The sequence below is a fragment of the Thunnus thynnus genome, chromosome 7 (genome assembly GCF_963924715.1).
Source record: "Thunnus thynnus chromosome 7, fThuThy2.1, whole genome shotgun sequence".
Lineage (NCBI taxonomy): Eukaryota > Metazoa > Chordata > Actinopteri > Scombriformes > Scombridae > Thunnus > Thunnus thynnus.
The window spans coordinates 29,991,201-30,052,148 of record NC_089523.1 but is presented as its reverse complement, the minus strand read 5'-3'; the positions used below and the strand labels follow the sequence as shown (position 1 = coordinate 30,052,148).

Genomic DNA, 60,948 nt, shown 5'->3' with positions numbered 1-60,948 from the left:
GAGGCAACATGAGATGTTTGGAGTGAATACAAGGAGACAGAAAAACAAGAGGCCACATTTTACACTTAATATCTTCAGGAATATTCTGTAAAACCAGGCCAGAGAGAAACAAAGCAATTATCACTAATCAACATTGAAAATAATCCAGCAGTGAGATCATTTAACCTGTTTCACTGTTGATCAGCTTGTGTCAGGAATGCAAGAAACTGAGGATCTCAACATACAGCAGATCACTGCTGCAGCATCGAAATTAAGTCATTTTACTTAAGAAAAGGTATAAAATATACTGGACATCTTATGGATTTGTTCTCTTATTTTAGCATTCAAACACTCAAAACAGGACTTTCAACACATGAAAGTTTCAAAGATACATGATTCATGATGGTTTCATTATGCGTCTTTTTACATCTTTATTTTCACATTATTAGGGGGGGGTGCACTGTTCCTGGAAGTACTGCAATACCAGGTTGATATGTGGACGGAGCAAGCCCCTATTCCATCTCCCTGCTCTAAAAATCTATTTAACATATGATCCCAGGATAGGGGACGTAAAAATATTAACTTTATTTAATAAACAGACATTTTTAGGGCTGCAACTAACATTTATTTCCAATATTGATTAATCTGTCGATAATTTTCTCAATGAATCGATTATCTGTTTGGTCCATAAAATGTCAAAAAACTGTGAAAAATGCTAATCAGTGTTCCCAGAAGTCCAAGATGACGTCCTCAAACATCTTGTTTCATCCACAACCCGAAGATATTCAGTTTACTGTCATAAAGGACTAAAGAAACTAGAAAATATTCACATTTGAGAAGCTGGAATCAGAGAATTTGGACTTTTTTTTTCTTAAAGAATGACTCCAAATGATTAATCGATAATTTAATAGTTGACATAATTGTTGCATCTCTATAAATTCTCAACTAATAAACTTTTCTTCACTGCTCTGATGAGCGAAATAACACAATTTACTGCTATTATTGCTTTTATGTAGTCAGTGCTCGTTAATGTTTTGTGTAGTTTCCAGTCTGCTTTATGTTGGTATTTACACTACATGTTATTGTGCACTTTAACGTACATGATTATGCTTCACAAATTAAGTTTGTTTGAAAAAGCTTCAATAATATAAATACAAAAGAATTTATATGACAACCAACTGAGCTGTAGCACCTTCTGGTGGAAATTAATTAATTAAATTACTCAAAAGTCGTCAAAGTATCCGTTATCTTCTGTCAATTGGTCTCCAAAGTTTTCCTGAACATGTTATGCAATAATTAACCGTTTCCTCACTGCGTGACCCATAAAAACTAACGTTAATTAGTTTCCTGACTTTGTAGCTGAGATGCAGAAATCAGAGCACACTTGAACTCATTCAACAAGGTTTTGACCTTTGAACTTTTGTCTTTGTCAACCAGGGAAGGTGAACTGTTGTTGTTGAGTTAGAGGACTGTTTCTCAATCACTTTCTCTTCCCATCAGCACTGTGTAAAGCAATCATTAACCTTATTGCGTGGTGGTGTTGTTGTTGTGGTGTGTGTGGACTGACCTGCAGCAGGTGGAGGGGAAAGGTTGATCAGATCAGGACAAACTGGTTTAGAGCCAAAATCTGTAGAACAACACCATATTTTTATAAAAATCATATTCTTTAAACATTTTTAATCATTTTAAAGACAAATCCATGTAGATTCTCGCTGTTTTTCAGCTGAGAAAATTGCTTGAAACTGTGAATTTGAGGTTTTAAAATGATAGATTAACATTTTATTCTTTTAGCAGCTGATTTCCTAACACAGCACATATTAAAAAAAACACCAGAAGTTTATTCTTTTACCTTTGAATGAATGTGTTTGTCCTGGTCTGCTGTGCTGAGCTCATCCAGCGTGCTCACAAAAACACCAGGTGACACAAATTAACAAACGAGGCCAGGATGTCAAATAAAGACTCAACATTTATTTATAATATAACTCTGTGCAATAATACAATATACAAATAACCAATCTGTAAATATTATAATCCATATAATAGTTAGATTCCTTTTTACCACAGAATGAAACATAAAGTACATTCAAGGTCTGTGAAAGTGTCAGTCGCTCTGCAGAGATCAAAGAGACAGAAAAGGAACCAGCGAGGTGAAGCGAGGACACTGAGAATCAAGAGTTTAAGGTTATTCGGGGGCTTTGGTCCCAAATCTGTGTTGTTCTAGTGCAGGTTGTGCAAGAAAGCTGTTATTTGGATATGGAGTATTTTGATAAAAGCACCTATTTGTCTGCACCGCTGCCACCAGGGCAAATATATGAACAATCATTTCAGAAAGATTCAAATTAATCCGATTATTCTTATTTTACTTCACTCACTACTGAATGAACACAGGAGAAACACTTTCAAAGACCTTCTGAGCATTTTCAAGTCTCTAAATAATCACTGTACACAAACTTTTAATGAATTAACGTCACAACATGCTGTTGTTCACAGTTGAATTTCACAAAGTTCACCATCGATCGCCCGAGCATCTGTTCGCCATGCTGGCTTCAAATCAACAAAATGTGCATGACAGTCCGATTTAGACTTGAAGAGAAAAACGCTGTACAAAAGTCTCAGATAGAAATGGAGTAGAGTTGGTTGCCGTGGAAACACACAGGTTTCTGTAACAAGCACGCCACTGACTTCATCAAAGAAGTCTTCATCAGCCCCGTCACTGACGGGAAGGATAGACAATGTCTCCAGAACAGCACTGAAAACACACACACACACACACACGCACACACGCACACACACACACACACACACACAGTGAAAACCGCATAACTTCAATTTTTTTTTTTAGGATTTTCTTGTTTAAACTGAAGGTTCACAAAACCTTCAAATCCACTTTGGTTAATTGATTTGATTAATTTTCTTGTTGAATATTAAAAAAAACAAAAAAACAAAACAAAACAATGAATGTGCATCGTCATCACGCTAAAAACAAGGCCGTTATTTCCCGAAAAGATGACATTCTGGATACACACGTGCACATAAACTCTCTCTTCTGTCATTCATACATTAACACTATACAATCAACATTTCATTCATTTGTAAATATTAACTTCTCTTCTTCAGGTTCTTGTGACCTGACATCTGGCCAATCAGAGCTTATCAGCTTCGTCTAAAATAGCGTGTGATAGGACAGAGTCCTCGTGCTGGTGAGCTGCAGCCAACCAGGAAAAGTGCAGGGAGCACAGGAGTCTGCTGTCAGTCATTCAGCTGTTATCATCTGCAGAGCGAACGCTTGCAGCCAATCAGCTGTCAATTAAATCGTGCTTTTTGTTGCTAAACAACCGCAGCCTATGTGCTAGAAACGAAGATAAACAAGAGCCATGCTCAAGTGTCCTTGTCATCCAAAAGTGCCACATGTAGCTGCCGGACGTCTTCGCCATTCATTCTGTCTCTAGGATGTGATTGGACCTCCTCGTAAGGGGGCGGGGGGTTGTCTGGGCTTTGGTTGGACAGGAGAGGGCGCTGGTTGTCGTCCGATTGGTTGTTATGAGGCGACAGGTGACAGCCGGGAGCCTCCTGAGCCAATAGGAGCTGGGTGGGTCCCGGCGCTGAGCAGGCGGGTATGCGTTGCCCCCAGCTACCGTAAACCGCCTCCTCGTAAGAGGGGAGAGAGACAGGAAGTCCGTCCACCATCAGGTCCAGCTGGTCTGAGGAGCGACGGCTGCTGGGTGAAAGAAAGAGAGAATTACTTCAGATGCAATTATGAAATATAAAACAATAAAAATAATCTTCTTCCAGCATGTGAGTCTCACTTGTGTGATTGACAGGGGTAGAGGCGGGACTTGACGACCAGGCAGGCGGTGGTGGTGAGCAGGAAGATGGACACGCCCACCGCCGTCGTGGCCATGCTGGGCATAGATTCGTTCACTCTGCTGTTAGAGTTCACGTTAGGACTCTCTGAGGAGGAGAGAGAGAGACACACGTTTAAAGGACAAATACACACTGAGAGATATCAACAATTACACAACTCTGGACCGTTGCCGCGGGGATTGAATCCCCCACAATCCTGAAACACTCACACTGAAACATTCCTGCTGTCAAAATCCATGATATCTGGACACAATGACGCCAAAACACACTTAAGTCATTGATTAGTTGTCAACAGAAAATGAATCAACAGCTCTGATCGCTGCTTCATCGTCATGTTTCAAGCAAAGTTGCCAAAAATGTGCTGGTTCCACCTTCTCTATCTCCTGTCAGAGTTATTTTTTTGTGGTTTGTCAGACAAAAAAAAAGACATTTTGCAGCTGCATGACAAAAAATAGAAATCACATCTTGCCAATAATTCAATAGAAGAAGAAGAAGTGTTTGCATGTAGCTTGTGGTAAGTGTTAAAACCACAACTTGGTGTGGATACAACTTTAAGACCGAATCTGTGAGTAAAATCTAAATGTGTGCCAGACAGTCACCTGAGCTACATCGGTGTGGGAAAACTCAGGTATTCTAGGTAAACGGGCTCAACAGAAATAGACGATCAAATAAAAGATCTGTGAGTGGAAGGTTTTTTGTTTAGTTATGTGGTTTTCTGGCGCCCGTGATAATACTTCAGTATGTTTCCATGAGGCCCTACCATCGCTACACAGAGGAAATGTTTAATGGTTATTATAGTGGCTTCCCCACTTCCTCTTTCTGCGTTCTAACTTCCTGTCGAAGCGCTTTGGGTGAATGGCGACAGAGGAAGTCAGGAGCTGGTCTGAGGAACGTAAAGCTTCTCATTCCCCTGCAGAGAGTCTTTGCGTGTCTATGTTAAATAGGTCATAAGATAAATGCGAGCTGCTGCTGCTGCTGCGGCTGCTGGTGGATATGTGGTGGGTTCAATCCCATGATGCTCTGGGGTTTAAATATGTGTTAATGCTTTTTGTTGACTCAAGCCCTCACGTCTGGAGTCAGTCGACATTATTTTATGTGTATTTAACTGACAAACCCGATAACCCGACTTAAGTAATGACACGTCGTCTGTTTCCTTAACACACTGAAAACAAGAGGAAACTGTCATAAAATGACTAATCAGAATTTAAACTGTCTGGATAAACACTGTGATGAGTCATGAGTAGGTTATAAACTGAGGTAATCGCTCAGGAACTTTATCATGCCCCGACGCTCCTGCGAAATGTCAAGAGCTGTTTAGAGTCATCTAAGAACGTCTGCCCACTGAAACTCTGCAGGAGGTTTTTATCTAAACTCAGAGACATTTGAAACACGGGACACCCCAGACTACTACTAATACTGAGCTAGCAGCGTTTCAACCCACTGACCTCCACACGATTACATGTAGGTACTTCAATTTGTATCGGTTTAAAGGTTTGGATAGGAGTTAGGATGAGACGAATCCCAGATGCTGACTTTATCACACAAAGTAAGTTTTTCATTATATCATATTTTTATCTTTATTTATCCAGATTAATGTCGGCTGAGGCCTCGCACTTTCTTTCAGGCGTTAAACGGGGTCAAACTGGTGACCTTCTTGCTATAAGTCTCTCACCCTCAACACAAATTAATCCCTGCAGGAAAACCGGATTTTACTCCTGTGTTATTAGACGATAAAACCGAACCTCACACCCGTAAACAAGTCAGCATGTAGCGTCAGTCAGTCCTTCCAAACTCTTACCTTTGATGGGGACGCAGGTAGGTATCGGAGGCTGCCACCTCCCATGGCGGCACCTGGAGTTCCGGACGTTGTTGCTGATGTGGTATCCGGGCTCGCAGAAGAAAAGGATGCCGCTCCTCGGGGGGAATCCTCGGCACGGCGACGGCTCACAGCGGAAACCTCCATGTTCTGGCACCAGAGGATGACTGCAGTTGCTCACTCTGCCTGTAAGAGACACAGAGAGTTTGTGATTCCTTTGCAGACTGGAATTCCTGCCATTTAAGTGGAGTCAAGGGATTATTTGTAGCTTCTACATCACATCATTGCTATTAGTTTCTGTTTCTTCTTCTTCACCCCTCCTCCATCTCCGCAGCGCTGCTCTACATGCACTTGTTTGCTTTTGGCTTTAAAGAAGAGGATAAACATTCTGGAGGTGATTTTCTCACTCTCTCCTTCCGCCAGCTGCCACTGCCAGCAGAGATTTAACCCAGTTTGCATTGTTCATTTTCCCCATTTTGTGCTGTAAAATAATCCATTAGATGGAAAAATACAGTAGAGGTTCGTGGAGGCTGCCGACCTCGCCACTCAGTGTCCACCAGCAGAAGACTGTGGTCATTTACTAGGCGGCTACAGGCTGAGCAGATGTGAAGGGCAGCGAGACACAAGGACAGTAAGTGACTGATAGAAGAACAGAAAGGTGATATTGTTACTGTAAACCAGTGCTGACATTTGAGTGAAAGGCTCAGATATTCCTTTTTTAATCTGTAGGCAGACATGAATGTATGTCAACTCTTTCCAGCAACTCACTGCTCATTCAGTAAAAAAACACTCAACATCAAAAAAAAAAAGTTGCCCACAACAACCTCTGCCTTACCCAGAGGACAGCATCATCGGAGCAGCCAACAATGTTACCCACTTCCTTTATTTCTTCACCTTCCACCGTAAAAGTCTGCCTCTACAGAGTTATGGTTTCCACTGCCTCCGCAAGCTTCTACACCCCAAACATCAACACACGTGAAGAGTAGGTCAAGTGTCAGGCTGAGAGTGGAAAAACACTGGATTTTCTGTAAAGAAGCTACAACGATACAACGAGAGGCTTCTTCAATTCAGAGAGATAAGATTCATTGTGGATATAGTTCCTCTAAACTAAATGTTTATCTCACACTACTTACATACAAAACACTACATCTCACATGGTTTCACAAGGTGGCTGACTCACTGCCACCTTTTATGCAACTTTGATGAGGAGTTTTAGAAAACTAATGCGGAAAACACGTATGAAAAGAGAAGGAAACAAAGTGAACATGTTGAGCTAAAACAGAAAGTGACGACATCTTGAAACTGCTGAAACTTCATTTATGTTTCCGCAATAAGCGGTGATAAAAGCGCGATAAAAAGCATGTGCTGGTGAACACTTATTTGAGTTGAATTATCTGTCAAAATGATCAAAACTATGTTTCTAGAAGATATCGTTTTTGAGGTGTTTCGGTATCGAACCTCTGTGGTAAATTTCTCCTCAAATGTTACAGTACTGACATGAATGGAAACCAGATATCCACCGAAATATCTCACGAGTTCCTCCGTGGAGAAACAGATGGTTTTGTTTTCCAAAGATTCTCTAAATAGTCTTTTTCAGTTTCACACAGTTTCGTTTGCAGGAGACGAGCTGAGGAGAACTTCCAGCTCACAATCGCCATCAAACCAAAAAGATCTGCTGCGAATACGATATAATGAATGAATGAATGAATGATTGTAGAGGATTGGTTGTAGTAGAACCTGACCTACACAAAGGTGTGTGATACGTGGGGTCGAAGGTCATACCTGCAGTGAGATGTTGAAAAGAGGCCAGGAGGAGGAGTCCACAGACCACACTGACGCGTCCACACGGCCATGGATAGAAAACTGACGCAGACATCAAACCAGACTTCCTGATGACACAACATAGAAGAAGAGTCAGAGAAAATACACACACAAACACACACACACACTGAGGAGGACCAGTCAAACCACTGTAAAAAGCTCTGGTTAAAGGTCTCAGCCACAGTAAATGTCAGAAAACACAAGTGACATCACATCTGTGGCAAAAAAAGGGTTTTTTTTCAATCTTGTCACCTGTGAAGCAGCCTGTTGTTTGCTTCAAATCCTGAGAAGATTGACAGATCAAGTGTGCTCTGTTGTGTTCATCCACACCTGTCAGCTGCTGAGTGTCACCACAGCTCTGCTCCTATCTACTGCTGTTGGTCTACAGAGCAGCTGCGATGATCAATATCTTCACTGTGAATTTCATGACAAAACCTGAGATTTGAACCGGTGACGTGAGTCCCGTCTGTGCCCTCCGAACAAAAAACCCCTCAGGCTAAACTTTTCACATGAGAACATTTCTGCAGCACTTCAATTTAAAAAAAAAAAAAAAGTGCTTGTGTGGCATTTTTAAAACACATCGTTATTAAAACATAATGGTGCTGTTATGTAACCAACAGCAATGCATATATGAAATGACTGCTTTGAGCTAGCGAGGTCACATTTACTGTAGTCCTTGCACTTGTTATAATATCATGTTTATGCTGGAAAACAAGCCTCTGTTTTCATTTTGTGCCATTTTCCTTCCATGGTGGCACAATATGTAAAACGCAGCACGGCTAACGGCGGCTGATAGTCTTCATTATCATCCTAAATGAACCTTAAACATTGCTCCCGTGTTCTGCTTTATCTTCCTATCGAACCTTTCACAACATGACTGTAAACCTGGCCCGACTTCAACCTCTCAGTCGAGCATAAGTGAAACCGTCACCTCACACTGTTTGCTGTTTCAACATCAACCATATTGACCAATACCCCCCCCCCCCCCACCCCCACCCCCTGGATCTGACAGCAACAGTAGCGGAGCGGTAACAAAGAACTTTCTTCATGCTGAAACAGAAACTCATCACCACAACAACCCAAAGTCTTTCTCCAGATGACTGGCACGGTACTCATCTTAGGCACGCATTTCCTGTCATCAACCAGTGCCAACAGAGCCAGACCTACGGCGGGTTGTCAGCCCTAAATGCCACACTGTTTTTACGGTGTGTAAATATGTGTGTAGGTGTGTAAATATGCGTGTAGGTTGTGCTTTGGTGTCTTTAGTGTGTGTTTCATTATTTCATTTCAAGAGAGATGCTAGTCATCTCGGGAGCAGCTGGGGGAGGGCCCGCTGCTTACTAGCATCCAATGTGGTTTTGTGCTTTCTCGTCTCTCAAGTGTACACCTTTGGTTGTGGACCACCTGTTGGTCCAGATTGAAGCCAGCTGCTATCGATGTTATTATTGGTCGTATTTCTGTTGTTATTGTTGTTGCTGTGCTTCTCTGTGTCACTCTCTCTCCCCCCTCACTCCCTCTTTCTCTCTCGACTCAACTGGTCAAGCAACGCCCTCTCCCCCCTATGCCCACCCACCCTTGTGCCCGAGGTTTTTCCCCGTTAAAGGGGAGTTTTTCGCTGTCTCCAAGTGTTTGGGTCTCTGTAAATTAAAGAGTACGGTCTAAACCTGCTTCTACGTGAAAAAGTTCCCTGAGATAACTTCTGTTGTATTTTGGTGCAACATAAATAAAACTGACTTGCCTCGGCGTGCCAGTCACATTCAGATGGGCACACACACACACACACACACACACACACACACACACACACACACACACATATACACACATAGGATTCAAACCTTACAGAGGTTTAACACACACGCATTCTACGCTCCATCTTATGTGACCACAACCTGCGTGGGAGGTCTGTATCTTAGTCATCATGGCTCTCTGTGATATTATAACTTCTGCTGTAATGTTTGTCAAGTTGGCAACAGCAAGGCAAGAAGATTATTATGACAACAGAGAATTAAAACATCTCGTTCTCTAGAAATACGTCACCACTTTTAAATTAGTTGCAGCTACATGTTTTAATGCTGTTCAAATCAGTTTCCCTCCCCTTTTTTTTTTTTTTTTACCCACAACAAGCTTGTGAAATCATAGTTTAGCTTCACTCAGATCACTTTTCTTTTTCAGCTTATGAATAAAAGTTTGTTTTTTTTGTGACAAATATATTTATTGGCATTTTGCATTTCAGCACATCCTCACATATACAAATGTATTCTGCCCAAACAGTCTCATCCCTTCTCATCTCCCACTCTGTCCACTATCGTCACAAAAGTTGGTGTTAGAAAAGATGTGACGCATCAACACCACCGCAATCAGAATCACTACAGACATCACTCTGGCAACCCTTTAATGTCACTTTTCCCACCGATTTCAGTGTCGGCCGGCACAATCTGGCATCGCTCTGCAGCAGGGTGGTGAAGACTGGCTGCACAAAAATGTGACTAACAGAATCTCTGAGCTGCAACCACAGGTGACTTAGCACTTTAGCATGGCTGGCTGTCCTCCTATATCTGATTCAGACTAAAAACCGGTTTCATTTTTACAGAGAAGTAGCTTCAGTAGCAGGTTTTGCCTCTGCATTTACTGTCTTATCCGTCTCACTTCCCCTTCAAGACCAAGACGGAGAATGATTTAGGTTAAAGCCGAACGCAGCAGAGGACCACAGTGTCATCTTGGTCTGAGACGCTAACACCCGCAAGCATCGTGCCATTTTTATGCACACCAAGTCAGTGATTACATGTTAAACTCATTCTGCAGCTCAATAACTCCTGTTTCTGTGGCGATTCAAACAAACAAACACCACATCATCTCCTGTTAAAGGATGTTAAGTAACATTCGATGCTTTAATCGCTCTGTGCCAAGTCTCTCTTTCTTGGGAATCTTTTTCTGGCTCACAGGAAATGATGCATTTTATGTTTCTGGCAACGACAGCATTTGTTTGGCGTAAGTTGTTCTGGCGAAGAGGAAGAGAGAAGAAAAAAAAAAAAGAGAGAGAGAGAGAGCTACCCACATAAACATCCACGGAGAAAATCCCAGGAAAAAATGTGCCGCAGGAAAAAAAAAAAAACCCACATCAGCTAATCTCTGACGATGAACTGAACACTGAAGGTAAAGCTACAAACAGCGTGACCTCTGTAAGTCACAGTTAAATCATAGTAAGTAGTGTGGAGGGTCTTAGCCCACTGAACCACATCTGACAGTCTGGTTGATCAGTGGCTTTTCCACGCTGAACTTTGCTCTTTCCGTTCTGCTGCTTCACTGTATTTCTGAGAGCAGGTGAAAACAAACTGTTGAGTGTTTGGAGCACAGCTGAATGAAAGTTTAGTGTCTCTTTTATTGAGGACTGACACACACACACACTGCACTACAGTTTTATCCTGTATCCTGTATCTATCCTTGTCTTCAACATCTCCTCCTTTTTTTGACTACAGTGGATTTAAACTAAAACTGAAGGGCGCAGCGAGGTGGCGTATCACCTCCACCTGCTCGGACTGTTGGCTCCGATGAGCCGGGGCTTGTGATGCTTTGAAAAGTCAGTGTACACAATGCTCACTAAACATGCACAGCACACAGTGGAAGTGCTGATGCTGCTTTACTGAACACAGTGAGGGAGGGGGAGGGGGGGGGGGGGGGGGGTGTGAATCTGAAGCTTTCCATTTTCTGTTATAATGGAAAGCTTTATAGAGACTTTCAAAAAAAAAGCATAAAAATGATTTATTGTGGGTTGCTGGATGTCAATAATGTACTAGTGTTATAACTTGTAAAATCCACAATAAATGTAAAAAAACACATCCAGCTCTGGAGTTCTCATGTCACGTGTTCCTGCAGCTGTTTTATCAGGTAAATCAAACACTAATTTTCATATTAACTGGTGCACGTAAAAGCCGACCAGGTGCAGTATGGGGAATGAGCCTGTCGTATGCTGTCACACTTCTATCATATCTGCACTCGAAGTAAAGGAGAGTCACAGCAGGGCAAGGGTTAACAAACAAGTCAAGTCCAAATTTATTATAGCCCGATATCATAAAGTATGCCTCAAAGGGCTGAACATATGATAAAAAACAGTGATGAGCAACATCAGCAGAATATATGAAAGCATATAGAAGTGAGATAAACTACATTTAGAGCTTTATAAATGGAATATTTGACGCATACAAGAAATATAAGTGCACGCCACACATTTCCAAAAACAAAACCAACCAAAAACCACAATAAGTTTCACACCTGTGGGAGCATAGATTCTTCATTTTGCAAGAGAAGCTTTAAAACTCTAAAAATCTGCATAGAAACCTTTTTAAAAAAACACCTGAAACCAGCTTTAAGGAACCTGTTTCCCCTTAAAGCAGCCTGAGACACAGTCAAGGACCTCTGAAGCCCCACTTAATGAACCCTTGAATAACCTTGAGTACCCTCAAGCTCTCCTGGAAACCCATAGAAGACAAAAGAGAACCCTGACCCAAAAACCTCTTAAAGCCTCTGGAGACCCTGCCTAAGACCTGTGAGACCTGCTCAGTAAAATCCTGAACCAGCACAGTCTGTCTGTACTAACATCATTAATTATATATATATATATATATAAAGCTGCTTTGTTCCTCAGCAACATCAGCTTCATGAGATCACTATAAGTAACACGTCTATAGTTATTAACTAGTGATTCACCTTTTAGATATTCACCTGTTTTATCACTGTAATGTTAATAATTAATAAGCTCTGACATTCTGGTTACAATTCAGTAACAATTAACGCTGACTATGGTTAAAAATTCAATCTACTGCATCATATAACATTTTTAAAAAACCAATAATCCGTCTTATTATCACCTTTATCACCGCTCAGCTGCTGTCCCCGGTAGGTAAAGTTAAAAACCGACCTCTCCTCTCTTTGAATGAACCCAATTTAAGCCGTTTTACTGGTAAAAACGTCTCACCTGGAAGCCGTAAATGAAGCAGCAGCGGCGGGATCTCGTACCGGAGGATCTGCGGAGGTGAGTCTTGTTTTTGTTTTTTTGTTGTTGTTGTTGTTTTTTCTTACTGAGAGACGTGAGGATGTGAAAAAGTGAAGATGGATCAAGACCTGCGGCGGTCAGCTGACGATCGCTCCTCTTGCTCGGCAACAAGTGGGAACCTTTTGGTTTTCTCTCGCCCTGACTCATCGATCAGCTGTGTTTGACAGCGGCACAGAGGCTCCCATTGGCCGGAGCGCCTTGAAGCACCGCCCACCGCGCCACTCCGCCATATTCTGGAAATTCTATTCATTTCCCACCGCAGAAACAAACACACACACACACACACACACATACATATATACCAAAGTGAGACTGACACACCTAAAACTAATAAGTTCCTCTTTCTTTCCAAGCACTCACACACACAGAGAAATGTAAACTGTTGTCACCTGCAACACATAAAAACACAAATGCAGCTCATTGAAAATAAGTGAAATGCTTCCTGCAAACTTTTTTTGAAATGAAAGTCACAAAATGAGATGATAGTAATTGATGCTACCTGTTCTACACGTTTATAAAAAAGTGCAAACAAGTAAAAAAAATGATGCAAATGTGATATAATTTAATTTAACTTTCCTTATTTGAATCCATGCTCAAGATATCACAGTAGGCCTAATCTACAAGTGACTGCATGTAGTTAGAATTGCAAGTTTAGTTTACAGTTTTACTGATATATTACCCTTCCACACTCTTATAAATATTTTTTTCTCTGACAACAATAAATGCACACTGATCCTAAACTCTACATTAATCTCTAAACCAGCCCGTAAAAAGACCCTGCAAACTGACTTTGTTTTTCTATCCTTGTGAGGTCCAATCACACAAAACAAACTGGCATGTGCACCACAAACGCAGCTGTCCTGTGGTCTGTGATAGCTGTCATTGTTTGAAAGGGCCCACCCTTGTTTGTGTGTGAATGTTTACAGTAAAAACGCGGCTGAAGAGCCACAGCCTGCAGAGCCCCGGCTGCACGGCTCAGCTCAGCCTGCGCAGACACTTCAACTTGACGGAAGTGCTAAAAATACAACCGTGCTGACTCTGCCTGCTGCTGTAATAGCTGCAGAGTTTCTCCAGGATTTCCACTGATGGCTGGTCTACAGCAGCACCAGCTCATCAGGGGAGCATGTGGAGAATTCAACAGACATGTAATAAGTCAGATGACTGAAGGATGACTTTCAGTCTAGGCCTCATTATGACATCATCGACACTGCGTGTCCTAATTTTGAAAGAGAAATGGAAAACAGAAACCTTGATGCATCATTTATTTGTCCTTTCATGACTCAGAAAAGAAAGGACGCACCCGCAATTACAAAGATAAACAGCAACTGATTGTGTATTTTGCATATCTGGGCCTATTTTGTTGATTGATGGCATGTTTTTTTTTCCCCCCTGTGAGTAACAGTGGATACTGGCCAAACACAGACACCAGTTTGAGATGTTCCAGCAGGTTCCACAGTTGACTCAGTGGTCTGAAACATATAATCTTAGGAGTTAAAGAACAACAGCTTTCAATCACATAAGAAACACCAGATAACAGTCAGATAGAGATGTCGGTACAGTGTCCTCTCATTTATGTTAATATGCAACTATTCTGCTCTAGTGATTTATAACATTTGCCTGAAGTCTGAACATTAAATATAGTGAGAACTAGCAATGCATGATGTTGGATTTTTTGCCGATATTTCCAACTCACTGTGGCTGATTGCCGATGCCAATACTGATATATGCATATATTTTTTTTCCAGCTGGCTGAGGAGACTATTATGCATGCAAGCATAGATTGTACTAAGTATGATCAAGAAAGACAAGATATGAAGGAAGAATTTAGGAAGCCTTAAAACTTTAATGAACTTGCCAAATTGGTGGAGCAGTAGAGTTTTAATTGAGTTCATTAGACAGACAGAATTAATGTGTAGAATTTAATCTGTGGTCCACACTCCGGAGCAGAAGGTGGCGGTAATGCATCCAATGGATTTTTTTTCCCCAAACAGAGTGGTACATCCTGTCAGCTGAGGTGTTTCCTATCTGTGCAGCCGAACTTAGCAGCTACTTGACAGACTGTTTCTCCCTGACGGTCTCGGTACTTCCTCTGCAGGCTCCACTTCACTCAGGCTGCCCGTCAGACCCGCTGCTTCTTCACACTTTAACCTGAATAACAAATCAGGAAGCAACCGAAGAAGCAGTGGGTCTGACAGGCAGCTTCAGTGAAGTGCAGCCTGCGGAGGAAGCACCAGGACCGTCAGGGTGAAACAGTCAACAAGGCAACAAATCGTTGTCTCATAGTCAGCAGAAATGGCCGATGCCGATATTTCATTTTAGAGCTTTTATCGGCCGATACCGATGATGTGCCAATAATATCGTGCATCCCTAGTGAGAACGTGTAGTGCAGGGTGGTGGATGTCCTGGGTTCCTCATCACAAGCTCACAACACTAACAGGTTACATATTAAATGTAAATGTATATATTAGCATGCTAAGTGTCTCTTAGACTTTTGTGAGTGTTTGGATCTTTTCTGCCTTCATCAATGAAAGCTGTGACCTTTACTGTAGTGAGAGAGAAGAGACGAGTCTGTTTATCTCTGGAAGGAACAACATGAACACAGAAAACAGCGACACCATGGATGACTTTTACAAAAGCTGTATTTGCAAAAAAAAAAAAAAAAAAAAGTAAAATTTGCAAAGTGAAGTCTATGTTTTTACAATACCAGTGAAATTTACAATAACAAGATGGTGCAGGTACAGTTGTTGGAATCTGACATTTGACAAAAACATGTCAATAATGCAACAGATCAACAAAAAAAAAAAAAATCATCTTTTAAAACCAGAGACGAGAGAAGTTTAACAGTCCGTTAGAGGAAGATTCATTTGTCTTTGTCACATATTTTACAGAGCATGTGGGTTGGTCAGTAGTGGTCTTGGATTCTGGAGACACCAGAGATGAGCCTCAGTAACCGGATGTGGAAACCGGCAGTAAATCCTGCAGGTTTGTTTTTTCCTAAAAGAAGCAAGACGACTCACTTAACAAGGACGAGCATATCTGTCGAGATGCCGCTAAAGCAAAGCAAGGCACTAAACCCTGAACGACGCGCAGCCTCGGAGCTGCTCGTCGGCTACTAGTAAAAAAGATCAACAGGAAGCTTTTCGGAAGCTCTGTGGTGTGAAGCAGCGAGATACTGAAAACACACATCGAACATGAAACCCCCCCCGGCGGTCCTGCTTCTTGAAAAATCCTTTTAGACTCTCTCAGAAAATGCAACAGAGGTGACAAGAGCGCAGACTTTGAGGCACTCAGTAACCACTTCTTCTTCTTCTTCTTCCTCTTTTTTTTTAATTTTTTTTTTTTTTTTTTTTAAATATGTGGAAAATTTTCAATCTGAAGTGGTCTCTTGAAACTTGAAAACTGTGAGGAATGTTAAACTTTTACACCACTTCACATACAAACCACGTAAAAAAAAAAAAGACTTGAAGATTTCTCACTACGCGCGACATGAGAGGCGTCACCCGAGTTTCCTTTCGTTAACAGTCGTAGCGTCGAGTCAGAATCGTCGTCTGTCAAGTAGAGATTGTGAATGTTAAGGCATGAATATGCACACACACACACGAACACACACAAACATATCCTTCACACAAGCACAAACACGCAAACACACACACACTCAACAGTAGGAGGGTCCGTCAGAATGTGGACCATGCAAACGTAGTGACAGTCTACCTCACAAGAAACATCACGAAAAAGAGAGAAAAGATCTGCCGTCTTCATATTGATAATCGAAGGAAAAGTAATGAAATGTAGAACGAGGTGTAACAGGAACAACGACAAAGTCCGTAATACGATAAGAGTGTTTGTTTACACCTGGATGAGTTAGACAAGAGACTAAAAAACAAACATACTACCGGGACTAAGTCACAATATTAGCCGGCTGGGCTTCTTGAAAAGTACAGCAGGAAACACACAAGATACCAGCATTTAGCAGGTGGCATGTTCTCCCCTTCATTAGGAAGTCTACTGATTGTTAATCTCCTGAATGAAAATGAAGTGTTTGAAACATACAAAGCAAGTGATGAATTGATATAGAAGTCTTAAAATGGATTTAAAGAATACAGTTGGTATCGATATTCACATTTAAGATCCTAATTGTGAGGAAACTCTCAAAACAAACAAACAAAAAAACGGGAAAATACAAAGTGTCTTATCTGAGAATATAACAGCTACAGCTTCCAGCTACACCTGATTGTCATTTAGTGTCTCGTTTTATTTAGTTAAGCCGTCCTGTCTTTGATTATAATCAAACCCAGACGCAATCGTTTCCTCATCTGTGAGTCATTATCGGCTTGCTCCACTTTTGACCACAAAACAGATCATGAGACTGACACAGCTGAAAACGTATCATCCGATAGGCCTGCCAAGGTGACAAAGTACAAAAAACAACCTACCATAAATTTCTTCTGAGTGAATGTTTTGAAGGAAAAAAGCGGCAGGGGACGAGGTAAACCATTAACCTACATTCAAACCTGTATGTAGCGTCTCAAAGCAGCTCCGGCCTTGGCACGAAAAAAATGACGTCAGAGAGTGGAAACTAAACGGAGGGGAATTGTTCACTTTTTAAAAATAAAGTCTACTGACGACAGTGTTTAACTATGTGGTAACATGAATGAAGATTGAAGTTTGACAGGCGATGAATGAAACGACTGGAAGGAAGTGTTTTCACTGTGGTTTAAGCTGCAGACTAATTAAGTCAGTGTCATCACAGTACCCACAAGGGGAAAAATACCCCTGTTTCTACATGAACGCAGTAGTTATTAATGTTACATCTCTGAAGAGGTGTGTAGCAACGCAACATTAACTACAGGGTGACGCTAATTTTAGTTCACCGGTCACATCGTTCTATTTAAACCGTTGTTATAAAACAAACTATTCACTTGGAATAAAGCCTGCTTCCTGCTTCGAGGTCTTCATCCTGCCCTGCGGTGCTACTTTTAGTACGAGGCCTCACGATTGTTTCTACGTTTGAATCCACAAAAGAGATCATTCACTGTATCAGCGGGAGCTACAGCTGAAGTACATACAGTACATGAATGTCCTGCGTACAGCGTTTGCTGCTTTCTAGTCGCGGTTTTGACTTTTTCCTGACAGAAGAGATGGAAGTGTTCTGGGTTCAGAATTGAAAAAGTCTTAAAAAATGCTACATGACTGATGTCTGGTCTGATGAGAGGAGGCTCTCCGCAGCAGCTGGACTGGAAGACATAGAAGGAATGGAAACAGCAGCCTTGGCCTAGAGAGGGGAATGTGTCCGCAGGGTCCGTGTTTATGCGCATCTCCGTGTCTCATTACCTTGAGAGGGGTTGATTGTAACAGAGCGACCGCCTTATCTTTAATTTAATCTTCTGTATAAATGCCTGATCATTGCTACAAGGTACAGTGTGAAACCACAGAAGGCTGCTGATTCAGACCAGAAGTGGGCGTCTTAATAACCAGAACTGAGCCAAACTGAACTATAATTAATTCTCTATGGTTTCACTCAGGCTTCCAAGGAAATCTTTGTGTAATTTCTGGTACAGGGAGACAATCAGTTCAATATTTGAAAGTAAATTTAGTTTGATTCGCAGGAAACTGAATGTTCTGATGTGAAAAAACCTCACAGTGTGTCTACACAGCCTGCGAAACAAAAGCTGCAAGATAAAACAGCCTGTGCTACGTGGCTATCTGTCTACACAGGAAGCGTTCAGGCACGGTATGAAGCGGAGGTCACCTGCGTTTTTGGCAGCACTCAGAGCCAGACACACACTCGCTGTAATGACTTCACTTCAAAAACTGAAGCAACAGAAAAGATGTCACACGGATGGGAGGTTCGTGCTCTCTCAGTGCCATCCAGAGAAAACTTCACCCAGGTCTTATAATAATGTTTTCGGCTCATGCATGTGTTTGTGTGTGTGTGTGTGTGTGCGTGTGGGTGCATGTTAGCAGCTGCTATTCACTAGTGTATTCTCATCAAAGTGTTTCCTCTCTTCTAAGTAGTTCTGTTATCTTTCCGTCATTTGAGTAATGGTCCACTTTCACAGAAGCCACACAGAAATGCAAACAGAAATGATCACAGTTTCATATCTTCTCTCTCACACACACACATACATACATATATATATATATATATATATATATATACACATTACGGGTATGAGCAGTGCCTCTCATGGGAGATGTAAATTTAAACAAAACAGCGTTTCTTCCTTATCTGTAACACTCCTATGTCTGGCACTGAGTAGTGTGAGAGTTTTCCTTTAATCGCTCATAAATAAAGGAACTCGCCAGATGACAAAGACCTACTGTTCGCTCCTTTGAGGCACTCACGTTAAGAGGCGGATTAGGGAGTGGTCCGTCAGACGCATCGACTGGGGAAATCAAACATTAATCGAGTCAATTGGACAACCAGCGTTGTACACGAGCGCTTCTCCACGTCAGCAGCTGGCCATTTACTGAAAACAGCACTCGCTGTTTGTTTGTTTGTTGAAGGAGAGCGATTACGTGACGAAGAAGCTGACGTGCACCACGGAAAAACAACTCAAAAAAAAAACACGCCACTCATGTTCAAAAGATCATGAGTGAACCATTGTGAAGTGAGTAACGTCTATCAGCTGAAGTAGTAAATTAAGATAATAAAAAGTAGGGTGCGGACGAGCCAACGGTTCTAGAAACGCTACGATAACAAAAACAGCTGTTTAAAAGATAAACAGTTCAGTTTTCGGAGGATGTTCTCGTCCGTGTTTTTGTCTGAGAGGCATCAGAAAGTCTTAACCTGGTCTGATCTAAAAACAAACAAAATAAAAACAAAAAAAAAAGTAGAAAGTCTAGTGTCTATTATCTGCATGCTGGAATCAACTGGGAGTGCAGCTTCTATCTCTCATTGACAGTGCTTCAAAAATTCATCACATCTCACTCTAAAATAAAGCAAGGAAACAAATCATCATCATCATCATCATCATCATAAAAATCACAAAATAGAGATAGTAAAACATCAAAACTGATATATCTCTCTATGTTCATTGTACTTACACAGGAAAATAAGAAGGAAATAAGAGGAAAAAAAAAAAAACACAACTCCAGTGTTTACCTTTTTGACTTAGTGTATGTTTGCTTGTTTACAACAGGAAGCTAGTATTTATATGGCTACAAAGTCCACGTGACTCATTTGTGAGTCAAAAGATTTCCTCCCTCAGTAGTAGTAAGTTCTGGGTGTGTGTGATGAGGATCCGAGTGTCCGAGTCTGGGGATCCGTCTGCGTGAGAAGTCTTTGTAGTGAGAAAGAAAATAAAAATAAAAAGTTCGGGTTCCAGACTGTCCGACAGTGAGATTAAAAGGGGGTCGTTCTATCTGTCTCTAAAACTAACATACGGGCTTCTGATTGGTGTGCAAAACCCCACCTTCACGCTTCAAATCCAGGTAAGGTCCAAATGGAAAAAAACAAAAACAAACAAACAATAAAAAACAGCCACAGTCTTGAATCTTTTCCAGGTCAGACCCTTCAATCGAATAAATGTTTACGAGAGATCGAGTGAGCAAGTTGTGGCTTCTCCGCCGCCGCCGCCGCCTCCTCCCACCCCCCCCCCCCTCACCTTGATGACTCAAAGCGAGAGCTCACACTCATATATGAGCCATGAAACACTGTCATTAACAGTGTTGACAACATGTTTACACACACACACTTGCACGCACATGCACGCACGCATACACACACACACCTCCTTATTGCCTCTTCTCCAGGGAGTAACCTCCCCACAGTTCAGTGATTCACATAAGAAAAGTAGAATACTCCTGCACACCCAAGTTTACACTTCACAGCTCACAGTATTTTCCCGAGTGTTTTGCCCCTTATAACACAGAGCAACCCGTGACCTCTGACCTCTGTGGGCCCCACTCCTCTCCTCTCCTCTCTGTGTGCAGGAGTATTCTGTTCCATCTGAAACCTGCGCACGCTGACCCTCCAGACGGTCTGGAGGTCTTTGCGTCACATGTCATCATCTCATCCTGTTCTGCCTCATCAGCGGGACGATGCAGGACGGCGGGCCGGCCTTCGTCAGGAAGGGGTGTTTGAGGAGTTCGCTGGCTGTGGCCCGCTGAGCCGGGTCTCGCACCAGCATCCTGTCCAGGAAGCCCTTGAGCAGAGGGGAGACCTGGGAGAGCGAGAGGAGAGAGAGAGTCAGTCAGGTTTTACTGATACTGATACTATGCCGCAGGACTATTAAGAGGTAGTGAGTAAAAGTGTTTGTAGGTCAGTGGCACAAAAAGGGGAAATCACAGGGTGATGTGTCAATCAAACCATATGAACAAAAGCAAATGGTTGTGGAGTTGTTGGGTATGAAATCAGATAGCAGTTTCACACAAGTTTCTGATGTTAAACCAGAGTTCACATGAATTCCTTTTTGTCAGTAATCTGCTCTAGAGTCTATTTTAAAATAAAAGGTCACATTTTGAGACCCATTCAGTGATCAGTGACTAAAAGCAACTTTCTTTTGGACTGACGGCTGCTCAGTGACAGGAACAGAAATGCGGACTTTACTTACTGTATGCATACGTTTGTGCTTTCCAAATATGAAAACCAACTTAAAAAACTTATTTTAGTTTCAGTTCTAGCCTGACTGGCTTGAATCATTTTGGCTAATCTGATCAGATTGTTTGACTTCAGCCAGAAATAATCTGATTTCTTGAGTGTGTGTGAAGATCACTGTCAAAATGAAAATGATAAACGTGCATTTGAAGACATATAAAAACACAATCAATCCAGTTGCCCTATGGTTGGAGTGCAAAGTAACTGGTGGAGGAAACAACAACGCAGTGTTATTATTCCTCCTATCTTTGCCCTACTTTCTGTTTGGCTGCTGCTCTAATTTAGATATCCTCCACTCCTTTAATTGTGCAAATAAGAAGTGCATGATCGTTGTAAATTACAGGCCACCACTAGTCAAGTAAGGTGGAAGTGTTACTGGGAACTGTGCCAGTACCACTTTATCATTGTTGCTCAATGAAGTCCATAAAGAAGAAACCAATAAAAAAATAAAGGTCATAGATTACCCAACACTAGTTTTTAATCTGGTGTGTCACTTTCCAACCTCAAGACACCCAAAAAATGACACAGCTTATAATCAAACCTTTTCCTCACAGCTGGTTTGCTTACAGCTGCAAACACTTGGTGATTATGTGTTTGATTTTGCTCTAGATGGTGGTGCAACGTATCAGAGCTTTCAGCCTTTGTTTTCTGTCTTTGTACCTTGTGCAGATTCTTCAGTTTGGGAGGCAGGTTGTCTCGAATCATTTTCATGGCTTTGAGCGGCGGCTCGTTGAAGTACGGAGGCTCCCCGTCCACCATCTCTATGACCATGATACCCAGAGACCAGATATCCACCTGGAGACGGTGAGAAGAACGAGAGCAAATGAGGTCATCGACACTCACAAATAAAGCATGCAACACTTTTAATGATGCACGGCAGCGGAAGGAAATGGATTCAGCCCTGGGCTTAGCTCAGCGTTTCTGAGACCTATGTGGTCGGGACCTACATATAACAGCAGGCAGGAACCCGCCAGTGATTAACCACCAGCTGATACACATCATCAAAGCAATATCATCAAAAGACAAACACAAGTAAGAAAAATTAGGTCATTAGAGTAAATATATCACATTCTGTTATTGCAAAAACCAGATAAATGACCAATTAATTTACACACTAACAAGAAAATGCATGTATGTACATATGTACAGTCATCATGTGCAGAACCTCCATAGAAAACACATCAATAATAAACATCTGGTGGTTTAAGCTCCTTGGATTTTCTCTGTAGTTTCCCCTCTCTGTCTCCTCGCCTCGACTGTGGCCTACCAGCCTCAATACCCATGAACTGTAGCCGACAAACTCCGTCGTCAGCAGAATTTAAATGTCTGGCTACGGGAGACCTCTCATCCCTATTTCTGGTGCTTCCCTAACGCTCGGAAATCCTAATTCTCAGTTCCCTTCTTGTTTTGCCCGCGTAGCAAAACCCACAAGGACTTTTTTCAACGGTCGGACTACATGTGCGGTCCTTCATTCGACTGTACCGCTGACTTACATTTTTCTGCCTGTGTGCAGATGTAAAAAAAAAAAAAATTACTCAATTGCTTAGTAGGGAATATTAGAGGGTTAACGAACTCTCGGCCAACGATGGGGTCACTGGAGAGAATATACAGATGTTTTCTGACGACACTTCAGGACAACATCGTTGTTTAAGAGGAGGAGGAGGAGGATTTGGTGCCTGGAAGGATATTTCTTCTATCTTTTTCAACAAGCTTCAGACAAACATGCATTTAAAATTCTTTGGTTGTAATTCTTTTCTGGGAAATGGACACACAGCTCATTAGTCTGTCTATAAAACTCTTCCTCAGAGCTACAGATTCTTTTCATTCCCCACAGATGACTGCAAGGCGAGTTTCCTCTCCAGGCTGTGAGGATGATAACTTGACTAATGTAAATAGTCAAGTTATCTTGTCTGTAGTAACTCAGATTTGTTCACTCTCACATCCAAAATAGACGCCGATTCTCTACCTGCCTCTACTGTAAATGTAACAGAGGGCAATCTAGAGCTGAGATACCCCCTTAAATGCTTCTAGTTCCTCAGATGTACCAGTAAATACAAAAAAAACAAGTCATCAATATATTCTATTTGATCTTCATCTAATCAGGCAGTCTGTCTTTTCAAAGAGACCTGAGAACAAGAAACATTCATAAGACAAAAAAACACATCAGCAGACAGAAACAACAACAACAACTACACAATAAACAAGGAGTTACAAGAATCATAAAAAACATCAGATATAAATAAAGCTTTATAGATGAATAGCATGAGATGGATGTTTCTTCTATTTCTTTACTTCTTCGATCACATCCATCTATAGTAACGCCATTATTTGGGATCTTAAGGGAAAAGTCATGTTTCAGTGAGAGCGAGGACGTCTGGGGAGGTTACATTTATCAAAATGTAGATATAGTCGACTTTTAAGAGTAGGCTGAAGATGTTTAAATGCAACAGTCCGAGCCCCGGGTGTATTTCAAATTCTTGAGATGTGTTTTTTTTAAGTGAAACATGCTCTTTAGATGTAACAAAGGGGCAGACGAGAAGGCACAACAGACACAGGAGGATAAATTTGATTTCTATGCCTACCTTGGCGGCCAGATTTATAAATAACGCGAATGTTATGTACAACTGACTGATTGTATATAGATCTGTCTGTAGTGGGAGCATTTACACGGTTGTTAGAGATTCCTGTCTCCTCAAGAACAACAGAACAGAAGCACAGGGAACCAATCAGACTGGCGCTAGGACCTCAGGGACATCGATAGTGGCGGGACTGGTCAGAGCAAGTGGGCGTCTTGTTAGCGGAGCACCGGGGTGGGTGACAGACAACGAAATGTTTGCTGAAAGTGGTTTTGCCACCAGCCAGTTTGGATGTCTGCGTTCCCAGAAGAGGGTTGAAGTTGTCGATGTAGGAGGCTGATGGAAGCCAGGTGTGCAGAGACGGTATCCTGCTAAAACGCCTGACACCGCGGCCACAGGAGGGGACGGGACCCGATATGTAGATGTGTCTCACTGTCAGACTGGTCCTTGTGGATGTCATTGGTGCCTTTGTGTACGATGACCTTGTTAATGTCCGGTTCGTTTCGTTATATTATAGTTTCCTAATTCTGTTCTGTCAGGGTTGTGACCTGACTTGGGCGTTGTCTTGTGGACGTGGAGCTGGTCACCCTGTGCCGGTTTAGTCCACAGGGACCTGAAGCTGCTGATCCAAGGATCCTCCACCTACTACCTATTCCTGACACTACAGTACTCTCTGGGACAGGTTCTCGACAATGTTTATGGATCTTAAGCAATGTGTAAAAAATTGGGCGTATGGGATGGTTTTGTAACAAAAATCTATATTCATCCTGTGTTATTAATCAATTACTTATTGCCCAATCAAGAGTGTTTCTAATTTCACCTGAGAAGTGAAGTGTGGGAACATAACTCAGAGCGGTGTAGAAATCTGTGTTACTCAACTGGTTTCTTACTGAATTACAGTAAGATTCTTTATTTTGCAATAATACTAAACCCCCCTTACCAGCATTGCGTATTACTATTGTTTCATCATTAGCGAGATCTTTCAAGGGTGGAGATAAATTTGAAAAATATTTGTTAACAGAAGAAAACTAAGACCAAACATCATCTTCAAACAAATGTCAAAATGTCTGTACAGGAGTCACTGGGAGGATAAATTAACTTTTGAGCTTAAATTTACTGCCGGTTTGTAACTCACTAGTTATCTCCACCTCGTCTTGGTGCTCAGAGTGCACAGAGGAAGAAATGTTTTCAGAGTCTTTTGCAAAAAAAAAAAAAAAAAAAAAAAATCGTAATTTTTCTGCACTAAAAAACAGTTCAACTCTCGTTGTAAACAGATCAGCAGCACTGGAAGGCACGGAAGACAGACCTTTAGACAGCCAAGCAGTTTCCTGCTGCTGTGCGTTATTACATCTCTTACTTATTTGCGAGGGCTGATGACTTCATCTGCTATTTTGGTGCCTTTCGGGTAGGCAGCCATTATACTCTGAAGACATCTGAGCCGAGCGTGTCAGTTCTTTTGTTTGAGACAGTGAGAAGAGATGTGTTTGCTTAAATAACAGTAAATCCTGAGTGTTACCTCTGGTCCATAAGGCAGTCTGGATATGAGCTCTGGTGCCATCCAGTACGGCGTGCCGACCAGAGACTTCCTTCTCTGCACTTCCTTTGACACCTGGGCGCAGAAACCGAAGTCTGACAGCTTCACCTGGAGACAGAGAGAAGCCGGATAAAGAGGGACGTAGGAAAAGAAAAGAAGAAACAGGAGCAGAGAAACGTCAGTGTTGTTTTTCACAGGAGGCACACACCTCAGCCACCATCACCGTCAGAGAGTTTTTAACATCACATTTGCGTTATGTGAGGTTGAAGAAACACAATAACAACTCTCTGTATCCACTTTTTAATGCTTGCAGTCTTTTCCTAGTGGTGCTACAGGGCTACAAAACAAAGCAATACATGCAGCATCTTTTGATTGTGGAGAAATGCAGCAAAGTTCACATAAGTAAATATTGCATCTGGGTTCATCTGAGGTACTACATCTGACAAACTTCATTGCTATGCCTTCATAGTTGAGTAGTCCAGTGCCCACCCTACTTTCAGAGAGAGCCTGTGCATGGCTGAGTATCTAGAGAGAGAAGCAGTCTTTGATGTTGCCCACAAGGCCAACAACTAGATTCAGATGGCTCAGAAAGAGAAATGAAACAAACTTGCACAGAGAACCGGTGCACATATGTATGAAAACACTCACAAACAAAACTGTAACATGATGACAACGGCGTCCACTGACAGGCTGAGCTTCAAACACAACATCCAACTATTTATCTGAGCTTTATTGTAGATTTAATCAAACAGAACAGAGTTATAATGTCTGAATCTATTTATTTTAAGTGATATAACACTCCCTCTCATGTATACCACCCAGCACACAGGTGCATTCAGATACACCGAACACACCCTCTACTGATGAGAAACACTTCAAGCTTGGTCGAGTCTGGTTCCCCTGTTGCGCCAAACCGCAGGCAACATGTCAAACTAAGCCTCATGTCAAAACATCACGGCAGCCAGCAGGAAGCTCTCGGTGCAAGTGTTGTGACTACTCAGCGTTTTTTTCCTGAAATCATACAAATAACTGCACACGATGATACTTATAGTTCGTTTCTAATTACCGCCACGTGTCACACTCTGTTGGGCAGCGTTATGAAACAGGTTATGATCATTAAACTGAAGTGTCTGCTATTCAGAAAGCCTGCTGTGTTTGAAAAAAGTCAACGAGGCATACAAGTATGAGGAAACAAAAATAAAATGTAGCTACCAAAGCAGTCAGAAACTCCTAAACAGGACAGTCAGCAACATGAAGTAGCACTTCCAGGGGCCTTTTCAGCCTTACATATAGATATAGATATCACACATACTGCCTGTGAATGACATAGAAAAAGCACTTCAGCGTCGCTGTAGAGGTCTGACTGGCCGTGCATACTGCTGGAGGCGGAGGAGACGGGTGAAACCACATCTCATAAAGACGTCAAGCCACAGACACTAAACTCGCATCGAGGATACTGTGGTTAACGAGTTAGCTCATCTAAGCATCATGTGTGTGACTTGCTCGCAGTGCATGTCGCCTTAACTTCGTCAGGAATCATTGATATCACTAATGTGCATCAAAAAGAGAGAAACAAACTCAGCACATCAAGAATGAACAAGAACATTTGTTACTTTGCAGCTGTGACCTGTAAAGCCTGACAGATGTTGAGGCCAGGCTTGGAAAAAAAGAAAGAATCATCACATCTGTAATCTCAATCAATCTCTTGCTAATCGACTGAAAGTGAGCGAATCGGTAGCAGGATGTGGAAAGTTTGGCTGCAAATTACTTATTAAGTGCCCTTAGTTTCACCAAATAATTTCCAAAATAGGCCTTCATGCTGTGATGTACAGTTATGGATTTGAAGAAAACACTTCATCACCTGTGTGGACAAACTCACTGAAGACATTTAAGGAGGTGGGTTGCATTTTGTTTCTTTTTTTCATTGTTTGGGGGGAATTTGATATGATAGACGAGAAGAGGAGGGGAGAGATGGGAAATTACATGCAACAAAGGACCCCCAGCCGGATGTGAATCTGGGTCACTGTGGTTCATGGGTTTGTGGTCGGGACCCTAACCTCCAGGCAACTAGGTGCCCCGTGGCATGCCTCGACTTACTGGCTTTGTCTAAATGCCTTGTAACGGTGTGACTGAAAACTCAGGTAAGCAGAGCATCACATCTATGTCTTCTGCACAGAGTGTTCTCTAGCAAACAGCAATATCTGACACACAGAGTCATTTCAGCCCTCCCTCATCATTGTCTGGACCACATCTGAAACACTACAGTGCAAACTGGCGTCAAGCGAGACAGACGCTTTATGATTAAAGCCTCGTTTTAACCATATTGATTACCTGTGGTTGTTGTTTTGCATGCAGTTTGAGCGGGGTGGTTGTGAGCCCTTATCATCTGACATGCAACAAGTTTTGGTTGTTAGAGTAGTTCCGCAGCTTTATTTCCCCACATGGCTGCTATCAAAAGATGTGATTCAAATTTTAGTAATCTTGTTTTAATATCATAATTGTAGTGTTTTACATCTCGACTGCAGATCATACTGTACATCTTCTAGCCATCTGTGGCTTGTTTTGGCTCACGGTAGGACTGCCTCTCTCTCTCTCTTTTTGTCAACACTGTTGAGGACGTAGTCGTCGTGTCTAAACTGACTGGTGGTTTCATCCGTATGTTCAGTCTGAGCACAGCCGGCCAACTGATCTGTACTGTGTGACATTGAAAGTTGCAGCAGGTGTAAGTGGCCTTGCAGAAAGGCTGATTAAAACATGTAGTTTGAGTTAATAAAACACACACACACAGTGTCTGCCCAGTTAAAGGGGAACATGTATGTTGACTGTGGCGCACCAGAAGCTAAGTCCCCCCCCCCCCTCCCCTGGTTTTGCTGTGCAACCAACCACAGTGGTTTCATTTTCTGCACATAGCAGACATTTGCTTGTCAACAGGCAGGAAGTGATTTGACATCAGCCTCAGTTCCACAGTAGTGGTTACCAGAGAAGCATTTAGTTCCTTTTCCAAATATTTTCCTTTTTTATTTAGGTCAGGTTTTGTCAGCCTCTGCCCCGGGACACAAACTTTGAATAAAAGCAGCAGGAACACGTCCTCTGTCCATCATATGGGTGCATTTGTGTAGCTAATAACATTAATAAATGGAACAGAGGCGTTATCAGTGCTTGCCCTGCTATGACTAGTCGAGATGTCTGCTGTGAAAAACGCCTTTTATGTCGATAAAGTTCTGCTGTAACTACAGTGTTGTGGTTTGACATATAAAAGCCGATGTCTACTGTAGCAAATTTGAAAAAGTGGATAGTATATTCACTTTGTTTCTGCAAAACCACGCACCGATCACTCTTCTATTCATTGTCGTGACTGATCAGCCCACAAAAGAAGTGTTTTGCCTTCCTCTGACATTTCAAAAGGAAGCTTTTCAAAAAAAAAATTAGTAATAACTAATAATAACATGGTTTACAGCTTTAATGCCAGTCTTAAATGGCTTTTTTATGAAATGCTCTTCCGGCACAAGAAGAACTAAGACGCAGCTGTTTTATGCGGTGTTATGTTGAAAACGGCAGTGTGAACATACCCGGCCGTCATGAGTGAGCAGGATGGAGTCACTCTTTATGTCTCTGTGGATGACACCCTGTGTGTGCAGGACAGACAACGCCTTCAGGACAGACAGACACACGGTAGCAATCTGCTCCTCGTTCATCCTAAAAAGGAAAAGAGACACCAGAGAGATGATGTCAGTGTCAACTTTTCACCTCCTCTGTCTTTTTTTTTTTTTTTACTGTTTTTCCCCAGTTCACTCTACATTTAGATATGATACATTTCTGAAACAATGCTGATGACATGTGTGACACCCACATACAGATCAGACAAAAGCTTTGACCTTTGTGTCTTTGTTTTAGATTATATTAGTGAGCTAAACAGCTGGAAGAACCTGGAAAACCTTCATATTAATCAAAACTTGCTGTTGTTAAAAAATGTTAAATGACACTGAAGCCATGGCTGTATATCTCTCTGTGAGGATCATTTGGTCACACTGCCCCCTTATGGAAGAAAAGAGTTTTGTGGGTGCAACATTAAATGAGGGAAATTTAAAGCAGGATACATTATAACGTAGAGGCAGTAATAAAAAGAACATTTCATTGGCAATTAAAAAGCTTAAAGCATATCAAACTATATCAATTAAATAGAATACGAGGCATAGATCCACCCGTAATGGTTAAAGCCCTTAAAAAAGAGTAGCGAGGTATCACATAAATGAATGAAAACGTGTCTCTCATCGACCTGGTGTGCGTCACGATGTCAGTGAGCGCCCCTCCCTCAAGGAACTCCATGACAACCCAGAGCTCGTCTCCCACCAGGTAGCTGTTGTACATCTCCACCACGTTCTCATGGTGATAGTCCCGCATGATAACCACCTGCGGTTTCCACGGAAACAAAGACAGAGAGAGACACACACACACACACACACAGAGAGACAGGGTACAATTACATTACTGATTAGACTCAGAGGAATAGCAGGGCGGCCTCGTAGGTAGAGAGACAATCATATAGCTGTAAGGGCGACGCTGCATAGATTAACAACCGCAATCAGACACACTGTGCCCCGTTCTTGATAACTCGTACGTCAACTGGAACATCTGAAATGTACAGTAACATTTAGTAACTGATGTGGGTGTGAAATGGCGCCGTATAGTCTGCCACCTACATAAGAGATGAACCATTCGAGTCTAGTGACAGCAAATCTGATACTATCTATCTGACGTGTCTGAAGTAACCATTTTATTCAAAGATTTTATTTCTAGCAAACTGCAAAAGCTGTTAAGAGAGACGAGCTTTCATACCGTGTTCGGCTGCTCTGCTTTCTTTATATGCGAAATATACCTTTATAAAATTTGCTTATGTCAGGGAAACGTGGAGTTTTTAGACTTTTTAATATTTATATACGCAAGGCCCCAACAGGCCAAAAAAATCTTTTCTTTACGGCCAAAAATTACTCCAAATATCCATTCATTCGGAAATCAATAATCATTTGTGTTTGGGGGTCTCTGTGCGGCGCCGTTCTTCTGAAACTTGAGTCAACCTCTGTGCCGTTTCCTGGGAAACTCTCAACGCGATGCGAGCGCCACTGCCGTCAGCGTGCCTTTAAATTTACTGCAGATTAAGAGCGCGGGTGTATGGGATGCAGATTAGCTAATGGTGACACCTAAAGAGAAAAAAGCTCTTAACACAAATATACAAATATAACCAAATACGTAAAAGTTTTCTATAAAGGGAAGAAGGGAGAGTGACAGAAGTGAGGTAAGTGAGAGGGACAGATGAGGGGAAGGCCCAGCTTATTTTTATGCAATAAATGCAGCTTATCGAGTCATTGCTCACACCTTGTCTCTTTAGGGTTTTTTTGGTGCGTGCCACCAGGCCTAAAAAAAATTCTAGGGGAAACACTGCACAGTATGTTATCATACATTTAACAGGAAAATGTTCTCATTGGGATAAAATAAAATATAGACGTGTTCTAGCTAAAATAACACAAAAATATCAGAGAGATTTTGGTGACACAGAGGGTAAACATTAAGGTAAACTAGTCATGAGACATAAATAACACGCCACGGAAGAGTAAATACAATTACCTCATTAAAGAGGAGTTCTCTACGCTGTTGTTTCCTCAGGTCCATCTTCTTCACAGCGACCAGTTTCCCCGTAGTCTTCACTGTGGCGATACACACGATCCCCGTGGACCCCTCCCCTATCTTGATGTAGTGGTCCAGGTAGGTCCGCGGATCGCCGGGATCGACCACCATCTGTAGCGCCGCCCTGAACTGCTCGTGGGAAACTCTCTGGGGCTCCCTCTGTGGGGAGCGGGCCTGGGGCGGAGCGCTGGATGCCGGGGGACCGGAAGGCACGGGCGGCCGCGGGGCTGGAACGTTGGGGTGAGGGGTGTGTGGATGCTGGGTGGATTCGGGGGTCAGGCTCGGGTGGGAAGTGTGATGAGGGTGCGGGTGGCTCACGGGGGGTTTTGAGTTGGAGGAACCTCTGTGGGAGCCGCTAGAGGGGCCGTTTTGAGGGGAGGATTCATGGTGTCGCGCCGGCTGGAAGGAGGAGAGACAGAAGAAGGTCGTCACAAACAAAACAGAAGCAGAGGATAAGAAATCTAGAGGAATCTTTTCAGGATCGGAGCTTCAATAAGTTATTTATCAACACAACTTAGATCACTGGAAACAGGAAGCTCTGGGGTTTTTACCATATCTAGCAAATTGAATACCTTCATTCAAGATTCAAGATAAATGTATTATTATCATTTTACATGTAGTCTGTAGTCCCTTTATGCTTCTCACGAAAACAGAAATGATATAAATGGATCAATAAATAATAAGTCATAAAAAAGTCATTTTTATATTGGAGTGCAGAGGATGAACTGAGGAGTCTCTCAGTCTGAGGAGAGAAGCTGCTCTGTAGTCTGCTGGTACGACAGAGGATCATCACACTGATACAAAAATAACATAAAAATCCAATAATCCCACAAAGCAGTCTCGCTGGTTGAATTACGACATTACCTACGACGGCCTCATACACAGAGATATTAAACATGTAGCTACCACAGTGTAATCTGTGTGGGAAGATCTCTGACATTTGAGAAATCTACATCATATATACATCAGTGTATATTTACCTAAACTTTTATATAGAAGCATAAAAAGGCAGATTCAAAAGCTTCAAATGTAGGCTTTAAAACTAGAGTCATACACTTAATAATATGAAGTATTTAATACATTAAAAGACTAAAAAACTAACAAGAAACAAATAGAAATTCAAGCCTGCACCTTTAAGTGCATTTTTAACTCTGACTAGTCAATTTTGTTCAATTCTGTAAAGCACAAAGTTATTCTCTTGGAGAAAGTTTTAAACTTTAACTGCAGAGATCATAAATTATCGCAGCAGCATCACTAACAGCTTTCAGAAGAGAATCAGGAGAGAAATCTGACCTGGAGAGCAACTAGAGCAAGGTGATAAGAGCTACCATCCATCAGCTGCCGGCTCAATTCACACCTGTCTGCCTTTTTTCTCTCTCAGTCGATTCGCTTCCCTCAGGGCTGCTGCCTGCCCCCGTCTGGAAACGGTCGCCCGTCTTTCTTGTCTGTTCATGCCGTCGTCCTTACCTGTCCTGTGGGGCTGCGTCCTCCCTCGCTGTCTGTCCTCGGATAGGTGTTGAACGGCCGTGAGGTCTGCTGGGCAGTCTTCATCACTCCCTCCGTTACTGGCAGGTTTGGGGTGCGGATGTTGGGTCCAGAGAGAGGCCTCTTCTCCCTGGGGGACTGAGGGCTGCCGTCACGGCCCATGTAGCTGGACTTCGGCCTGTGGTCGCTGGGTTGATCCCTGCGGACCACCTGCTCCTGAAGAGAGGGCAGGGGTTGGGGTGAGAGAGAGGAAACACTCAAATTTTTGTATTATTAATTGAAATACGAAGGCCCCAAACACTCATTCATCTTCAGTCCCTACCTGGTCCCGGTCTCTATCTCTGTCTCTGTGAGGAGGAGGAGGAGGGCCAGAGCCTGGTCTGTCTCTGTGGGCCCTGCTGGGCTCTTGGCCCCGGGGCTGCTGCTGGGGTCGACCCTGGACTCCGTCGTCTCTCTGAGGGTGACGGACCCCGCGCTCACCGTGACGGGGGTCGCCTCCGCTGTGGTGATCTGGTCTGGATCGGTCTCTGAGAAGCAGAGAGATGCAAAGATTAGTAGAGGGACTGGTGGTGTAACAGCTCTTTGACTTATGTTGACAAATCTCTGCTATGTTCTTCTTTTCTATCAAAAAAAATCATCAAAGTCAACTTTATGTACAAATATCGTTCCTCACAGACACCGATGTCGGCATATACAAGTACTAAACACAACAACAAGGGTTTAAAAATACTAAAATAAAACAAAATACTAAAAAAAACCTTAAATATTTCCAGGTTAAGCTAAGCTGAGGGGTCGGTGGGGACAATAATAAAGCTTAGATCAAGAACAAAGAAACAGTAATGATAATTGTGCAAACAAGACAAATGATGCCACAACATCTGTGCCACATGCTGCTGCTGAATAAACAAGCAGAGAGTAAACACAGAACTGGAATAAAAATAAAATGTCATTGCTGCTCCAAGCTGCTACTGTTGCTTGTATCAAATGCCTCAGACTTGTTTATTATCCCCATCTGTACAACTATACTGAATTTGGTCACCATGGGATATTATATTTAAGAGATATGGCAGATAATAAGTAGTAAACCACACCCACTTAAGTTTGGCAACCCATACAGACAAACAGTAATAGATATCATAACAAGAATCACAGCCCACCCAAACATTTCATGTACCAAGTTTGGTGATGATTGAACGAAATACATCCAAAAAGAAGCAAAAAATCCAAGATGGTGGAAAAATTTTTACAGGTGCAAATGGGCGTGGCCTACATCTGTCAAATTGGCTTCATCCCAGGAACCTACTGTGCAAATATTGTTTTTCTAAGCCTCATGGTTCAGGAGTTATTAGCTAAACATAAAACACATAATAACGGACCACATGGTGGTGTTATTGGTACCATACGGGGTGCCCGTCCATAAAGTCTGAATACTTTAACACTTTTAGTTGTAGGCATATTGATGACTATAGGTACACTCTCCCCAAAAAAATACTATTTCAAAAATTGATATCTCCTCAGATATCTGAAAGAAATTAATAGCCTGCAACACAAAAATATGCTTCACATGTTAGAGCTGGAACCATGTTTCTAGCTTTCAGCGTGTGGGACTAGTTAGGTGGCACAGAAGACACAATAATAATCAAGATTTGAAGAACAATGTGTGTTCAAACAATTATCAAATGCTTCAAATTAGGCCTGCAGCTAATAATTAATAATAATAATAAATAGTCTAAATAAAATGTCAGATAATAGTGAAAAACAGCTGTTGTAACTTCCCACAGCCAAAGATGACGCCTTCAAATGTCTTGTTTTGTAAGACCAAGTCCAAAAAATTCAGTTTACAATGATATAAAACAGAGAAAAGCTGCAAATCTTCACATTTCAGAAGCTGGAACCAGCTGGAACCAGCTGGAACCAACTAATCACTGCAGCTCTTCTTCAAATCTTATTCTTCTTCAAAACCTGTAACATGGCTCCACCCGGAGCTGCAGTTTAATTGCTCACCTGTCCTGTCTGTCTGGGTGTGAGTAGTGTCTGTGGTGAGGGTCTCCGTTCTCCTGCCCTCCTCCTCCTCCTCCTGAAGAGGAGTCCCTGCGAGGCTGGATGGGAGGGCTGCCTCGTCGCAGGGAGTTAGAACGAGTCACAGACATCGTGTCAAACTCATCCAACAGCCATGTCAGAGAGCCATCCACTCCCAGCTTGCTGCCACGAACAATTGTCTGGAGATTTTGTAAAAAAAAAAAAAAAAAAAAAAAAGTTCATAGGATGAGTGTGAATAGGATGAGAGGTGCTAACACGCAAGGCTTGTCATCTCAGATTAGACACTTCCAATCAATTCAAAAGTGGTGAGAATTGTCACTATTTTTAGATTCTGTACAACTCTGCAAACGGCTTGTTCACATTGTGAATGCTTGCAAATTGTTGCGTATTTTACAACTGCTTGATATATTGGTGGCTGATGAACTATTGGCTGATTAATGAGAAAATTAAATTATTGTTCCCATAACGGAATTTAGCCAATAATTGTCTGATAATGCAGAGTCTTTATAATTCATGTTAATACTGATATAAATCCTAATGTAATAAAAGGTACTACGGTACGGTATTGTGAAAACATTGATGAATTTAGATGATAACTATGTCCAGGAGCAACTTATAAGTCTGAAAGTGAATGTAACTAGGGATGCACGATATTATCGGCACGTCATCGGTATCGGCCGATATAAGCTCTAAAATGAAATATCAGCATCGGCCAAAATGAACATTTTCTGCCTATTATGAGAGGCAGATTTGTTTCCGTCTCCTCCACCGCATAACTGTGCTTCCCTCCACGGACTGTTTCTCCCTGACGGTCCTGGTGCTTCCTCCGCAGGCTCCACTTCACTCAGCTGCCCGTCAGACCCTCTGCTTCTTCTAGCAGAAGCTAGCTGGCTGTGCTTCCCTCCGGCCATGCTGCTGCTAACTCTCCGCTAGCCTCTCAGCGAACGTTAGCCCCGGCTCTCTATGTGGATCCAACCGGAGCACTGAGCCCCAGTTTGTTATTCAGGTTAAAGTGGGAAGAAGCAGCGGGTCTGACGGGCAACTTGAGTGAAGTGGAGCCTGCGGAGGAAACACCAGGACCGTCAGGGTAAAATAGTCTGTGGGGGAGCTGCTGTGTTCGGCTGCACAGATAGGAAACACTTCGACTGACAGGATGTACCACTCTGGGGGAAAAAAAAAATCTTTTTCTTTTTGGTTTATAACGGCGGTTGGCAACCAGCGTATGAAATGTTTTACCGCCACCTTCTGCTCCGGAGTGTGGACCAGAGATTAAATCCTACACATTAATCCTGTCTGTCTGATAAACTCAATGAAAACTCTACTGCTCCGCCCACTTGGCAGGTTCATTTAAGTTTTAATACTAAGTTCCTGAACTCCAGTCTTCCTGAGTTCTTCGTTCATATATTGTCTTTCTTGATCATAGTACAATCTATGCTTGCACGCATAGTAGCCTCCTCAGCCATCTGGAAAAAAATATGTGCATATATCGGCATCGGCAATGGCCACAATGAGTTGGAAATATCAGCATATCGGCAAAAAATCCAATATCGTGCATCCCTAAATGTAACGTCACTGCTGGCTCAGTTGTGGAGGAGTCACTTTCAAAAATGGAACAACTTCAGTTATGTGGAATTGGTTTGATAACATTAACTTTAAGAAAAAAGAGCAGAGGTGTTACACCCAACTTACTCCATCATAGTAACACATCAGCATTTGATTCAACTTAGGTGACAACGATTGATAAACCATGACTAGGGCTGCAACTAATTATTATTCCCCTTATTGAATAACATGAAACATGATGCATTATAAACATAATTCTTGACATTTAACACAAGTATTTAAGAATTGTCAGTAGGTAACACCTTGTTTGTTGTTTCGGCTTTCGGTCCGCCCACCTTGCGTGGCTCTACAGTGGTGATGACGGTCGCGTCGATGAAGGGTTTGGGCCTCTTGGCTGTGTCTTCGATGAGCGACTGCCATTGCCGCGGCAACCCGACAAACTTCTGCTCTTGCTCGTCAAAGTCTGTATGTACACGATGCTCAAAGTTAGACGGAGCCGAGATCTGGATACGAGATTTCTTCTTCTTGGTGAACATGGTGGCGGCTGAGGCGGCTGCAGCCTAGCATCAGACCTGCGAGGAGGAGGAAGGAGGAAAGAGGAAGGTTAGCAGGAAAAACGGGAAAAAAAATGCAAGTGGCATATGTAAAACATACTTGTGATGGACATGTGTATATAAAAACACACATACAGAGCTAAAATAGTACTGATGTGGGTTAAAAAAGAAGCCGTATTTGAAAAACTCACATCACATCATGATAAAAGTTGCTTTGTGTTGTGTACAAGTGTGTGTACTTCAGCAAAAAACTGGCTTATTTCACCACACTGAGCATTAAGTGACATATTGGCATTAAACCAGCTGTGACCTTTAGCTGAAGGTCATCAACAGGCTAAACAATTGGCTCACTGCTTGTCTCCCATTACTTATAAAGGACAACTTGCTCTAGCGTTTCCAAATGGGCATAATAACAAACCAGCCTTGAGGGGATAACAATCTGTGCACAAGCAGCAGACAAACGTCAGAGAAGAATCTTCAATGAGCCATGTCCTTGTCATCACTCGCCGCTTCTCTTTGTCTAACCGTCACAGCTCAGCTGTTACATGGACGGACGCTGTGTCGTCCTACATCATGTATACTGCACATGACTCGCTCTCAGTCCGATAAAAACAGCTGCATAACCTATTCTGGGCTTTGATTCATAATAAAATTATTCTGACTTATCAGTATGGGAATTTTTCCCCAGGCCTTGGTGCGTCATTTATAACCGTTGCATATGCGCAAAAAAGACCCAACCCAAATCTTAATCTGTGATTTATTTTTGAGCTAGTGTATAAACGTGGAGCGCAAGGAACTGTCTCACCATCATGCATTTCAGTGAACACATGTCTGATATCAGGTGCACAGAACGGACTGGAGCAGCAGTGGCTTCCACACACACACACAGCCTTCACCAGTAACATCCATTAATTAGAGGAACACCTACATACTAGATTTTGGAGTTAAATGCAGTGTTTATTGTTTTATTAGATATTGAGTGTGTGCTCCCATCAGTCATGTATGTCTAGTAGCATAAATGAGTCACAGACCCTCCAAAAATTCCTTTAGACTCTAGTTTTTCAATTGTAACGTTTCATTTTTCAGTAACGTACTCTCAGATGCGGTTGTTTGCACTGCCTCATCACAAGATCATCATCAAACATCGACCCCCACAATCAGTGGAAGCATCTGCTGATTGCAACCTGCAGATTGTGGAAAAACTCTTATAAGGATTCTCTAAAGCGAGTCATTCTTCAGAGAACAGTCTGAACAAACCCCCCCTGCCCCCCCACCACCACCACACACACGGCAGGCGAAGAAATAAATAACGTAGCGAAAAAATATACACATCCTAACAAAAATAAATACATGCAAAAATACAAATTATAGAAAAAACTTTCATCCTAGTCGCTTTATCAGTGGGGATCAAAAGAGACACGCCCAGTAGACAAACAGAGGCTCGCTGGCAGTGACTGGTGTAAAACCAGGTCTGAGCTGAGGGGGGGCAACAGGACCGATGAGGGGTGTTAAATTCTCCCACAGCCTTCTCCTTTTCAACAAAATACTGTATCCAACTCAGCAAAGAAAAGAACAAAAGCAAGTTAAAAACAAGGCAAGAATAAAGATGCAGGGATGTGAAGACCAGAGTAGGGGGACAGGCAGACAGAGTCCGGGTGGTGGAGGGGGAGGCGGGGGGTGGGGGGGACTGAGTGAGAGGGCGATCTGGGTGGGTCATGAGTTAGAGGGCATGAGTCATGCCGCCGAGCTCAGTCTGCACTGTTAATAAAGCCTTTCACAGCGGGAGCGTTTGAAGTCTAGCAGGACCCGCCCATGAGCACAGTGAGAAAAAAACCCGAGGTTCACAGCCAACAACGCGGCCTCGACGAGCACCGACGCAGAACTTCAACACACACACACACACACACACACACACACACACACACCAGTCTACTACAAACAGCACGGAGAAATCAGGATAAACTGCCAAGTGCACCAGCGCAGAGACATTTCTGACTACTTTGATTTTTATCATGCGGTGCAAAACCAGCACGCCGAGTTCAAGGCATAAAATGGTCAAACGTATTTTTACATGCCGATCCACTTCCAACACCTTTGAGGGGTTTATGCAGTCATGCACAGTTGCAGAAAGGAAAAGTACAAAGTGGCCGCACACTTCAAACAAAACAATAACAGTACAGCTCATTACTATCAGGCATAGTGTGTTTATCACATAGCTTAATTACTAGCTCTACTACTAGAGAGTTTTAATTAGAAAACAGAATAAATCATCATGTATTCCTGTCAAATTTTAACATCACCATCATTTTACCAGATGTTGCAATGATGTTGCAAAATTTTCAGCACTTTCTCCATCTTTGCACAACAATAAGACCTTTTCAAACACACTATTTATATAAACACCAGCGTCATCATAGTAGAAATGTGAATTCATGTCAGTCATGCTGCAGGATCAATGCATATATATATATATATATATGACTATATATAAATAAATGTTGAGTCATTTTCCAGAAAACACATGTTTATCTCTATCATTCCAGCCAGTTAACAACTCTTTCATTAATCAGTTGCTAAACTATCTCACAACAGTGTGTTTACAGCGCTGGTGTTAAATGCCTCTTTCCAGTCATAATGAGTCTGGTGACAAAAGATAAGCGGGGTATAAATCACTGTAGACGCTAATCATCATTGGTGTTCAGCTGAGATAGCACTACAGCGAAGAGTCCATCAATGCTTGTGAACACTGGGACACACAACTACTATCTCGAGGAAGGAAACGATTAATGAAGACTGTAGAAGTTCAAGAGTACAACGACATAAATCAATGCGTACATGAATCCTACCCTATGATTACATCTACTATCGGAAAGATGGAAACAATTAGGACTTTAGGTTAATGGCTTGATTTGCAGTGTCTTATTGAAAGCACAAGCAGCTTCAACAGACTGTAAATCAGGACGAAAAAAACTGTCATGTGGGGATCCAGAATGTCATTGTGTGTCTCGTATTCGTAGACGGCGGTCTGGCTGCGAGTCAAGGAAGATTGCGGCTTTAGAAATCCTGAGGTATCTGGAACACTGAGCTCAAGGGCTGCGGTTGAAAAACAAAATTTTTTTTTTTTACTGCTGCTGTCGAGAGCCAAGACACAATCAGGTTTAAATGTCAGGAGTGACCCGGGCAGGAAACAGACTACGGGGCTTTGACCTCAGAGATTTTGTCAGATGCGAGAGAGAACTTCATTCGCTAGGTGGCGTGCACATGGTTGACTGTTTGTAATTAAAACATAATCGTGTGGGTGCAACTGGAGGGCTCTAAAACACAATGTGAGGCTGGTTATGCAATTCAGTGTAGCTCACTCAGCGGCCAATAAATGCACATGCGGTGTTAAGAAATAGAAAATTATACCAGCAGGCTACGAGTCGGCGATACAAAAAAACCATACAAGTCTTGTACTGACAGACAGAGTCAGATGTCGGAGGAACAGGTGAGCTCCAGGCATACAGACAAGTGATTTACAGCTGCAGCAGGTGTATGGTCACGCCCCCGCCCCCGCCCTCCGCCCCCCAACCCAGACAAACCCCGGGGCTCAGTCCCCTCCATATCCCCATCATCTTAAAAACACCGTGTGACAGTGAAAAGGACGAGACCAACAGGTGTCTGCTCTTTCTGACCACTAGATGATTTAGTTAATTAAGTATTTTAAATAAATTCTGACTCAGTTGATTAAATGGAAACTCCCCCGTTTCTCTTGGGGGGTGACTATAAGTCTCTGCCTGTTCAGTTTATGACTTTTAAGACCTGTTGAGATCTTTTACATGGCAGTTTGAATACAATTTCACAGAAATATGACAGCGGGGTGTGACAGATTTCTCATAGGGAAAGTACAACATAGGGCACTGAAGGTAATCTACTTTTTTTACACGGTGAATTTAAATTAACTTAACACCTTTTAAGACCTTTTACAACGTCCAGACACTATTGTAGCCACCTGTCACTGAACTCTATGTAGTAAAACAACAAGACAAGGTTGAAACCTAGTATATAGCTGAGCCCTGTATGATCAATGTATGACATTGTGGCCGATTTGTTACAGGGATAGTCAGTGGTTGTGTCTATAATATGAATTCCTGGATATTAAATGTTCATGTGCAATTTTCTGTAGTGGTCCCAGTGATACTTGCTGGTAGAGTTACTGAACATGACATGGTTGAGCTACATTTGAGTGAGAAAAAGGGTATAAATGCAGCTGCAAGAACAATACTTTCCACTTTTATCTTGGGATGTTTGATTTGAAAGAGTTATTTTAATTATAACTATTCTAATTATCCGTTAACTCCCTCTGCTCTTTCATCTGTTTCACTCTGCGGATGTTTTTCTCTGTATTGAATGTTTTGTCAGAGTGATGGTTATTTGGGGTGCTTTAACTCTCGATGTCATAAAGGCTGCGGTGGAAAATTGTAAATGAAAAGTTTTGACAGCATTTCGGGTGCAAATTCAGGAGGCTTATCTCCGCCCAGTTACAGTCAAATCAAGCGCTCCTGCAGAGCAGCCGCCCCACACTAAACTGATATTACAGCCTACAAGAGTCTCATGTTTTAATGCTGTTGTTCATCATTTGGGATGTAAAAAAAAATGTCAGAGAAATAAAAAGCTTGCATCCCGGTGTTTTAGTTCAGTTATAAAATCCAAACGCAGCCGGAGAGTCGATCACAGTGGACGGCAGAGGAGGAGACGCAGAGACGCTGGTATGCGTCTGTTTAAACAGGAGTTTAGCTGACTTCGCTGCATTTAACTCCGGAGCTGAGAGCATCAGAGCTCAGAGCAGCTTCCATCATCTCGCGCCGATTCATTCTGAAAGAGCGACAACGAGAGCCAATGGGGAAACTCTAACACTCAGCCTGCCGACCAATGGCGTAACTTCATCACTCACTCGTGGGCGACCTCAGTTATAGACCTTGCAAACAAAGCTCGAATGTTGTTGCGATTACTGACTATTAAGTCCACGTAGAAACCTCAAAGCTTAAAGTGATCAATGTATAAATTATGTTCTGCAAATGGAATATGGCTTCAGACAGGAAAAACCTTATGGTGGGCTTTTGACCTGAGGCTAAACCAGTATAAGAGCTACACTGCTGCACCCTGCCACCCACTCAAACAGTGTTAATGCTCCCTCACACATGAAGAGTAAACCAGAAAGCTATAAAAGGCCCCTCCTCTCACAGAGCAGCTCCCTCCCCTCAACACAACCACTATAGTTATAGCTTCCCTATGTTTTAAACCTCCCTCCCACTCAAAACATGTCACTCTCTCATCATCTCTCCTTCTACCCTCAATCTAGCTGTCTGCCTTTACCCTCAATCTCTCTGCTCTCCCCCCCCCCCCTCTTTGATAGGTTCCCACCCTCCTCCCACCTCTCCCTTAAATAGTCCCTCTCTCTCTGCTAAACTCAACCTCTCTCTCTCTCTCCTTGCATTGCTCCATTGCCGCTCGTCTATGCCTGGCTGAACAGTGAGAAAGCCTGTCCGGTCAGTGGGCCAGAGCCAGGCTGATGAGCTCTGGATGAAACTGCTGTCCTCTGTCCTGATTCAAGTATTGTACATGGGTGGTCCCCCACACGGAAAAACACTAAGTCACGGCAATACTATTCAGCAGCAACGACACTATTGGGTATGAACCTGACCTAAATTTAGCAGGGCCATGGATTTGTTATGCTTTTTTGATTCTGCTCATTGATTCCTGAAAGCAATTCTGAACCTATTAACGTACATGCACATATACAGTATATACATGTATACATTAAAGGGGGCTGAACTTGACAATAGACAGTGACTGTGCAGGATAATCACTGCACAGAAAGTCTGTCTAACACGACGAAGGACCGATAAGAATGATAAAATACCTCGTCATTGATGACAAACGGCTGGTAATATAAAAATAAAGGAGGTTTGTGTTTGCAACATAATTTGGTTCCTTTTCTCAATCAAATTTACTCAAAGATTGGAGTCAGGATTCAGCAAGAAATGTTACACAACATGATAAATGCCGTTCGAAAACAGATCTCTCAGTTCTGACGCAAAACCTATTAGAAACATACTATAGCTTGTACAGGTTTTAATACCTAAAACAAGAGCTGGGCGTTATTTTCTTAAACTGATTTAGCTTAGGCTTTTAAGGCCTCTATAAAAATGAAATTTCTTGCCCATTTAATGTGATGTGAAACAATATTTTTTATTAAAATTTCAACTACTGAGAATCTGAGAAAAATGATCTGACTTACTACAATGCGTTTACACAGGATGGGGATATTTTCAGTACTTAATGTGAGCAAAATGTTCTCGACAACGTATTGTTGTTAGCATCAAAGAGGCCTTATATAACATGTAAGAGTGAAGCAAATGAATGTCGTCTTTATGTGGACAATTTCTGCTCAAAACAAGACACAAAACTGGACATTTTGTGAAAATTAGTTGATTTTTTTGTGGTAATTACTTATTTTTATAAAATGTTTTATCAAACACGTCAAGGAGGGTTAGCAATGATCACGTGTTTTATTTCTGAGTAATAACCGTCTCATCATATTGTGTAAAAGACACCGCTAGTTAGAAAACACTTCATCAGAATCAGCCACAACAAAGAGAGCGTGCGTCACCCATTAAAATCTCTGCTCTAATGAGTTTCTATCTGTGAAGTGACGATGATTAAATGTTTAACTGAGAGAGTGAAACTCCGGAAACTGACGTGTCAGCTGGACCATTTTAACAACTCTGTCGGAGTCGCAAGAACTACAAAGACAACTCAGTCCACTCTGATTGTACAGTCAGTGTTACAGTGTGGGCTTTCTCTTACCTCACTCAGGAAATTAATGTTAATTAGAGTCAGCTGATATCATCTGTTTTACCAGTGAAAGCAACAATCAGTACAAGCTAAAAATGTAAAGCTGCTACATGAATGTTTGGTACGCTGCTCTTTGCTAATGAGAAAGAGAAAGTAGAGATAACATTCGTGTGGTCAAATTATTTTTCTCATTCACACATCTTAATTTTCGTTTTCATTTGCAGCGAAAGGCTGCTTTAAAAAGGACAGCAGTGATACAACACAAGCAGGCTTCAGGTGCATAAACACAGTGGAGTACAGTAAAGCAAGGATCTGCATTTCATCTGGTTTATTTTAGCAAGAACATATCTAGTAACCACTGTTGTTATGCTGTTCTTACTTTAGCTTGTTTTTGCTGAATCAAGGGTGATAATTAATAGCCTGTCTCACTACTGCAAACACACACATACACACACAAAGTGCTGTGCAAACACACTGTACACTGCGTGACCTTGGAGCTACCGAGCGCTCACACGACCGTCAGCCTTCACAACACAGTGTGTGTGTGTGTGTGTGTGTGTGTGGCCTTCTCAGCTTCAATATTACACCGACTGAGACTGCTTACATCTGTCTACTGTTACGGTAAATGAGGTAGTTAAGATACAGAACTGGTCGTTACACTTACTTAAGTTCCCATGACATGAAACTGCATCGACCCACTTATCTCAGACATGGCAAATGCCGCACCGGTTGATGTTTACTAAGGATGTCCTGATCATTTTTGTACGCACGCATGCACACACGCAGACGTAGACAAGAACCAAAACAGTTCAAACTACAACTGAGGGAATAAAAGATTTTCTTTAGATGTTTTTCCGGACCAGTGGGACTTAATAGTGTTGACCTGATGTCAACAACTGGAAGGACTGGTGGAAGGGGGTGCGAGGGTTCCTGCTTGATCAGAGTGGCTTTCCTGATTACTGACTGGGTGTAAAGTTCAGATAGGGGGAACCAATTATTTTGCTGGCCCTGATTTGTTATGCGTGAGAGTTTTGTTTTGTGTTTGGTGGTGAGGGCGTTGTACCAGGATGAAATGTTGATGGGGAGTATAGAGTCAATTAGTGCCCTGTAAAGCAGGGTTAAAATGTTCTTGCTGACATTAAAAGTCAGTTTTTATGCTCACAAATGGTGATGTAACAGAACAAAGTTGATCCGTGATCCTTACAGATCGCCCCCCCCCATGGTTCGGCATGCTTGTGAACTGCAAATTAAGTCCAAGATTTAACCATCATAGTGAAATACAGTTTTACTGCCAGTTACTTTTTAGACTCGGCAGCCAGACATTTCTCTGTTCTCTGTGTGGGAGCGGCTGAGATTGGTAGTAAAATGAGAAAAGCTGGTTCAGCTTAAAGGTCAGTCCACCTTAAGTAAGCCAGGTGAGGTTAAGCTAACCCACTGTCGCTAACCCCCTTCACTTTTCCAACAGTTGGAGAAACAACAGATGACACTTTCCTTGGTCTTGAGCAGCTGCAGCATTTATTAACTGACCTGTACTGTACATTTGCTGCCAGACTGACATCTTACCTAACCAACCTTTTCCCCCGCTCACATTCACCGTCACTTTTCTGCCAATCTCTCTCTCACACACGTTATGCACACACGTTATGCACACACGTTATGCACACACGTTATGCACACACGTTATGCACACACGTTACGCTCTGCCGTATTCCTTAAAGCTACGCTACTATGCATGAAGACTAGCTGGTGCCTGGTGTAATGGCTGATGAGGATCCTGATAAACTAAACTAAACCAAGAGTTTCCCAGGCAACGACAGGTTTACTCACATTTCAGAACAGTGCCGCACACAGGCTCCCAAACGCTATTGATTTTCGAATGAATGGACATTTAACGTTATTTTTGGCATTTTTAAAAAATGGCCTGGTGGGGGTTCTTGTTGACCTGGCAGCCCGCCAGACCTGTATAGTTATAGGGGAGGCACTGATTTCCCTGATCTCGATGCAGAGTTGCAGTGAAGAGATAAATAAGACAGATGCAGGCTGTGTTTTACACTGATGAAACTGATGATTGATAGATTACACAAAAAAGCCGTTGTGTGTTTACGAGAGGGGGGCATGTTGAATCCTAACGAATCAATCAGGGACGCTTGTGTCGCAATAAGTGCAGTGACAGTCATGGCTAGCAGAGGAGAAGAAGAAAGCCTCTAGCAAAGCCTCTAAGCTGCATGCATGGGAGCACTTTGGCTTCCCTGTAAAATATAATGATGATGGAAGAAGGGTGGTGGACAAAACCGTTATGGTGTGTAGGCCTTGTGTCACGAGAAAGCTGTAAGATAATGGCAATACATCAAACACAGCCACCCATTTGACAAGACATCACTCTGGTGTGTCAGTGACGGGAGCCAAGAGAAAGGATGCTCAACAACTTTTCATTGATCCCTCTACTTGCCCCTCTACGAACTGTTTTATTTATAAGAGGTTATCACATAACAGCAAAGACTAAAGTTAACTGTCATGTTTAACTTTAAGTAAATGAAACTGAACAAGGACACAGAGTGTCATAGATGCATGTTTCTCATTCTTGAGAGTATTTATGGCAGTGAAAAATTACACGCTCCACTGATTACTCTATTTAACAACACTCACATAATCCTGAGGGATGTTTGTATCACGCATCACGCTGCTCGCCTTACTCAATTCTTGATTGGCCAACAGCACGTGCCAATATTCTCTGATGCGTGCAAGGGGAGGGGGCTCTGCTGTGTGCCAGAGAATGATGATGCAATGATGAAACTTTTTTTTTTTTACCCGATCGGGCAAGTGAGTTGCTAGGTTTACTAGCCCGACATGGCATTTTACTTGCCCCAGGCAATCGGGCAAGACTTACTGTTGGACCATGGCCCGCTCTATAAGACTCACACAGGCCCAAATCTGGCACAGGTACTGACAGGAGCAGTAGCAGAGTGGAAGCTGGAGAGGCCCAACAGCAATATGCCAATCGCCACAGATAATGCCAAGAACCGCAGTGACAGACGCTGGACCGGGACCGCAGAAAGGGTGCACATGTGATCAATTTAGCATCCTAAGGGGGAATCTCAGCGAACCAGATGGACCACCTCCTTGGGAAGATCAGGAAGGTGGTTTCCTATTTCCACCGAAGCACAACAGTCGCTCATGTGCTTCAGATCAAGAAAGAAATGCTACAGCTACCGACCCACAAGCTCTTACACAATGTCACAACAAGATGGAACTGTACTTATGACATGATGGTGCGCTATCTCGAGCAGCAGGCAGCTTTATACACTGCACTGACAGACATGATCCTGACAAAAAATATCAAACACGTCATCACCTTGTCTGTCAAACCCCTTAAGATGGTTACAACCCTGATGAGCACTGAAACTACACAGTCTGTGTCCATGATCCTACCTCTGAAAACAAGGACTCTACAATCCATGGCCCCAAGTGAGGAAGACAGCACCATCACTAGAGAGGTCAAGGCTTGGAGAGAGGACCTGAACCCCAGATACACTGACCCCCCCCTATTCTACAGGACTGCTTTCATAGATCTACTGCACTGGATCCAAGGTTCAAGTCCCTGTCTCACTTAGACCCTGCCCTACGCCGGAGGACAAAGTGATCTCACCGCTGAGACTGTGAGCAACGAAGAGGTAAAAAAAAAAAAAAGCTTATCAATTCCTCTTATCTATGCCTAGACGTGTGATGTTGATGGAACGAAGAAGGCGGCCTCCGGACTGTCTACAGCGCAGACACGCTAAAAGTTATCTTCAGCTATCTTGTAGTTCATCTTCAAAAATGGCAGCGGTTGCATTGATATAATGAGTAAATAATTACCTTTGCAAGATGACCGTGAAGTATATTGTGAACTTTCCACACCGTCACTCAGAAATTAATGTTAGCAGAGCGGAGCAGCAATCAGCAGTAACAAATGAGACACACTCTGCAGCATTAAACAACTTAGACCAACTCTGAGATGAGAAGAAGAAGAGAATAGAAAATAAGAAGAACTTGATGTTCAGTCTGTTTTTCACCTAAAAAAAACCCTGCGTCTGTTCAGCATCTTGGACGGCGATGTCTTTCCCCAGAGCTGACGGTGCAGCAGCTGGAGACGTGACATTAATAACACAGCGGAGCACTCCGCCTCCCCTTCAGTTTGTTATTCTCATACAGACAAGAGACTGTACCATGATTTCAATTAATTCATTAATTAATGCAGTTAACATCTGGCTGTGGACCATTTATCTAATCTACCAGTTATGTGTCATATATTCGTCAGCATGCAAGGTCACTGATATATAGTGGAGATCATAAAACAGTTGTGTAGGCCTACTTTAATTCCACAGAAAATTGATCAGGAATCAGTAAGGGAATCAATAAAGAATCGTACCGATAAGCAGAATCGATAATGGCATTGGTATCAATAAAATCTTAACCATTCTCATCCCTAGATGTGGACAGAGGCTATTTTTTCATTCATTAACATGTTTAAATGAAGAAGGTATCAAGCCTCATGCTGCAAAATTACATTGTAAAACAATTGAGTGCTGAATATTTTACACATTTTAGGATTTTATTTAAACATTGGACACCTTGAATGTTGACTACGGGCAAAAGTTCTTTGCTTTAAGTGTTTTACAGAACAGAAAGCAAAGTTATATTTGTCTCCCTTTTTATTTTCTTGCTGATCCGAAAAAACGATCCGATCCGTGACTCAAAACCGCGATACGATCTGAACCGCGAGTATTGTGATCTGTTGCACACCTACTCACAAATGATCTTTGGTAAAATACAAACAATGGATGTGGAAAGTACACAAACCTGACAGCCAGGTTTAATTTTGTCATGAAGTGACTCCTGGAATTGACGTTTATTAGCGACAGCTCATTAACTAACAGTTATGCTTCGATTTCAACTGGTGCGGAGTTCTACTGTGGCTACGCTTTACCGCACAGTAGCGACTCAAAGCACGTTGAGGCTTTAAGTCTGTTTTCTTCCGCTTTACCCTCATAACTACAGCGATTTTCTTTCGGGCTCTGATCGCTGCCAAAAAGCGGTCGACCTAAACGCAGTACCGAGCCTGACTGAACGCAGCTCGTGTAGATAATATCGAATGAATGAAACTGCTGGTTCTGCGCTGCTTTGACTAACACCACCTGTTTAAACATGATGTTAGAACCTCACTGCCTGTTACCTTTTCAAAATAAGATGCATCAGAGACTTCATGTCCTCATGACCCCGAGAACTTTAAGTGAAACCCAAACTGTCTTTATTGTTTACTATTTAAAGGAGCGGTGATGATTGAATCTATGCACCTCATCCTATAACTGTAACTTGAGATTATAAATAATGTATGAACTAAAAGAAATAGATTAGAATTAGAAGATAAAATACTAGTGTTTTGATCATTACTCTTTGCCAATGGAAGAAAAGAGAGCAAGGACATAAATGATTTGAAAGACAGTATCAAACTTTGTATTTTACCAACTTGGTATTGGATCCAAAGCCAGCTAGCAGAGCCCAATTATAAATCTTACAATAACAAATATCCCTTAGAAACACCAAAAACTGATTTCTATTCTTACAAGCTCAAAAAATGAGCAAGCAGGCAAATTGTCAAGCAACAGCAACCTCAGCCTCCGTATGTATATCTGAGAATAGGAACTCCACGCTACTCCCTTTTGTTAAATAACACAAAATGCATTAAACAAACTTCCTGCACATAAGAGCATAAGCACCCAACTTCCTACACAAACACACAAGGTAGTGGTGAATCATTACCAGAACCTGTTCTGCCCCTCATCTGCATGTGTCACCAACACTTGTGCAAAGCAAGACAGATGATCGGGATAGCTGAGTCCGACAGCTGTCTTTACATTCACAAATATCAGCTGTCAGGGACAGATTTGAATGGCAAAAGTCAGGGGAAATAAGGGAGGAGAGTTAAAGAAGACAGTCATAGTCCAGTCAGTCCCCCAGCAGTCAAACAGGGCTGTCTATGTGAAACAAGAAATCATCCCTCACTCTCTTTCTTTCTCTGCCTCCTCCCCTTTCACACAAGGCAAACAATAAAGTTATTATGCTTTTTTTTTTCTTCCTGACTCACAGTTAATCCATGCTGTGAGATTTTTTAAACAACAGTTTTGTTGTTTATGGCGCAGATTAACTTTCGCTCGGTCGCAGCAACGCAGCACAGCTCCGACCACAAGTTGTAACTTAAACCTGTAACTCCTTCACTTGCTTTACACACGACTAAACTAGGAGTTAAAACACAATAAAAAAACGATATAAACATCCATAAAACTCACCATATATTGTCGGGGATACTCACTTTTTAAAACCACAGGTAGTCTTTTTTAGCCAGCAGCAGCAGCAGCAACAACACACACACACTATCCACCTGATCTCATGTCGGAAACGCAGCTGAGGACGAGGGAAAAACAGATTCCCTGCAGCAACAAAGTTGTTTCCGCGAAGAAATTGAACTCAATTAAAAACCGTCGGAAGCGTCGTTACGTTTTCATTTTTAAAAAATAAAATTAAAAAAAAACACGGACACGGTTGCAGACAACAAGAGTCAGCGTCCAAAAACACAAACACACACAGACACAGAGCGAGAGAGAGAGAAAACACAGTGTTGTAGCTTTGGGCTGTAAATATAAAGTGTGTCGCATTCCTATGGTTTCAGCAAAACGCGGCCCAGTATCATGACGTCACCGGGAGAGAGAGACAGAGAGAGAGAGGGAGAGAGAGAGAGAGGGAAGGAGAGCGTGCTCGCGGGCGCGTCCACGAAGACAACGATAGTAGCACCGGTTTGTTATTATAACAACATTATAAGGTTATTATATAATGTCCTGTGAAATATTCAGCGAGACACTGAAACCGTTTCCTCTACTCTTCTCTTGTTCTTCCTGCTGTCAGTCACACACACTGAATCTGCCCTCACAGGTGTATTTCACAGGTGTATATTGTTACCTGTAGTCACGTGATGAGGCTCAGACTGCTGCTCTTCTTTTTTTTTTTTTTTTGCTGTATGGTTGGAGATAAAGTTGATCTACTGCTCCAATAAAAACCATGCAGCAGCTATTACAGGGAATACTGATTTACTGCTTTGATAATAAACAGAGCTTGAATTGTCCTGTCAGTGTTTGTATGTGACCATTTAAATAATAAAAAAAAAATGACAAGACACCAAACAAGAGAAACAAACAGTAAATATACATTCTAGCTTTTGGATGATGAGACATATTTATTTGTGAGTAATTTAGACTAATGAGAAGGGTACAGATTAATTTTACAGATTAGCTTTTGAAGTGCATTTTTTTGTTTTGACTCACTTTGGCACAGACGACTGTGACAGCGTTGCTCAAATTATTGCTATTCATAGTCTGATCAGGGCAGGCTAATGTGGAATATCATGTCTGCCCGCTAATATGAACACATCCGTCACCAAAGACGCTACAGCGGACACACAGGTAGTAAATCAAGTGACCTGTTTTATACTTTGAGTGGTTTATCGAATAAAATTAAATTTAGTACACAGTCTTTTTATTGGTGTCCTGTTTCCTAACATTACAAACAAATCAGCAACTAAGTGCTTTAAAACCTCTATATTCTTTTCCACTTTCATCAAAAAAAAGGGATTTATTCACATTAAAATATGTATTAAAACACATCTGTATAGTTGTTTATAGTAGGAGCTCCTTATCAAAGCCAGCCAAAGTAAGAACAGTGAATCATGTCTATTTGTTTCTTTATCTACCATCTACTATCTAAAAGACTACAAGGTGTCAGAATCAATGAGGAGAGAGCCCGTTCAAAATTCCTCTGAGAGTAAAAATACAGCAGGAACGAGTCCACTCAGCGAATGAGAGCCAGAAACACACAAACCTGCCAATCCCGAGGCCGAGTTCAAACAAAGCATGTAGTGTTGCAGCCAATGAGGGCTGACTTCCAGAGCCAGGTTGTGGAATGTGGAAAGGTCAACGATAAAGACGGCAGAGAAAGAGAAAGAGAGACAGAGAGAGAGAGAGAGAGAGAGCGCTACATAGAGCAGACAAGCTAGGTTACACATATTTCAGCACACGTACACACACACACACACACACATAGAAATCCAGCTAGTCTGTGCACAAGACCTTGAGACCTCTGCTTGTCTCGCCCTTTCTAACAGATACACTGAAATATTTTTTGTCAAGTTCACTGGAAGGAGTTCGCGAGCTGCCTCCAAGTTCAAACAATGAATAGGATGTTATAGGTCACCTCACACACACGCAAACGCTAAAAACGTCGAAGCACACAAAACAATGCATATGCAAAGATGTTATCTGCTGCTCTATAATGAGTTTGGGCACAGCTGTGGGTGGAGGCAGTAAAAAAAAAAAAACTGATATATTTAAAGAGATGTTACCTGCCTGTTAAAATCCAACAACACTGGTTCAATTTTGGATTTGAAATAAACATGAAAAGGAAAACAGAAGCAGGCTTATCAAAGTACAGGTTTGCATAAAGGAAATGACTCCATGCTTGTGTTATTACTCAGTGAGAACACCGCTCAATGAATGGTGAGCAACCACAGGTCATGTGACCGTGTTTTTTGTTGTCTATAACATTCAAAATGGATCCAGTTCTGCAGGAAAAGGAAGCAAAAAATGTCCATATCCTTATAATGCCCCATTTTTATTGAACAGAGTATTTAGTTCACCAACCACCTGACTAAGGCTTTACTTCCTGTAGCTGCTTCTCAGTGTTTACTGATGCATTTCATCTGAAGCAGAACAAGAAAAACAGCAATAGAAGTCATAACAGCTCTGGATGGCAGCGAGAGTTCATCAGAAAACTGTGATGCTGCTGTGTTATTATTTTCATCTAAGTCAGTTAGATAAAAGCACAGAAACAGAGGGGTGGTAAAAGTCTCCTGATTGTTGACTTCACTCAGCACAGACCGCCTTGTGTGATTATCAACCTAACTGAAAAAAAACTAATTCGTTTTAGCCGAATCTATTGATAAAATGTCAGAAAATGGTGAAAAATGTCGACCACTGCTTCCCAAAACCTAATGTGATGCACTAAACTGTCTTGTATTATATAGATATTTCATTTATTATGATAGAAGACTAAAGAAAACCAGAAAATATTCACATTTGAGAAGCTGCAATCAGAGAACTTTGGGTCATAAAAATGACTCAAAACAATGAATCGATTATCAAAGTGATTAATTTAATAGTTGACAACTAATCGATTATTAACCTAACTGAAAAAAACTTTATTAATTTATTAATATTAATGTGCTGATTCTTTTCTTGATTAATCGATTAGTTGTTTGATCCATAAAATGTCTGAAAACGGTGATAAAAAATGTCGATCGCTGTTTCCCACAGCCCGATGTGACGTCCACAAACGTCTTGTTTTGTCCCGAACAGTCCGCAACCCACAGATATTTCATTTATTATGATTGAGGACTAAAGAAACCAGAAAATATTCACATTTGAGAAGCTGCAATCAGAGAGTTTTGAGATTTTCTTCTTAAAAATGAGTCAAAACAATTAATCGATTATCAAAATAGTCGAATAATCGTTGCAGCTCTAAAACTGATGATGAGAAAAAAATCTACTAACTTTGTACTAAACTAAAACTATCATCATATCCTGCTACGGCACAATGTCAAACATCAAAGCATAAAACTGTACGACACATGATCCAGTGTAGCACCAGACATCAGCTGCAGCACCGTCATTACACGCTGACGGCATGTTGTGGAAAAACTGAGACGATGAGGTGATGTTGTTGTGAAGAAGTCGAAACATCACTTCAGTCTCTACTGTCATTAGTGAGGCCAGTCATCAGCCCATCAGCTGGTCTGAGATTTACTGTCTACAAGACAGTTAAACCAAATACAGCAGGTTAGTGAATGTAGGAAAGAAATTAAGATCAATCAGATGCACGTAAAGAAAAATAAAAAATCCCTGTAACACAAGCTGGGAAGATTTGGGCAAGAAAAGGTTAACACTCTTCTCCTGCTTCCACAGAATCACCATGTTGTCCATGAATAAGTGAGACTGGTGACAAAAAGTATTCACTGTTTGTGCGTTTTCATGCCAAAAAAACCATTCCAGCTGCATTCAATGGCTCCCTTAGAAATTCATTCTTGGATCAGATCATAAAAAAAACAACTGAAGCTTTATATTGAAAGCTAAGAAAATAACATTCTTGATGAAGTTTCATTGATCTTGAAGATTGGTTAACAGCGTTTAAAGGGGTAAATAATAACCGACTCAATAGCAGACTCCTGGGTCTATTTACAGGCAGAGCGCTGCAACAAAAGTCCCGCCCGCGTCATCTAGACTATTCCAGTGTTATGGGACTGCAAAAAAAACGTAAACAAAAAAGCAGCTTTTTTTCCCCCCCACCTCTTGTTTCACGGCCTACTATAATATACTGGCATTCCCTAGTATTGCAACACCAGTGCAACTGAGGTGAAACACAGTCACCATCCAGATCTCTCTCTCTCTCTCTCTTTCTCTGTCTGTTTGTGAAACCTCCATATCACCAGGAACGTACAGGCCCAAGCTTGATTTAAGTGTCTGTATGTGCAAACACAAGAACAGCACCGAGTTGAGCCTGATCAGAGCACTACTACAGAGGGCTGCACATATATGCAAGCAGAAATTCACAAAGTAAGGTACTCATCCCCCAAAACAACATAGGAATATTTTCATTATCAATTAATCTATGTAATGATAAGCAATATCTAATAATTATTCAAAACAGGAGAGAAGAAAGGGAGATTATATTGGTATTATGGGCATTTTAGCATTGATTAATTTATCTTAGGCAGCTTTTCCTCTCAGATTTTGTTCAGAATCAATACATGATAGCACAGAAACAAAAAGTTTGAACAAGGAATGCATAAAAAAACATTTTGTGGTCTTGATACCATCTGAGCTGGTGCCTAACAACACACATATCACTTCTTTTTTTTTTTTTTCACTGTCATTTTTAACACTATATCCACTGAGCTGGAACCCAGACTTTGTGGTTGACACTATGACTCAAAAATAGGCCTGTTATTGTTATGTTATTGAAGTGTTTTTTATTCAAACTGTGTTCTTGCCTCTGTTCCTGAGCACCTAGAGGGCTGTGTTGATGTTGGCGGCTGCAGTCATTCCAGAGAGGATTTTTTTTTTTCCTCTAAGGCAATAAGCCTGGCCCTTTCTCCCCGTTACAGGGAAGAATCATAATGTAGGGTCTGATATGACCAGTGAGGGGTTGTTTTTTTTTTTCTCTCTCTCTCTCTCTCTCTCTCCCTGCTCTTCATCACCCAGCGCTTATTTAATCTGTTTCCAGTCAGCTTAGCTTGATCCTACCTCTCCAGACACAGGTTTTATTTTGAAAGGTTGAACAATACAGGTAATGTCATGGGTTCATTTACTAATCCCTTGGGTTTTTGCAGATAAGATATATATATTTAAAGATCCTGTCAAAAGAAACAGATAACTTACATAAAGGAATTGAGACAGCAAACAAAAACAAAACACAAAAAAACAGAGAAAGCAAAGAAGAGTTAAGAGCAACTTTGTTCTCTTCCAAAACTTTTTTTTTTTCCTCCATCACTCCCCTGACGTGAGGTGGAGTCGGGGGGTTTTCACTCGCAGTGCTGCACTGCTGTGTTTTCTCTCTGCAGCTCTGGTTGTTTGGTCTTAAGCTGAATCTGTTAACTTCTCTTCTCTTCTCTTCACTCTCTCTTTGGACTCTCCACAAACACACAGACCTACCTGCACGCACAGAACAAGTATCCACTTTCATCTTCGCTCTCTCTTTCTCTTCACCCTATCTCATATCACTCAACTCCATGTCTCTCACTCACACACACACACATAGACACATTCCCCCCCCCCCCCCCCCCAAACCCTCTTCTTTTTCAAGCCAATGCCATCTTTTTCTGTGAAACTTGATACCAGGAGAAAGATGGGAGACTTTTAATGTTTCCATGCTTTCTCATCCACTACAGCATAAACTTAACCAGCAAGAACAGAAAGAGAGTTACAACTGACAACCGTTTTCACTAACAAATTCATCTACTGAGCACTTTTCCCAACTAACAAAGTGACTGGTCTGACCTGCAGCAACATGCAGTAATTATACTTGACAGCTGAAACTACTGTATTGACTTCAATTTGACCAGTTTATGACATCATTTCTGCATTTAACAAGTCAGAACATCATGCAGAAATACTGAACAACTGCATCTCTTGTGTGTCTACAATCTACTTAACATCCTGTTATCTATTGTATCTCCAGCCTGAAGTAAAGTGTGGTTGATATAAAGGTCATTTTACAAAACCCAAACCTCAGATAACGCTCATAGCAGGAAATAAAATAAGCAATGCTCTTCTGTTCCCTTTCTGATCTTTGATTTTTCTGAGAATTAACCTCCACTTGCCATTTACCACGCCACAAAATGACATTTTCTCTTTCAACAGCTTCTAAATAACAAGGAAACTGACACAGAAAATGACAATTTAACGCTTGATAATTTACTACCGCACGCAATAAAAGGCGTCTCGGTTGTACGGGGGGTGACGTCTCCGGCTTTCAGTGCTTATTGCTGACGCTTTAGCCTCTAGCTGCCACCTCGTAAGTTGATGTGAAAAGCTGTTAAGAGTTCATGGAAGAAGAAGACGCCTGAACAGCAGCTGTGTTTGTTTCTCTCTCACTCTCTCTGTCTGAAGGACCCTCAGGTCAACTCGCATCACACTAACAACAACATCCCTCCTGCCGTCGTTTCTGCCCCCTGCTGGACACGTCTTTCAACAGTCATCTACGGTTCCTGATCGTCTCCACCTTCGTGACTCAACCTCCCTACTGCGCTCCACCCTGAACACCCTTCCTGCCAACCTTGTTTTGTTTTGTTTTTTTTCCTCCCAAAATCGGCCGGCTGTCAAGAAAGAAATCCACTTCGATTGGGTGCTTAGTGGGTTACAGATGTTGCTGTTGTTCAACTCTATGTGCTTTCATCCTGAAACTGAAAAACAGTAAATGTAAAACCTTCAAGGAAATCTGAAAGCAAACTGAATTTCATCCACAAATTTTATTTATTGAGTCAAAACAGTATGATCACTTTGGCCAGTTCTACATGGTGCACATACTGGCTTGCAGAGCTTTTAAAATAACAGTCCTGTCTAGCTTATCTTCCATGCAACAAAGAAAAATCTTAGACTTATCACTTCCAACAAATGGGAAATGTTTGGGAACGGTAAAATAGGGTGTTGTTACATGTCTTCATCCTGTCAGGTTGGGTGACGCACTTCAGGCAGGCCAAATATTAGTCCTGTCGTCTAAGGTTGAAATTCTGAGCAGCTGAACCGTTGGTACTGAGAGAGGAGACGGCCTATTCTCAAGCCTTCGGGGCACCACAGATCCCTTCACTATTACTACTGTTACAAGATAGCAGGGAGGGGCGCAGAGAGCTAATTGAAGCCTCCTGTCAGGGGGAGAAAGAAGAATATTGCTACTGAAGCCCTAGTTTGCGCAAACACCACTGAGTGCTCTTAGCATTATGTAAGAGAGAAAAACAAACACCAGCATGCAGCCGATACTCATTTACCAGCATGTTTACCCCTCCAGATTCTCTTTATATCTATTATTAGCAATACAAGGTTTATAGTTTTTCCAGCTATTTGACAGTGGACCAAATACTTAATGCATATGTGACTGTTACAGACATGGATTTGGTTCATCAAATGCATCAGTGAGGACGAGTGTTGACCCTGACAGCCTGTTTTTCTCGTGGGATCTGTTCAGTCTTTTCTTGCCTCTGTTGACCCCTCTTACATCACTACGCAGCAGACAACCTGAATACTTCCTACTATCTATAACTACTATCACCAAATATTACAGCACAAAGAGGATGCTGCTTATTATGCAAGTGCAGAACCAGATTAAGAGGTTCACATTAGGACACAATCAACTAAATAATCACCACTAACTCCATCCCTGAGTTACTTTAAGCTCCATTCCTCACTTGCTAATTTCACAATTGTAACACACTCCTTGAAAAAATAATCACAAAAATGCCAATTAGCTAAATATCAGCAGTACAATTAACAGCGGCGATACAGCAATGACCTAATACTCTATTACATGTGACCCCAACTACATGCTGCTTTATGTAAGACATCAAAAGCCAAAAAGGTTGCAAAACTCTGATCTAATCTTTAACAATGTGTTGTATTTTAAAAGCTTGTTATATTAACCATTGTGTCAAATCTTCATCTGAAAAGTAACTAAAGCTGTCAAATAAATGTAGTGGAGTGGAAGTGTAAAGTAGTATAGAATGGAAATACCTGAGTGAAGTACAGGTACCTCAAATGTGTACTTAAACACAGTACTTGAATAAATGCACTTAGTTACTTTCCACCACTGACAATTAATATTATTTCTCAAAGCTGAAATCCACTGATACAGATAGTATGCTGATCTACCGGTGACACATTTGTCACCTGATCTGTGGCATCTGGTAATGTGCCAACCTGTCACCTAGTTCCTCCCTGGCACAGATATTCTTGCTGAACAACTTGCAGCGCGTGATGTAGAGCTGGGGGTTGATTTTGATAAGAGTGCTCACTGCTGGGGTATGTGAGCCAGGAGAGTGACCCCTCCATACCACTCTGGCATCCCAGGAATGTGTGGTTTGCCCAGCACTAATCGCACAACCTTGCTGACTAACTAACTCCTAACTCACACACTCACATACACTCTACACCCCGTGAGAATATGTCAACCTGAGACATAACACACACACATGCATGCATATCTGGCGGCTGGCGGGGGGAGGAGAAGGAGGAGGGAGGAATAACATAAAAGACTGGAGGATGTGGAGAAATGACTTGTGCAATAAAAAAAAGTGGGGTCAAGGAAAGGAGAGAGCAACTCTCAGACAGCCAATATCCTTTTTCCTCCTGCAGCATGCCCAGACAGCACACGGCGGAGACGCACGACCCCATTCCTGCTTCACAGGTGAAAATGAACCGGTTAAACTTACCGGTACAGACACACTGCAATATAACAAAATAGATGAATGGCAATGAAGAAAAGATGACCTCGGTGTTTCAGAATGGCTCATAAGACAGATAAGAAATGTTACCAGAACCAGTTCGTCTCCTGGATTCGCCATTAAGCCGTCCGGCGAGCTTAGAGGGTCTTAGCAAAGAAAACACAGCCTGAACGTAAAACCAGCTTGGTTCTTATTAGTTGAATAACTTTAACAAGTGACTCGTCGCTTTGTACATCAGCCATATTTTGAAGGCTGCAAGCTTTATACCTCACCTATAAACCATTCTTCACACAACCCACACATACAGACCCACATGGAAAGTATCTTTACTCTCTTCCTCTCAAACCAGACTGGCCAGACTTTAACGCAGCTAGCGTTAGCCACTGTTAGCAACTAAACGGGGAGCAGAGACGCGCCAGCAGCTTTAACAGCAGTTATTACACCCAAATGTGCTCACTCACCCCGAAACTCCCAGGTACACGTTTTCTGCTGCCGCCAAGGTATGGAAATAAACTTTGTTCTGTTTAAAAGAGCCGAAGCGGACTAACTTTGATCAAACTGTGTGACATTAGCCGAAGTCTCACTTTCCCGACGCCATGTTGAACGGGGGGAAATACTACATCCGGGAAACTGCGGCCAAGCACCATGGCAACCGAGTGCAGCGGGTCACCCGGGAAACAGTGGGTGAGGGCAGTCTGCCCATATATATCTGTATCGATCTCTATATCATTATACTCTCTTATCTATCTATCTATCTATCTATCTATAGACAACCAGCTCCTATCCATACTGACCATTAGAAGATCACGTCATATTGCACTTACAATGTAAGTGATGGGGGCCAAAATCCAAAGTGTGTCCACAGTCATTTTGTGTAAAAATGCATTCAAAATTTTTTTTATCTGAAGCTAATATGACGCTTCAGCCGTCCAAATTAGTCAAAACAAGTAGATATGCGTGACAAAAAGAAAGAAAAGTAAGTAAAGTATCCATAGAAAGTCAGAAAAATACAACTACCATGAAAGACAGGTGGTGTAACTACTGTATATTAATACAATTTTACAATAAAGACTAAATAAAAATCTATTATATGTGAAGGGAGCTGTTGGGTTTAAAAAATAATTAACAAGATATTGACTGGGAATGTGCAAATGTTCACAGTATAAACAGTATATGTAATGTGCAAGTGTAATAATACAAAGAATATAAATAATTGCATTAATGTAATTAATCATGTTAGATGTGATGGGTTCACAGATGTGTAATATAAGTTTATAGATTTTACATGTAGTGTCCGTGGGAGACAGGGAAACACTGTCCGAGGAAACACAAAGAGGGAATTTGATGCTAAAAAGACTGTAAATGTGTCAGATTTGACTAACTCAGACTGAGCTTCACATCAACTTTTAAATGACTGTGTGGACACACTGTGGATTTTGGCCTCCATCACTTACATTGAAAGCACATTTGAAGGGGATCTTTTAACAGCCAGTATGAACAGGAAGAATGATATGTTGTTTTAAGACACAAAAACTGTGATCCTGTCCTTTAAGTGTTTTTCCAGGTGGTAGCTCCCATTTTCTTCCTGCTATTTGCATTGTGCTCTAAAAAAAATCCTGTTAAACCAAACTAAAAAATGAAGCAATATTTGTGAGCAAGAATTCCCACTAAACATACAAACTTACAGCATGGCTAGATTTAGTATTTTGGTTTAAAATATAATATTTGAGTGTGGCTATCAGGCTTTAACAGTGTGGGCAGAGGGTAATAAGGAGGTTAAAATGGGATCAGAGGTCAGTATATGCCTTGGGACATTTCACTTTGTTATTAGGTCCCGTTATAGATTAACACTCCTCACCCTCCCCTCTCCACACACAGAGCAAACATTTTAATACACTGTCCCCAGTCATTTCCTGTCTGTTTATGCAGCTAATACATAAGAGCAAAACAGAGAAGAGTTAGATAGAAGACTGAGCACCGGATGAGAGATGGAGAAACAGATATAGGACAGAAGTACAGGAAGACGCAGAAAAGATTTCCAAACCCGACATCTGCCGCTGAAACAAACTGTCTGAAGTTTTCAGCTGTTTAAGTGCATAAGTACAATATTTTCAGTCTCCGCCTGGTCCTAAACATTTTAAGATGTGAAAAAGAAGATCTGTCATAACAGATTATCTTGAAAGTTTCAGGCTGGTTGAAAACACAGCCGCAGAACAGAGATTTTCATCCTCAGCAAACAAGCGCAGGAATCAAATTTGTAAAAAAAAAAATCTTATAATTAAGTACAGAATTAATGCTATTTTGTTGGAAATAAGGTGCAGAAATCATGTTTGCAGCTCAAGAAATGTGCTCACTATTTAAAAAGAGCATCTTTTGTCTTAACCCTAAGTGTTTGATAGATATTCTTCATGTTTAATACAATTACACCAAAGCAATAGACATATTCTCTTCCTCTCTAAAATTATAGGATGG

General features: G+C 41.8%; 2 protein-coding genes across 6 annotated transcripts; both read right to left on the bottom strand.

The window, feature by feature from the left end:
- Positions 1–1,927: 1,927 nt before the first annotated feature.
- zgc:152863 (uncharacterized protein LOC562658 homolog) lies at positions 1,928–12,667 on the bottom strand. 2 transcript variants are annotated; one of them, XM_067595456.1, is made up of 5 exons: positions 12,456–12,667; positions 7,442–7,548; positions 5,642–5,845; positions 3,786–3,930; positions 1,928–3,697 (listed from the first exon to the last, which is right to left on the bottom strand). In XM_067595456.1, the coding sequence occupies exons 2-5, from the start codon at positions 7,533–7,535 to the stop codon at positions 3,358–3,360; spliced, it is 783 nt and encodes a 260-aa protein (XP_067451557.1). In that variant the 5' UTR covers positions 7,536–7,548; positions 12,456–12,667; the 3' UTR covers positions 1,928–3,357. The 2 variants fall into 2 exon arrangements, with proteins under 2 accessions (XP_067451557.1, XP_067451558.1); XM_067595457.1 differs by having other exon boundaries at positions 1,928–3,694; positions 12,456–12,665.
- A 4,322-nt stretch (positions 12,668–16,989) lies between these two features.
- On the bottom strand, positions 16,990–59,122 carry pak4 (p21 protein (Cdc42/Rac)-activated kinase 4). 4 transcript variants are annotated; one of them, XM_067595452.1, is made up of 11 exons: positions 58,938–59,122; positions 36,348–36,584; positions 34,414–34,628; positions 32,732–32,936; positions 32,392–32,625; positions 30,865–31,323; positions 29,519–29,652; positions 28,812–28,938; positions 25,225–25,350; positions 21,793–21,927; positions 16,990–20,698 (listed from the first exon to the last, which is right to left on the bottom strand). In XM_067595452.1, the coding sequence occupies exons 2-11, from the start codon at positions 36,546–36,548 to the stop codon at positions 20,543–20,545; spliced, it is 1,992 nt and encodes a 663-aa protein (XP_067451553.1). In that variant the 5' UTR covers positions 36,549–36,584; positions 58,938–59,122; the 3' UTR covers positions 16,990–20,542. The 4 variants fall into 4 exon arrangements, with proteins under 4 accessions (XP_067451553.1, XP_067451550.1, XP_067451551.1 ...); XM_067595449.1 differs by having other exon boundaries at positions 36,315–36,584; positions 58,938–59,120; XM_067595450.1 differs by lacking the exon at positions 58,938–59,122 and adding an exon at positions 49,730–50,585 and having other exon boundaries at positions 36,315–36,584.
- Positions 59,123–60,948: the final 1,826 nt, after the last annotated feature.

What these genes read in the sequence shown, in the direction of transcription:
- zgc:152863 (XM_067595456.1), bottom strand. Translation starts at nt 7,535, where the DNA reads ATGTCTGCGTCAGTTTTCTATCCATGGCCGTGTGGACGCGTCAGTGTG. An exon ending in TTTTCAACATCTCACTGCAG is followed by an intron (nt 5,846 to 7,441) that starts GTATGACCTTCG and finishes TGTCTCTTACAG; the next exon opens with GCAGAGTGAGCAACTGCAGT. An exon ending in TACCCCTGTCAATCACACAA is followed by an intron (nt 3,698 to 3,785) that starts GTGAGACTCACA and finishes TCTTTCACCCAG; the next exon opens with CAGCCGTCGCTCCTCAGACC.
- pak4 (XM_067595449.1), bottom strand. Translation starts at nt 36,548, where the DNA reads ATGTTCACCAAGAAGAAGAAATCTCGTATCCAGATCTCGGCTCCGTCT. An exon ending in GACTGCCTTATGGACCAGAG is followed by an intron (nt 21,928 to 25,224) that starts GTAACACTCAGG and finishes CACCGTCTCCAG; the next exon opens with GTGGATATCTGGTCTCTGGG. An exon ending in AACTGAAGAATCTGCACAAG is followed by an intron (nt 20,699 to 21,792) that starts GTACAAAGACAG and finishes TCGCTCTCCCAG; the next exon opens with GTCTCCCCTCTGCTCAAGGG.